Consider the following 72089-nt stretch of genomic DNA (forward strand, 5'->3'; position numbering starts at 1 on the left):
CTCCGTGTGACTCTAACTGCAGGATAGCGTTAAGCATCACTGCCAGCCTCTCGTCCACTTGTGTGTGATCAAGATCCCTCAAGCGCCTGTACAGCTCATCGAGCGTGGCTTCTTGAATTCCGTTGGCACGGGTTTCCGAAAACGGTCTGCCATTGCTTTTTGCTCAATAAATCTTCTCACTTGTCCAACACTCAGGAATTACCTCAACCAGATTAACACTCAATAATTACCTCAACCAGATCAACACTCAAGAATTACCTCAACCAGATTAACACTCAAGAATTACCTCAACCACATTAATACTCAAGAAAATTCTTTCTCCGTTAACGATTACCGAAAACTGGGTGATGTTCTTGCTTCTGTAACTCCTATTTCACTTAACATCATGAAGAGACTGAGCCCCGTTTTTGAGTGTTGCGTTCTATTTTACGTCCCTACCACTGCGGCAGATATTTGTCCCAGTCTGTCATATACCCCGAGCAGTATACCCTGAGCATATTCACTAGCGTTCTGTTCTGCTTCTCCACTAGACCATTCGTTTGTGGATGATCGGTCGTCGAATGTGTTTTTGCAACGTGTGATCTTCTCTTGAGTTCTTTCGTCAGGTCCCCACGAGGGCTTTCCGATTATCCGATTGGAAGGTCATCGGACAAACATACCGTGGTATCCAGTACGTTATCAAGTGATCATAAGTTACTTCCGCCGAGGCTGTCCGACATGGTTCTGCTTCCGCCAGTTTCGTAAAGTTATCAATAATTACCAGTATCTGAATATACCCAGAGTCTGTCATGATTATGGTCTATCTGCACAACTTCGTTAAACTCCGAGCTTTCCACAGACTTGAGAGGGATTTTCCTTTTTCTGGAATCCTTCACCTGCAAACACTACAAGCATGCGTTGACCCACCTTTCTTCAGCTCTCCCCATTCCTGGCCATTCAAATCGATGTAGTATTCTTAATTACAGCTTGTCTATACCTTGATGTCCCATCTGATCGTGCAATCCGAACAACAACTCCGTTTGATAAAGCTGCGTTAATATGATGAGATTATGCTTGTGTAAAATCCTCTCTTAATCTCTTTTCCTGCAAGTCACCTGGACATCTGCTGTGTGGTAGAGTAAGTCCTTCCGTTCCTTGTAGAACTGGCTCAAGATTTTGTAGCTGTCTTCCTCCATATCTCCTCTCTCTTCCACTCGTGTTTGGATCCACTTAGTTGCTGGTCATTTTGTCGTCATCTAGCCTTTACATGCTCTTTCAGTGCCATCATTTGTCCGTTTAGTTCTCCCAGTTTGTGGTTGTGGATATCATCCTTGAGCTTGACGCATATTATCCTTCTCAAGGCCTCTCTATCACCTTCTGGATCTAGATTAGTCCTGATGTTTGGACTGCATGATAGTTCACTGGATGGTTTTCCCGACGACACCGCTATCATCACCAATTCTTCTCTCTGTTCATGTCATGATAATCCAAATTGTATGTTCCGGAAAAGGGGTCAGTCTGCAATTCACTGTCCTGATTCCTTCTTTTTTCTTCCGCTAGTATCATGCAGAGGCTTTCTTGCTCACTTCGACTTTCCGCTGAATCTTCGCCCATTTTTCTCTCCGGAAAAAATTTCATCTTCACCTTCCTCCTCATTCGGCAACCTCTTTCCGTACTCTTGATGTGTTCCGAGTTCTTCAGCCTCCTCCCTATACGACATTTTCTTCCTCCGTAGCGTTGTTTGCTTGAGTATTCCTTCTGGGATATTCTCGATTAGCGTTCGAACCAGCTTTTTGCTCTCTGGATCCCCGGTTTTCAGGGAGTTTTTATCATCTGGGACCTTCTCCTTTCTCATTATTGTAAATTCTGATTTATCGTCTCTTCTTGTCGAGACCACAGGTTTGTCATCGGCCAGTTTCTGAAGCAACCCCATCAAATCCTGTCCCGCCGTTACCTTTCCTTTTTCAACTTTGTCTAGGTCGTAACCCTTCGCTTTCAGAATTCTTGTTTCTTTAGAATTCTTGTCTCTTTAGAATTCTTGTTTCCTGGAACCCTGTCGGCAATTCTGGGTGATCCTCGATCGGTTTGCCTGATTTACCTCAACCAGATTTGCCTGATTTACACTCAATAATTACCTCAACCAGATCAACACTCAAGAATTACCTCAACCAGATTAACACTCAAGGATTACCTCAACCACATTAATACTCAAGAAAATTCTTTCTCCGTTAACGATTACCGAAAACTGGGTGATGTTCTTGCTTCTGTAACTCCTATTTCACTTAACATCATGAAGAGACTGAGCCCCGTTTTTGAGTGTTGCGTGCTGTTTTACGTCCCTACCACTGCGGCAGATATTTGTCCCAGTCTGTCATATACCCCGAGCAGTATACCCTGAGCATATTCACTAGCGTTCTGTTCTGCTTCTCCACTAGACCATTCGTTTGTGGATGATCGGTCGTCGAATGTGTTTTTGCAACGTGTGATCTTCTCTTGAGTTCTTTCGTCAGGTCCCCACGAGGGCTTTCCGATTATCCGATTGGAAGGTCATCGGACAAACATACCGTGGTATCCAGTACGTTATCAAGTGATCATAAGTTACTTCCGCCGAGGCTGTCCGACATGGTTCTGCTTCCGCCAGTTTCGTAAAGTTATCAATAATTACCAGTATCTGAATATACCCAGAGTCTGTCATGATGATGGTCTATCTGCACAACTTCGTTAAATTCCGAGCTTTCCACAGACTTGAGAGGGATTTTCCTTTTCTGGAATCCTTCACCTGCAAACACTACAAGCATGCGTTGACCCACCTTTCTTCAGCTCTCCCCATTCCTGGCCATTCAAATCGATGTAGTATTCTTAATTACAGCTTGTCTATACCTTGATGTCCCATCTGATCGTGCGATCCGAACAACAACTCCGTTTGATAAAGCTGCGTTAATATGATGAGATTATGCTTGTGTAAAATCCTCTCTTAATCTCTTTTCCTGCAAGTCACCTGGACATCTGCTGTGTGGTAGAGTAAGTCCTTCCGTTCCTTGTAGAACTGGCTCAAGATTTTGTAGCTGTCTTCCTCCATATCTCCTCTCTCTTCCACTCGTGTTTGGATCCACTTAGTTGCTGGTCATTTTGTCGTCATCTAGCCTTTACATGCTCTTTCAGTGCCATCATTTGTCCGTTGAATTCTCCCAGTTTGTGGTTGTGGATATCATCCTTGAGCTTGACGCATATTATCCTTCTCAAGGCCTCTCTATCACCTTCTGGATCTAGATTAGTCCTGATGTTTGGACTGCATGATAGTTCACTGGATGATTTTCCCGACGACACCGCTATCATCACCAATTCTTCTCTCTGTTCATGTCATGATAATCCAAATTGTATGTTCCGGAAAAGGGGTCAGTCTGCAATTCACTGTCCTGATTCCTTCTTTTTTCTTCCGCTAGTATCATGCAGAGGCTTTCTTGCTCACTTCGACTTTCCGCTGAATCTTCGCCCATTTTTCTCTCCGGAAAAAATTTCATCTTCACCTTCCTCCTCATTCGGCAACCTCTTTCCGTACTCTTGATGTGTTCCGAGTTCTTCAGCCTCCTCCCTATACGACATTTTCTTCCTCCGTAGCGTTGTTTGCTTGAGTATTCCTTCTGGGATATTCTCGACTAGCGTTCGAACCAGCTTTTTGCTCTCTGGATCCCCGGTTTTCAGGGAGTTTTTATCATCTGGGACCTTCTCCTTTCTCATTATTGTAAATTCTGATTTATCGTCTCTTCTTGTCGAGACCACAGGTTTGTCATCGGCCAGTTTCTGAAGCAACCCCATCAAATCCTGTCCCGCCGTTACCTTTCCTTTTTCAACTTTGTCTAGGTCGTAACCCTTCGCTTTCAGAATTCTTGTTTCTTTAGAATTCTTGTCTCTTTAGAATTCTTGTTTCCTGGAACCCTGTCGGCAATTCTGGGTGATCCTCGATCGGTTTGCCTGATTTATCGAGTCATCTCGTGAGTGGTAACCTATCGTACGTTACCTTGTCCATAAACGAGGTTCCATCTTTTATTTCAGGCCTATCAGCCTCCCTCTGTTCTTGCCTCTCGTAGAATTCCGGTTTTTTAATCAAGCTGTCGGCATTTTGGAGTTTATCTCTCGTCTTGTGCTCGATTATCATGTTGTATTCGTCCAGCTGTACTATCCATCTCCCGATGTAGCTTTGGTTCATTGATTATGTCTTCAGCCAGCTGAGTGCCCTGTTGTCGACCCGTAGTTTAAAAGGCCCGCTGCCCAAATACACCCTGTTTTTTCCACAAAAATGACTACTGCAAACATCTCTGCTTTTGGTGCCCCGTATTTTATATCCGTGTCACTCAAGACTTTACTACCATTAACTATCGGCCTCAAGACAGTCCTACCCTTCCATTCTTGTTCTTGATGTGGTATGCCAGAGATCGCTACCACCGATGCATCTGTGTCTGGAACGTACATGACTTTTTCTGTCGGCATGCCCAACACTGGAGGCATGTTAAGATTTGTCGGCATGCCCAAAACCAAGAAATTCATCTATTGATGCTCAGTTTTTGGCGACTTCCAAACCAGAGCTGCTTCTGCCGCATCCGGAACTGCTCGAATGCCATGTTTATCTACCATCTTGCCCAGGTATTTTGTCGAGTCCTTTAGAAAATCACATCCTGCGGGTTTACACTTCAGTCCTGCCTTCTTCATACATGAAAACACTTCGTCCAGTGGCCTGATTTGCTCCTTTACTGTACGTGTTGCAATCACCACGTCGCCCACTTTACACATCACCAAGTTGCCATACCTCTTCGTCACACTTGTTAGTGCCTGTGCCATTAGTCTCTGAAATGTGGCTGTCGCATTGCACAGGCCAAAGGGCATCCTTTTTTACTGGAATAATCCCAGCTGGCAAGCAAACCCCGTTTTTCCCCTATTTTGTTTGCTAAGCGGCACCTGCCAAAAAGCCGACACCAGATCAAAAGTTGTGAAAAACTTTGCATCCCCCATTTTCGAGAGACTCTCATCTTTTGTAGGTATGGCATAGCCATCCTTCACCGTGAGGGACTTCAAATATCGAAAGTCACAGCTAAATCTATGTTGGTCTCCCTTCTTTTTGGCCATTACTACTCCACGCGCCCAATGTGATTTGGATGGTTCTATCATATTATACTCTAGTATCTACATGCATTCGATTTGTTTGGGTCATGCACCTCGCCCCCTCCCTATGCCGTAGCAACGACCGATGTCCGCTTTAGGTCTGGAAAAAACATCTTGGTTCCTATCTAGCACGTCCTTGATGGCTTCGAGCTGTTCGTCCGCTACCTCCCTCCTTAAATATTCAATTTCTGGCAATACCGTTTTATCCAATTCTAATTCCTCTTGTGAGGGTCTTTCCGGAACGTTCGAACTGCTCGAAAGCTCATCGTCTGTTTCTGATTTAGGGGAATTTATTAGACCGGACGAAAATTTAAATTTTTTCAATCTGCTCAAGATACAAATATAGTCCCTGTGGTTCGGTTAATCAATAAATTCATATTTATTCAATTTTTCAGCCATTTCATACTTATTTTTCACCGGCAGTGCGTATCCCAGTTTCCTCTCCCTCTGGATTGTAATTGGTATATCAAGAGTATTCAGCAAGACACTGACGCAGAGGCAACTCTTGGTGATCCAGATTGATCTTCTTACAATAGCAGCACTTTGACTATTCGGTTTCGATACTATACATACTTGTTTGTTGTCACCTAGTTATTTATAGTTCTTCATTCTCAATTTTAACATTGCAGCCTCGTTTGCTTTCAATCTCAACCTCCTACTCAAGAAAACTGGAGCTTTATTCTCATTCGCCATGTTTAAATTTAACGGTTTAATTACGTACTTCCTTTCCGGATTTCGAATCCTGAACATCGCATTGTTTAGATCAATCGTTACATCAAAATTCATAATGAAATCTCTGCCTAAAACCAATTGATTTGACTTGTCTAGATTTCCCACCACCAGAAAAATCATCCACAGGTTGCGTTCCCCCAGATTGGGAGCTGATATTGGTGTCCTGCAAGAACCCTCACTGTTTCATTATTTGCCGCTGACAGCCGTTTTCTTGAGTCTCAAGCCGACCATCAACACCGCCTCGGTCGCCGACTCTCTGCACTCTCCGTCTGACTCTAACTGCAGGATAGCGTTAAACATCACCGCCAGCATCTCGTCCACTTGTGTGTGATCAAGATCCCTCGAGCGCCTGTACAGCTCATCGAGCGTGGCTTCTTGAATTCCGCTGGCACGGGTTTCCAAAAACGATCTGCCATTGCTTTTCTCACCTGTCCAACACTCAAAAATTGCCTCAACCAGATTAACACTCAAGAATTACCTCAACCACATTAATACTCAAGAAAATTCTTTCTCAGTTAACGATTACCGAAAACTGGGTGATGTTCTTGCTTCTGTAACTCCTATTTCACTTAACATCATGAAGAGACTGAGCCCCGTTTTTGAGTGTTGCGTGCTATTGTACGTCCCTACCACTGCGGCAGATATTTGTCCCAGTCTGTCATATACCCCGAGCAGTTTACCTTGAGCATATTCACTAGCGTTCTGTTCTGCTTCTCCACTAGACCATTCGGTTGTGGATAATAGGTCGTCGAATGTGTTTGGGCAACGTGGGATCTTCTCATGAGTTCTTTCGTCAGGTCCCCCACGAGGACTTTCCCATTATCCGATTGGAAGGTCATGGGACAACCATACCGTGGTATCCAGTACGTTATCAAGTGATCATAAGTTTCTTCCGCCGAGGCTGTCTGACATGGTTCCGTTTCCGCCGGTTTCGTAAAGTTATCAATAATTACCAGTATCTGATTATACCCAGAGTCTGTCATGCAGATCTTCTGATGGTCTATCTGCACAACTTCTTTAAATTCCGAGCTTTCCACAGACTTGAGAGGGAATTCACTTTTTCTGGAATCCTTCATCTGCAAACACGACAAGCATGCGTTGACCCACCTTTCTTCAGCTCTCCTCATTCCTGGCCATTCAAATCGATGTAGTGTTTTTTATTGCACCTTGTTTATACCTTGATGTCCCATCTGATCGTGCGATCCGAACAACAACTCCGTTTGATAAAGCTGGGGTAATATGATGAGATTATGCTTGTGTAATATCCTCTCTTCATCTCTTTTCCTGCAAGCCACTACGACATCTGCTGTGTGGTAGAGTAAGTCCTTCCGTTCCTTGTAGAACTGGCTCAAGTATTTGAAGCTGTCTTCCTTTATATCTCCTCGGATCCACTTGGTGAGGTTGCTGGTCATTTTGTCGTCATCTAGCCTTTACATGCTCTTTCAGTGCCATCATTTGTCCGTTTAGTTCTCCCAGGTTGTGGTTGTGGATATCATCCTTGAGCTTGACGCATACTATTCCTCTCAATACCTCTCTATCACCTTCCGGCTCTAGATTAGTCCTGATTTTTGGACTGCATGATAGTTCACTGGATGGTTTTCCCGACGACACCGCTATCATCACCAATTCTTCTCTCTGGTCATGTCATGATAATCCAAATTGTATGTTCCGGAAAAGGGGTCAGTCTGCAATTCACTGTCCTGATTCCTTCTTTTTTCTTCCGCTAGTATCATGCAGAGGCTTTCTTGCTCACTTCGACTTTCCGCTGAATCTTCGCCCATTTTTCTCTCCGGAAAAAATTTCATCTTCACCTTCCTCCTCATTCGGCAACCTCTTTCCGTACTCTTGATGTGTTCCGAGTTCTTCAGCCTCCTCCCTATACGACATTTTCTTCCTCCGTAGCGTTGTTTGCTTGAGTATTCCTTCTGGGATATTCTCGACTAGCGTTCGAACCAGCTTTTTGCTCTCTGGATCCCCGGTTTTCAGGGAGTTTTTATCATCTGGGACCTTCTCCTTTCTCATTATTGTAAATTCTGATTTATCGTCTCTTCTTGTCGAGACCACAGGTTTGTCATCGGCCAGTTTCTGAAGCAACCCCATCAAATCCTGTCCCGCCGTTACCTTTCCTTTTTCAACTTTGTCTAGGTCGTAACCCTTCGCTTTCAGAATTCTTGTTTCTTTAGAATTCTTGTCTCTTTAGAATTCTTGTTTCCTGGAACCCTGTCGGCAATTCTGGGTGATCCTCGATCGGTTTGCCTGATTTACCTCAACCAGATTTGCCTGATTTACACTCAATAATTACCTCAACCAGATCAACACTCAAGAATTACCTCAACCAGATTAACACTCAAGGATTACCTCAACCACATTAATACTCAAGAAAATTCTTTCTCCGTTAACGATTACCGAAAACTGGGTGATGTTCTTGCTTCTGTAACTCCTATTTCACTTAACATCATGAAGAGACTGAGCCCCGTTTTTGAGTGTTGCGTGCTGTTTTACGTCCCTACCACTGCGGCAGATATTTGTCCCAGTCTGTCATATACCCCGAGCAGTATACCCTGAGCATATTCACTAGCGTTCTGTTCTGCTTCTCCACTAGACCATTCGTTTGTGGATGATCGGTCGTCGAATGTGTTTTTGCAACGTGTGATCTTCTCTTGAGTTCTTTCGTCAGGTCCCCACGAGGGCTTTCCGATTATCCGATTGGAAGGTCATCGGACAAACATACCGTGGTATCCAGTACGTTATCAAGTGATCATAAGTTACTTCCGCCGAGGCTGTCCGACATGGTTCTGCTTCCGCCAGTTTCGTAAAGTTATCAATAATTACCAGTATCTGAATATACCCAGAGTCTGTCATGATGATGGTCTATCTGCACAACTTCGTTAAATTCCGAGCTTTCCACAGACTTGAGAGGGATTTTCCTTTTCTGGAATCCTTCACCTGCAAACACTACAAGCATGCGTTGACCCACCTTTCTTCAGCTCTCCCCATTCCTGGCCATTCAAATCGATGTAGTATTCTTAATTACAGCTTGTCTATACCTTGATGTCCCATCTGATCGTGCGATCCGAACAACAACTCCGTTTGATAAAGCTGCGTTAATATGATGAGATTATGCTTGTGTAAAATCCTCTCTTAATCTCTTTTCCTGCAAGTCACCTGGACATCTGCTGTGTGGTAGAGTAAGTCCTTCCGTTCCTTGTAGAACTGGCTCAAGATTTTGTAGCTGTCTTCCTCCATATCTCCTCTCTCTTCCACTCGTGTTTGGATCCACTTAGTTGCTGGTCATTTTGTCGTCATCTAGCCTTTACATGCTCTTTCAGTGCCATCATTTGTCCGTTTAATTCTCCCAGTTTGTGGTTGTGGATATCATCCTTGAGCTTGACGCATATTATCCTTCTCAAGGCCTCTCTATCACCTTCTGGATCTAGATTAGTCCTGATGTTTGGACTGCATGATAGTTCACTGGATGGTTTTCCCGACGACACCGCTATCATCACCAATTCTTCTCTCTGTTCATGTCATGATAATCCAAATTGTATGTTCCGGAAAAGGGGTCAGTCTGCAATTCACTGTCCTGATTCCTTCTTTTTTCTTCCGCTAGTATCATGCAGAGGCTTTCTTGCTCACTTCGACTTTCCGCTGAATCTTCGCCCATTTTTCTCTCCGGAAAAAATTTCATCTTCACCTTCCTCCTCATTCGGCAACCTCTTTCCGTACTCTTGATGTGTTCCGAGTTCTTCAGCCTCCTCCCTATACGACATTTTCTTCCTCCGTAGCGTTGTTTGCTTGAGTATTCCTTCTGGGATATTCTCGACTAGCGTTCGAACCAGCTTTTTGCTCTCTGGATCCCCGGTTTTCAGGGAGTTTTTATCATCTGGGACCTTCTCCTTTCTCATTATTGTAAATTCTGATTTATCGTCTCTTCTTGTCGAGACCACAGGTTTGTCATCGGCCAGTTTCTGAAGCAACCCCATCAAATCCTGTCCCGCCGTTACCTTTCCTTTTTCAACTTTGTCTAGGTCGTAACCCTTCGCTTTCAGAATTCTTGTTTCTTTAGAATTCTTGTCTCTTTAGAATTCTTGTTTCCTGGAACCCTGTCGGCAATTCTGGGTGATCCTCGATCGGTTTGCCTGATTTACCTCAACCAGATTTGCCTGATTTACACTCAATAATTACCTCAACCAGATCAACACTCAAGAATTACCTCAACCAGATTAACACTCAAGGATTACCTCAACCACATTAATACTCAAGAAAATTCTTTCTCCGTTAACGATTACCGAAAACTGGGTGATGTTCTTGCTTCTGTAACTCCTATTTCACTTAACATCATGAAGAGACTGAGCCCCGTTTTTGAGTGTTGCGTGCTGTTTTACGTCCCTACCACTGCGGCAGATATTTGTCCCAGTCTGTCATATACCCCGAGCAGTATACCCTGAGCATATTCACTAGCGTTCTGTTCTGCTTCTCCACTAGACCATTCGTTTGTGGATGATCGGTCGTCGAATGTGTTTTTGCAACGTGTGATCTTCTCTTGAGTTCTTTCGTCAGGTCCCCACGAGGGCTTTCCGATTATCCGATTGGAAGGTCATCGGACAAACATACCGTGGTATCCAGTACGTTATCAAGTGATCATAAGTTACTTCCGCCGAGGCTGTCCGACATGGTTCTGCTTCCGCCAGTTTCGTAAAGTTATCAATAATTACCAGTATCTGAATATACCCAGAGTCTGTCATGATGATGGTCTATCTGCACAACTTCGTTAAATTCCGAGCTTTCCACAGACTTGAGAGGGATTTTCCTTTTCTGGAATCCTTCACCTGCAAACACTACAAGCATGCGTTGACCCACCTTTCTTCAGCTCTCCCCATTCCTGGCCATTCAAATCGATGTAGTATTCTTAATTACAGCTTGTCTATACCTTGATGTCCCATCTGATCGTGCGATCCGAACAACAACTCCGTTTGATAAAGCTGCGTTAATATGATGAGATTATGCTTGTGTAAAATCCTCTCTTAATCTCTTTTCCTGCAAGTCACCTGGACATCTGCTGTGTGGTAGAGTAAGTCCTTCCGTTCCTTGTAGAACTGGCTCAAGATTTTGTAGCTGTCTTCCTCCATATCTCCTCTCTCTTCCACTCGTGTTTGGATCCACTTAGTTGCTGGTCATTTTGTCGTCATCTAGCCTTTACATGCTCTTTCAGTGCCATCATTTGTCCGTTTAATTCTCCCAGTTTGTGGTTGTGGATATCATCCTTGAGCTTGACGCATATTATCCTTCTCAAGGCCTCTCTATCACCTTCTGGATCTAGATTAGTCCTGATGTTTGGACTGCATGATAGTTCACTGGATGGTTTTCCCGACGACACCGCTATCATCACCAATTCTTCTCTCTGTTCATGTCATGATAATCCAAATTGTATGTTCCGGAAAAGGGGTCAGTCTGCAATTCACTGTCCTGATTCCTTCTTTTTTCTTCCGCTAGTATCATGCAGAGGCTTTCTTGCTCACTTCGACTTTCCGCTGAATCTTCGCCCATTTTTCTCTCCGGAAAAAATTTCATCTTCACCTTCCTCCTCATTCGGCAACCTCTTTCCGTACTCTTGATGTGTTCCGAGTTCTTCAGCCTCCTCCCTATACGACATTTTCTTCCTCCGTAGCGTTGTTTGCTTGAGTATTCCTTCTGGGATATTCTCGACTAGCGTTCGAACCAGCTTTTTGCTCTCTGGATCCCCGGTTTTCAGGGAGTTTTTATCATCTGGGACCTTCTCCTTTCTCATTATTGTAAATTCTGATTTATCGTCTCTTCTTGTCGAGACCACAGGTTTGTCATCGGCCAGTTTCTGAAGCAACCCCATCAAATCCTGTCCCGCCGTTACCTTTCCTTTTTCAACTTTGTCTAGGTCGTAACCCTTCGCTTTCAGAATTCTTGTTTCTTTAGAATTCTTGTCTCTTTAGAATTCTTGTTTCCTGGAACCCTGTCGGCAATTCTGGGTGATCCTCGATCGGTTTGCCTGATTTATCGAGTCATCTCGTGAGTGGTAACCTATCGTACGTTACCTTGTCCATAAACGAGGTTCCATCTTTTATTTCAGGCCTATCAGCCTCCCTCTGTTCTTGCCTCTCGTAGAATTCCGGTTTTTTAATCAAGCTGTCGGCATTTTGGAGTTTATCTCTCGTCTTGTGCTCGATTATCATGTTGTATTCGTCCAGCTGTACTATCCATCTCCCGATGTAGCTTTGGTTCATTGATTATGTCTTCAGCCAGCTGAGTGCCCTGTTGTCGACCCGTAGTTTAAAAGGCCCGCTGCCCAAATACACCCTGTTTTTTCCACAAAAATGACTACTGCAAACATCTCTGCTTTTGGTGCCCCGTATTTTATATCCGTGTCACTCAAGACTTTACTACCATTAACTATCGGCCTCAAGACAGTCCTACCCTTCCATTCTTGTTCTTGATGTGGTATGCCAGAGATCGCTACCACCGATGCATCTGTGTCTGGAACGTACATGACTTTTTCTGTCGGCATGCCCAACACTGGAGGCATGTTAAGATTTGTCGGCATGCCCAAAACCAAGAAATTCATCTATTGATGCTCAGTTTTTGGCGACTTCCAAACCAGAGCTGCTTCTGCCGCATCCGGAACTGCTCGAATGCCATGTTTATCTACCATCTTGCCCAGGTATTTTGTCGAGTCCTTTAGAAAATCACATCCTGCGGGTTTACACTTCAGTCCTGCCTTCTTCATACATGAAAACACTTCGTCCAGTGGCCTGATTTGCTCCTTTACTGTACGTGTTGCAATCACCACGTCGCCCACTTTACACATCACCAAGTTGCCATACCTCTTCGTCACACTTGTTAGTGCCTGTGCCATTAGTCTCTGAAATGTGGCTGTCGCATTGCACAGGCCAAAGGGCATCCTTTTTTACTGGAATAATCCCAGCTGGCAAGCAAACCCCGTTTTTCCCCTATTTTGTTTGCTAAGCGGCACCTGCCAAAAAGCCGACACCAGATCAAAAGTTGTGAAAAACTTTGCATCCCCCATTTTCGAGAGACTCTCATCTTTTGTAGGTATGGCATAGCCATCCTTCACCGTGAGGGACTTCAAATATCGAAAGTCACAGCTAAATCTATGTTGGTCTCCCTTCTTTTTGGCCATTACTACTCCACGCGCCCAATGTGATTTGGATGGTTCTATCATATTATACTCTAGTATCTACATGCATTCGATTTGTTTGGGTCATGCACCTCGCCCCCTCCCTATGCCGTAGCAACGACCGATGTCCGCTTTAGGTCTGGAAAAAACATCTTGGTTCCTATCTAGCACGTCCTTGATGGCTTCGAGCTGTTCGTCCGCTACCTCCCTCCTTAAATATTCAATTTCTGGCAATACCGTTTTATCCAATTCTAATTCCTCTTGTGAGGGTCTTTCCGGAACGTTCGAACTGCTCGAAAGCTCATCGTCTGTTTCTGATTTAGGGGAATTTATTAGACCGGACGAAAATTTAAATTTTTTCAATCTGCTCAAGATACAAATATAGTCCCTGTGGTTCGGTTAATCAATAAATTCATATTTATTCAATTTTTCAGCCATTTCATACTTATTTTTCACCGGCAGTGCGTATCCCAGTTTCCTCTCCCTCTGGATTGTAATTGGTATATCAAGAGTATTCAGCAAGACACTGACGCAGAGGCAACTCTTGGTGATCCAGATTGATCTTCTTACAATAGCAGCACTTTGACTATTCGGTTTCGATACTATACATACTTGTTTGTTGTCACCTAGTTATTTATAGTTCTTCATTCTCAATTTTAACATTGCAGCCTCGTTTGCTTTCAATCTCAACCTCCTACTCAAGAAAACTGGAGCTTTATTCTCATTCGCCATGTTTAAATTTAACGGTTTAATTACGTACTTCCTTTCCGGATTTCGAATCCTGAACATCGCATTGTTTAGATCAATCCTTACATCAAAATTCATAATGAAATCTCTGCCTAAAACCAATTGATTTGACTTGTCTAGATTTTCCACCACCAGAAAAATCATCCACAGGTTGCGTTCCCCCAGATTGGGAGCTGATATTGGTGTCCTGCAAGAACCCTCACTGTTTCATTATTTGCCGCTGACAGCCGTTTTCTTGAGTCTCAAGCCGACCATCAACACCGCCTCGGTCGCCGACTCTCTGCACTCTCCGTCTGACTCTAACTGCAGGATAGCGTTAAACATCACCGCCAGCATCTCGTCCACTTGTGTGTGATCAAGATCCCTCGAGCGCCTGTACAGCTCATCGAGCGTGGCTTCTTGAATTCCGCTGGCACGGGTTTCCAAAAACGATCTGCCATTGCTTTTCTCACCTGTCCAACACTCAAAAATTACCTCAACCAGATTAACACTCAAGAATTACCTCAACCACATTAATACTCAAGAAAATTCTTTCTCAGTTAACGATTACCGAAAACTGGGTGATGTTCTTGCTTCTGTAACTCCTATTTCACTTAACATCATGAAGAGACTGAGCCCCGTTTTTGAGTGTTGCGTGCTATTGTACGTCCCTACCACTGCGGCAGATATTTGTCCCAGTCTGTCATATACCCCGAGCAGTTTACCCTGAGCATATTCACTAGCGTTCTGTTCTGCTTCTCCACTAGACCATTCGGTTGTGGATAATAGGTCGTCGAATGTGTTTGGGCAACGTGGGATCTTCTCATGAGTTCTTTCGTCAGGTCCCCCACGAGGACTTTCCCATTATCCGATTGGAAGGTCATGGGACAACCATACCGTGGTATCCAGTACGTTATCAAGTGATCATAAGTTTCTTCCGCCGAGGCTGTCTGACATGGTTCCGTTTCCGCCGGTTTCGTAAAGTTATCAATAATTACCAGTATCTGATTATACCCAGAGTCTGTCATGCAGATCTTCTGATGGTCTATCTGCACAACTTCTTTAAATTCCGAGCTTTCCACAGACTTGAGAGGGAATTCACTTTTTCTGGAATCCTTCATCTGCAAACACGACAAGCATGCGTTGACCCACCTTTCTTCAGCTCTCCTCATTCCTGGCCATTCAAATCGATGTAGTGTTTTTTATTGCACCTTGTTTATACCTTGATGTCCCATCTGATCGTGCGATCCGAACAACAACTCCGTTTGATAAAGCTGGGGTAATATGATGAGATTATGCTTGTGTAATATCCTCTCTTCATCTCTTTTCCTGCAAGCCACTACGACATCTGCTGTGTGGTAGAGTAAGTCCTTCCGTTCCTTGTAGAACTGGCTCAAGTATTTGAAGCTGTCTTCCTTTATATCTCCTCGGATCCACTTGGTGAGGTTGCTGGTCATTTTGTCGTCATCTAGCCTTTACATGCTCTTTCAGTGCCATCATTTGTCCGTTTAGTTCTCCCAGGTTGTGGTTGTGGATATCATCCTTGAGCTTGACGCATACTATTCCTCTCAATACCTCTCTATCACCTTCCGGCTCTAGATTAGTCCTGATTTTTGGACTGCATGATAGTTCACTGGATGGTTTTCCCGACGACACCGCTATCATCACCAATTCTTCTCTCTGGTCATGTCATGATAATCCAAATTGTATGTTCCGGAAAAGGGGTCAGTCTGCAATTCACTGTCCTGATTCCTTCTTTTTTCTTCCGCTAGTATCATGCAGAGGCTTTCTTGCTCACTTCGACTTTCCGCTGAATCTTCGCCCATTTTTCTCTCCGGAAAAAATTTCATCTTCACCTTCCTCCTCATTCGGCAACCTCTTTCCGTACTCTTGATGTGTTCCGAGTTCTTCAGCCTCCTCCCTATACGACATTTTCTTCCTCCGTAGCGTTGTTTGCTTGAGTATTCCTTCTGGGATATTCTCGACTAGCGTTCGAACCAGCTTTTTGCTCTCTGGATCCCCGGTTTTCAGGGAGTTTTTATCATCTGGGACCTTCTCCTTTCTCATTATTGTAAATTCTGATTTATCGTCTCTTCTTGTCGAGACCACAGGTTTGTCATCGGCCAGTTTCTGAAGCAACCCCATCAAATCCTGTCCCGCCGTTACCTTTCCTTTTTCAACTTTGTCTAGGTCGTAACCCTTCGCTTTCAGAATTCTTGTTTCTTTAGAATTCTTGTCTCTTTAGAATTCTTGTTTCCTGGAACCCTGTCGGCAATTCTGGGTGATCCTCGATCGGTTTGCCTGATTTACCTCAACCAGATTTGCCTGATTTACACTCAATAATTACCTCAACCAGATCAACACTCAAGAATTACCTCAACCAGATTAACACTCAAGAATTACCTCAACCACATTAATACTCAAGAAAATTCTTTCTCCGTTAACGATTACCGAAAACTGGGTGATGTTCTTGCTTCTGTAACTCCTATTTCACTTAACATCATGAAGAGACTGAGCCCCGTTTTTGAGTGTTGCGTGCTGTTTTACGTCCCTACCACTGCGGCAGATATTTGTCCCAGTCTGTCATATACCCCGAGCAGTATACCCTGAGCATATTCACTAGCGTTCTGTTCTGCTTCTCCACTAGACCATTCGTTTGTGGATGATCGGTCGTCGAATGTGTTTTTGCAACGTGTGATCTTCTCTTGAGTTCTTTCGTCAGGTCCCCACGAGGGCTTTCCGATTATCCGATTGGAAGGTCATCGGACAAACATACCGTGGTATCCAGTACGTTATCAAGTGATCATAAGTTACTTCCGCCGAGGCTGTCCGACATGGTTCTGCTTCCGCCAGTTTCGTAAAGTTATCAATAATTACCAGTATCTGAATATACCCAGAGTCTGTCATGATGATGGTCTATCTGCACAACTTCGTTAAATTCCGAGCTTTCCACAGACTTGAGAGGGATTTTCCTTTTCTGGAATCCTTCACCTGCAAACACTACAAGCATGCGTTGACCCACCTTTCTTCAGCTCTCCCCATTCCTGGCCATTCAAATCGATGTAGTATTCTTAATTACAGCTTGTCTATACCTTGATGTCCCATCTGATCGTGCGATCCGAACAACAACTCCGTTTGATAAAGCTGCGTTAATATGATGAGATTATGCTTGTGTAAAATCCTCTCTTAATCTCTTTTCCTGCAAGTCACCTGGACATCTGCTGTGTGGTAGAGTAAGTCCTTCCGTTCCTTGTAGAACTGGCTCAAGATTTTGTAGCTGTCTTCCTCCATATCTCCTCTCTCTTCCACTCGTGTTTGGATCCACTTAGTTGCTGGTCATTTTGTCGTCATCTAGCCTTTACATGCTCTTTCAGTGCCATCATTTGTCCGTTTAATTCTCCCAGTTTGTGGTTGTGGATATCATCCTTGAGCTTGACGCATATTATCCTTCTCAAGGCCTCTCTATCACCTTCTGGATCTAGATTAGTCCTGATGTTTGGACTGCATGATAGTTCACTGGATGGTTTTCCCGACGACACCGCTATCATCACCAATTCTTCTCTCTGTTCATGTCATGATAATCCAAATTGTATGTTCCGGAAAAGGGGTCAGTCTGCAATTCACTGTCCTGATTCCTTCTTTTTTCTTCCGCTAGTATCATGCAGAGGCTTTCTTGCTCACTTCGACTTTCCGCTGAATCTTCGCCCATTTTTCTCTCCGGAAAAAATTTCATCTTCACCTTCCTCCTCATTCGGCAACCTCTTTCCGTACTCTTGATGTGTTCCGAGTTCTTCAGCCTCCTCCCTATACGACATTTTCTTCCTCCGTAGCGTTGTTTGCTTGAGTATTCCTTCTGGGATATTCTCGACTAGCGTTCGAACCAGCTTTTTGCTCTCTGGATCCCCGGTTTTCAGGGAGTTTTTATCATCTGGGACCTTCTCCTTTCTCATTATTGTAAATTCTGATTTATCGTCTCTTCTTGTCGAGACCACAGGTTTGTCATCGGCCAGTTTCTGAAGCAACCCCATCAAATCCTGTCCCGCCGTTACCTTTCCTTTTTCAACTTTGTCTAGGTCGTAACCCTTCGCTTTCAGAATTCTTGTTTCTTTAGAATTCTTGTCTCTTTAGAATTCTTGTTTCCTGGAACCCTGTCGGCAATTCTGGGTGATCCTCGATCGGTTTGCCTGATTTATCGAGTCATCTCGTGAGTGGTAACCTATCGTACGTTACCTTGTCCATAAACGAGGTTCCATCTTTTATTTCAGGCCTATCAGCCTCCCTCTGTTCTTGCCTCTCGTAGAATTCCGGTTTTTTAATCAAGCTGTCGGCATTTTGGAGTTTATCTCTCGTCTTGTGCTCGATTATCATGTTGTATTCGTCCAGCTGTACTATCCATCTCCCGATGTAGCTTTGGTTCATTGATTATGTCTTCAGCCAGCTGAGTGCCCTGTTGTCGACCCGTAGTTTAAAAGGCCCGCTGCCCAAATACACCCTGTTTTTTCCACAAAAATGACTACTGCAAACATCTCTGCTTTTGGTGCCCCGTATTTTATATCCGTGTCACTCAAGACTTTACTACCATTAACTATCGGCCTCAAGACAGTCCTACCCTTCCATTCTTGTTCTTGATGTGGTATGCCAGAGATCGCTACCACCGATGCATCTGTGTCTGGAACGTACATGACTTTTTCTGTCGGCATGCCCAACACTGGAGGCATGTTAAGATTTGTCGGCATGCCCAAAACCAAGAAATTCATCTATTGATGCTCAGTTTTTGGCGACTTCCAAACCAGAGCTGCTTCTGCCGCATCCGGAACTGCTCGAATGCCATGTTTATCTACCATCTTGCCCAGGTATTTTGTCGAGTCCTTTAGAAAATCACATCCTGCGGGTTTACACTTCAGTCCTGCCTTCTTCATACATGAAAACACTTCGTCCAGTGGCCTGATTTGCTCCTTTACTGTACGTGTTGCAATCACCACGTCGCCCACTTTACACATCACCAAGTTGCCATACCTCTTCGTCACACTTGTTAGTGCCTGTGCCATTAGTCTCTGAAATGTGGCTGTCGCATTGCACAGGCCAAAGGGCATCCTTTTTTACTGGAATAATCCCAGCTGGCAAGCAAACCCCGTTTTTCCCCTATTTTGTTTGCTAAGCGGCACCTGCCAAAAAGCCGACACCAGATCAAAAGTTGTGAAAAACTTTGCATCCCCCATTTTCGAGAGACTCTCATCTTTTGTAGGTATGGCATAGCCATCCTTCACCGTGAGGGACTACAAATATCGAAAGTCACAGCTAAATCTATGTTGGTCTCCCTTCTTTTTGGCCATTACTACTCCACGCGCCCAATGTGATTTGGATGGTTCTATCATATTATACTCTAGTATCTACATGCATTCGATTTGTTTGGGTCATGCACCTCGCCCCCTCCCTATGCCGTAGCAACGACCGATGTCCGCTTTAGGTCTGGAAAAAACATCTTGGTTCCTATCTAGCACGTCCTTGATGGCTTCGAGCTGTTCGTCCGCTACCTCCCTCCTTAAATATTCAATTTCTGGCAATACCGTTTTATCCAATTCTAATTCCTCTTGTGAGGGTCTTTCCGGAACGTTCGAACTGCTCGAAAGCTCATCGTCTGTTTCTGATTTAGGGGAATTTATTAGACCGGACGAAAATTTAAATTTTTTCAATCTGCTCAAGATACAAATATAGTCCCTGTGGTTCGGTTAATCAATAAATTCATATTTATTCAATTTTTCAGCCATTTCATACTTATTTTTCACCGGCAGTGCGTATCCCAGTTTCCTCTCCCTCTGGATTGTAATTGGTATATCAAGAGTATTCAGCAAGACACTGACGCAGAGGCAACTCTTGGTGATCCAGATTGATCTTCTTACAATAGCAGCACTTTGACTATTCGGTTTCGATACTATACATACTTGTTTGTTGTCACCTAGTTATTTATAGTTCTTCATTCTCAATTTTAACATTGCAGCCTCGTTTGCTTTCAATCTCAACCTCCTACTCAAGAAAACTGGAGCTTTATTCTCATTCGCCATGTTTAAATTTAACGGTTTAATTACGTACTTCCTTTCCGGATTTCGAATCCTGAACATCGCATTGTTTAGATCAATCGTTACATCAAAATTCATAATGAAATCTCTGCCTAAAACCAATTGATTTGACTTGTCTAGATTTTCCACCACCAGAAAAATCATCCACAGGTTGCGTTCCCCCAGATTGGGAGCTGATATTGGTGTCCTGCAAGAACCCTCACTGCTTCATTATTTGCCGCTGACAGCCGTTTTCTTGAGTCTCAAGCCGACCATCAACACCGCCTCGGTCGCCGACTCTCTGCACTCTCCGTCTGACTCTAACTGCAGGATAGCGTTAAACATCACCGCCAGCATCTCGTCCACTTGTGTGTGATCAAGATCCCTCGAGCGCCTGTACAGCTCATCGAGCGTGGCTTCTTGAATTCCGCTGGCACGGGTTTCCAAAAACGATCTGCCATTGCTTTTCTCACCTGTCCAACACTCAAAAATTACCTCAACCAGATTAACACTCAAGAATTACCTCAACCACATTAATACTCAAGAAAATTCTTTCTCAGTTAACGATTACCGAAAACTGGGTGATGTTCTTGCTTCTGTAACTCCTATTTCACTTAACATCATGAAGAGACTGAGCCCCGTTTTTGAGTGTTGCGTGCTATTGTACGTCCCTACCACTGCGGCAGATATTTGTCCCAGTCTGTCATATACCCCGAGCAGTTTACCCTGAGCATATTCACTAGCGTTCTGTTCTGCTTCTCCACTAGACCATTCGGTTGTGGATAATAGGTCGTCGAATGTGTTTGGGCAACGTGGGATCTTCTCATGAGTTCTTTCGTCAGGTCCCCCACGAGGACTTTCCCATTATCCGATTGGAAGGTCATGGGACAACCATACCGTGGTATCCAGTACGTTATCAAGTGATCATAAGTTTCTTCCGCCGAGGCTGTCTGACATGGTTCCGTTTCCGCCAGTTTCGTAAAGTTATCAATAATTACCAGTATCTGATTATACCCAGAGTCTGTCATGCAGATCTTCTGATGGTCTATCTGCACAACTTCTTTAAATTCCGAGCTTTCCACAGACTTGAGAGGGAATTCACTTTTTCTGGAATCCTTCATCTGCAAACACGACAAGCATGCGTTGACCCACCTTTCTTCAGCTCTCCTCATTCCTGGCCATTCAAATCGATGTAGTGTTTTTTATTGCACCTTGTTTATACCTTGATGTCCCATCTGATCGTGCGATCCGAACAACAACTCCGTTTGATAAAGCTGGGGTAATATGATGAGATTATGCTTGTGTAATATCCTCTCTTCATCTCTTTTCCTGCAAGCCACTACGACATCTGCTGTGTGGTAGAGTAAGTCCTTCCGTTCCTTGTAGAACTGGCTCAAGTATTTGAAGCTGTCTTCCTTTATATCTCCTCGGATCCACTTGGTGAGGTTGCTGGTCATTTTGTCGTCATCTAGCCTTTACATGCTCTTTCAGTGCCATCATTTGTCCGTTTAGTTCTCCCAGGTTGTGGTTGTGGATATCATCCTTGAGCTTGACGCATACTATTCCTCTCAATACCTCTCTATCACCTTCCGGCTCTAGATTAGTCCTGATTTTTGGACTGCATGATAGTTCACTGGATGGTTTTCCCGACGACACCGCTATCATCACCAATTCTTCTCTCTGGTCATGTCATGATAATCCAAATTGTATGTTCCGGAAAAGGGGTCAGTCTGCAATTCACTGTCCTGATTCCTTCTTTTTTCTTCCGCTAGTATCATGCAGAGGCTTTCTTGCTCACTTCGACTTTCCGCTGAATCTTCGCCCATTTTTCTCTCCGGAAAAAATTTCATCTTCACCTTCCTCCTCATTCGGCAACCTCTTTCCGTACTCTTGATGTGTTCCGAGTTCTTCAGCCTCCTCTCTATACGACATTTTCTTCCTCCGTAGCGTTGTTTGCTTGAGTATTCCTTCTGGGATATTCTCGACTAGCGTTCGAACCAGCTTTTTGCTCTCTGGATCCCCGGTTTTCAGGGAGTTTTTATCATCTGGGACCTTCTCCTTTCTCATTATTGTAAATTCTGATTTATCGTCTCTTCTTGTCGAGACCACAGGTTTGTCATCGGCCAGTTTCTGAAGCAACCCCATCAAATCCTGTCCCGCCGTTACCTTTCCTTTTTCAACTTTGTCTAGGTCGTAACCCTTCGCTTTCAGAATTCTTGTTTCTTTAGAATTCTTGTCTCTTTAGAATTCTTGTTTCCTGGAACCCTGTCGGCAATTCTGGGTGATCCTCGATCGGTTTGCCTGATTTATCGAGTCATCTCGTGAGTGGTAACCTATCGTACGTTACCTTGTCCATAAACGAGGTTCCATCTTTTATTTCAGGCCTATCAGCCTCCCTCTGTTCTTGCCTCTCGTAGAATTCCGGTTTTTTAATCAAGCTGTCGGCATTTTGGAGTTTATCTCTCGTCTTGTGCTCGATTATCATGTTGTATTCGTCCAGCTGTACTATCCATCTCCCGATGTAGCTTTGGTTCATTGATTATGTCTTCAGCCAGCTGAGTGCCCTGTTGTCGACCCGTAGTTTAAAAGGCCCGCTGCCCAAATACACCCTGTTTTTTCCACAAAAATGACTACTGCAAACATCTCTGCTTTTGGTGCCCCGTATTTTATATCCGTGTCACTCAAGACTTTACTACCATTAACTATCGGCCTCAAGACAGTCCTACCCTTCCATTCTTGTTCTTGATGTGGTATGCCAGAGATCGCTACCACCGATGCATCTGTGTCTGGAACGTACATGACTTTTTCTGTCGGCATGCCCAACACTGGAGGCATGTTAAGATTTGTCGGCATGCCCAAAACCAAGAAATTCATCTATTGATGCTCAGTTTTTGGCGACTTCCAAACCAGAACTGCTTCTGCCGCATCTGGGTCTGCTCGGATGCCATGTTTATCTACCATCCTGCCCAGGTATTTTGTCGAGTCCTTTAGAATATCAAATCCTGCGGGTTTACACTTCAGTCTTGCCTTCTTCCTACATGGAAACACTTCGTCCAATCGCCCGATTTGGTCCTTTAGGGTACGTGTTGCAATCACCACGTCGCCCACTTTACACCTCACTAAGTTGCCATACCTCTTCGTCACACTTGTTAGTGTCTGTGCCATTAGTCTCTGAAATGTGGCTGTCGCATTGCAAAGGCCAAAGGGCATCCTCTTTCACTGGAATAATCCCAGCTCGCAAGCAAACCCCGTTTTTCCCCTATTTTGTTTGCTAAGCGGCACCTGCCAAAAAGCCGACACCAGATCAAAAGTTGTGAAAAACTTTGCATCTCCCATTTTCGAGAGACTCTCATCTTTTGTAGGTATGGCATAACCATCCTTCACCGTGAGGGACTTCAAATATCGAAAGTCACAGCTAAAACTATGTTGGTCTCCTTTCTTTTTGGCCATTACTACTCCACACGCCCAATGTGATTTGGATGGTTATATCATATTATACTCTAGTATCTACATGCATTCGATTTGTTTGGGTCATGCACCTCACCCCCTCCCTATGCCGTACCGCCGACCGAAGTCCGCTTTAGGTCTGGAAAAAACATGTTGATTCCTATCTAGCACGTCCTTGATGGCTTCGAGCTGTTCGTCCGTTACCTTCCTCCTTAAGTATTCAATTTCTGGCAATACCGTTTTATCCACTTCTAATTCCTCTTGTGTGGGTCTTTCCGGAACGTTCGAACTGCTCGAAAGCTCATCGTCTGTTTCTGATTTAAGTGAATTTATTAGACCGGACGAAAGTTTAATTTTTTTCAATCTGCTCAAGATACAAAAACAGTCCCTGTGGTTCGGACTATCAATAACTTCATATTTATTCAATTTTTCAACCGTTTCATATTTAATTTTCACCGCCAGTACGTATCCCAGTTTCCTCTCCCTATGGATTGTGATTGGTATATCAAGAGTATTCAGCAAGATACTGACGCAGAGGCAATTCTTGGTGATCCAGAATGATCTTCTTACAATAGCAGCACTTTGGCTATTCGGATTCGGTACTATACATACTTGTTTGCTGTCACCTAGTTCATTATAGTTCTTCATTCTCAATTTTAACCTTGCAGCCTGGTTTGTTTTCAATCTCAACCTCCTAATCAAGAAAACTGGAGCTTTATTCTCATTCGCCATTATCAAATTTACCGGTTTAATTACGTACTTCCTTTCCGGATTTCAAATCCTGAACATTGCATTGTTTAGATTAATCGTTACATCAAAATTTCCAATGAAGTCTCTGCCTAGAACCAATTGATTTGACTTGTATATATTTTCCACCACCAGAAAATTTATCCACAGGTTGCGTTCCCCCAGATTCGGAGCTGATATTGGTGTCCTGATAGAACCCTCATTGCTTCATTACTCGCCGCTGACAGCCGTTTTCTTGAGTCTATCAGGTCTTCCTTGTCGAATCCCATGTTTTCCATAATGCTATTGGTATCACACTCAAGACAGCTCCCGTATCCAATAGTACTTGTAAATGGGTCTTCTTTCCGCTTATATCTAGTACATGTGCAGATACATCTGCTTCTGTTCCCAAATGCATGGCATCTTCTTCTAGCATGGCAAAATGCCCAATCGAACTCCCCTTGAGTTATTCTCGACCAGCGAGATCCTCGTCACACGTTATTATCGTCTTCGTATAGATGTTGATTCCATCTATATTCAACATGACCTCGTGTGGACCATAGGCTTCCGCTTACCTGCTGTCAATCTTAATCGATAGACACCTCTCGTGAGAAATGCCCTGAGTGCTCTCGAAGGAGTCTGTGGGGTGATGGTTCGCAGTAGTCAGCATATACTTCTTTGTGCTTTAGGGTTTGGTCGCTTGGTTCACTCAGATTCCTTGTTACCTCGTGGGCGTCAACCTTTATTATCGACACGATTCTCGACCCAATCTTTGTGATACAAAGTGTTTTCCAGTCACCATTTTCAAGGTGTTGCATTTGCTTCTGGCTAGCAGATTGTCACTCATCTCGGGTTCTGGTGCTGCCATTGAGAGTGTCTCGTTCCTCTGTTGTCTTTGTATCTCATGCTCCAGCCTTTATTTGATCTTATTCAACGCTAAGTCTTGTTTCAATTTGTAGATGGCCTCTGCTGCCGCTTTCTCGTAGTTTATTTCTGGTGAACTTTTTGCTGGGCCCCTCAGGCATCCGTCATTTCGGTCACGACTTTTTATGTCTTTGTCCTCAATTCACCACTTGTCGCCTCTTTGTTCTGCAAAACATTCTCAGCTTATCTATTCTTGGTATTTTGCATCGCAGCAAGTTTTAACTTGTGTTTTGGTTGATTCTGATTCTTCACTGCTTCCCAAAGCAGGCCACTGTAAAACTCGTGTTCCTCCATCTGACTCATGTCCTCTTCATCAGGTGCATATCCCAAGTTTTCCATACCTTGTTTGTAAATGGTGCAATCCGCTACATGGTATTCTGCCGAGCCGCAATTCGCACATGACCTTTGTTTGTCCATATCGTCTCTAGGCTTGTACAATGACGACCTTTGTTGTTGGCCTTCCCCTTGCAAGTTCCTACTGTCTGAAAATGAGAATTTTTTTTCGGTTTCATTAACATGCACTCTCTAGACTTCTGTCTCATCTCTTCTGCGATTGGTGCATTATCTTTTGATGGCGTAGATTATGTTGCCAACGTTGTTCTCAAGTTGTCACTTTTCACGCCATCAATAAACTTTGCGGCAATGCTAAAACTTCTCCTGTAAATCGATTCCTCTGGATCGCTACTTCTTCTCAAGCTCTCCAGATCATCCAGAAATTGATCAATGATTCATCGTCTCTCTGTCTCCTTTTTGTAAATATCATCCTGGCTTCATGTCCTTTCAACCCGGATCCCAAGCAATTTAACAGTATTTCAAAAATCCTGTCCTCAGTGTCACGTTCCTCTTCCTTCTTGCCGTGCCCTCCAGATTGCTTAGTATTGCTGTGCACGCCTGTCTTTCATCATTCAGGTTGTCCTGCTCAAGATGTAGTTTCATTAACTCAACCCAGCTATCTACGCAACCATCTGAATCGTCTTTGAATTTCTTCGGTTTCTTGAAGATCTCACTCGATTTGCCTCCTCCTGTATCACTCGACTCTGTATTCATTGTAGCGAACGCTTCAAGTGTCCTATTCATCATTTCCCAAGTTTTTGTCCCTGTCATGGCATCAGGTGTTACACTCGTGTGTGTGCCCGATTCCCTTGGTATCCTTGTTGAAGTCCACACGTCTCCTTTCGTAGCCGTTTTGGTCATCCCTGATCCTATGCTGTTGTTGATCTGACGTAAAGGTGTAGATTCCTGTTTCGTGCGTTGAGGTTCCACAAAATGATTCTAGGTTGCTTTTCTGTTTTGTCTGCTACCGTCTTCTCTTGAGCAATAGAGTCTTTCAAGAGTGCATCCACTTTGGATTGTACTGCACAAGAACTTTCTGCTTGGTCCCTGCTCATTGTGTCCATTTTCGTCTCTAAATTCCATAATTTATCGTTTACGGTCTCATGCCGCCTTTTCATTTCCTCCATATCTTTCTTTATATGTTTCTCTCGTTCCTTGTCAGCTGTATCTACCTTGCTCGCCATCTGTTGTAGATTTTCTTCAGTGGCTCTTGCTAAGTTGAAGTAGTTGTCCAGATTCTCCTTTTTGTGATGTCGCAGTTTCTTTTTTTAATTCCTGGCGGTCCTCTTCGCTGCACTTCAGCTTTTTGTCCATGTGTTCCAACTTTGACTTCAAGTCCCCAAACTCAACTAGTGGTGCTTTCGATTCTGTTGGTTGCCTATCTTGGTGACCCGCTGTTCCCTTCATAGCTTGCTCCTTTTCCTGGTCAGCTTCTGTTGTTATCGTGGAAGGTATTGCTTTTTTCGGTCGCTGTTGTCACCTCCTTCTTCTCTCTCGATTTCAGTTCAACCGTCGCCGCCAACCTCTCCATGAACGATGTTCTCTATGTTTGTGAATCGTTCTTTATTGTTTCCGGTGTTTTGTTGGTGACCTCTACTTCAATGCCTATTGTTGAGAACTCTATTGTCTTTGTTCTTGGTTCTTCTACATTCGGCATAGGTTTCGACTCCAATGTCGACCCTTAAATCACTATCCCAGGACTTCAGGTGTGGGGACACTTAATTCAGTATCCCAAGACTTCAAATGTTTGGACCCTTACATTAAGTCGTTTTTCGTTCCATTCCATCTATACTCTGCTCTGGCGTCTCAAGATCAATTTTCGCGACGGTCACACTCTTTTGATTAATCAAATTTTCTTCGGCCTTCTGCTTCTTGTTGCTTCTGGTGTTGACCATGATAACTGAAATTTTTTTCTGAAAATTCTCGGGTTTGTAGATGTTTGCTTCCGTTGTGTTGACAGTTGGTTTGGCTTTTGTCCCATCCTTTTCCTTTCTGGTACTGAGACTCCTGTTCTCTTCACGATGTTTGTTACATTTTCCTTTTAATTACAACTCTGACTATGTACAGGTATTAATGTAGAACGTAGTCAAAGTATAAGAAAACCTCCAATGCTCCTAAATATTCAAACTTTATAAAACAGTAACAGTTTCATATGTAGTCTACAGTCCGAATTAATTTTTATTAATCCTTGTGTTGTTCCCGTTCCCCCCGGAGCTATTCAATGACCCTTAATGGTTTTCCTAGTCCCAGCCTAAGGCGTTGGGATACTTAATGGTTTCACTATCCCAGGACTCTAAGTGTCACTATCCCAGGACTCTAGGTGTTGAGATACCTATTTCATTATCCCAGACCTTTAGGTGTTGAGATAATTGATTTACTATCCCAGGACTTCAGGTGTTGAGATACTTGATTTACCATCCCAGGACTTCAGGTGTTGGGAAAATTAAATCAGTATCTCAAGACTCAAGTTTTGGGACCCTTAAATCACTATCCCAGGACTCAAGTAATGGGACCCTTCAATCACTATCCAAGGACTCAAGTGTTTGGACCCTTAAATCACTATCCCAGGACTTCAGGTGTGGGGGAATTAATTCAGTGTACCAAGACTTCAAATGTTTGGACCCTTAAATCACTATCCCAGGACTCAGGTAATGGGACCCTTAAATCACTATCCAAGGACTCAAGTGTTTGGACCCTTAAATCACTATCCCAGGACTTCAGGTGTGGGGGAATTAATTCAGTGTACCAAGACTTCAAATGTTTGGACCCTTAAATCACTATCCCAGGACTTCAGGTGTGGGGGAATTAATTCAGTGTACCAAGACTTCAAATGTTTGGACCCTTAAATCACTATCCCAGGACTCAGGTAATGGGACCCTTAAATCACTATCCCAGGCCTCAAATGTTGGGTCCCTTAAATCATTATCCCAGGACTCAAGTGTTGGGACGTTTAAATCACTATCCCAGGACTCAAGTGTTGGGATCCTTAAATCACTATCACAGGACTCAAGTGTTGGTACCCTTAAATCACAATCCCAGGACTCTAAGTGTCACTATCCCAGGACATTCGGTCTTGGCATACTTAATACAGTGTCCCAAACTTTAGTTGTTGGGTTACTTGATTTACTATCCCAGGACTTCAAGTGTTTGAATAATTAATTCACTATTCCAGGTTTTCAGGGGTTGGGACACTTAAATCACTATCCCAGGACTCAAGTGTGGGGATAAAAGGAGATAAGTAATATATAGTAAGGATAATAATCTATTACTAGTCGTTAATCAATTTTACTATACCCTCCTTTGCACCAAAATACCCGAATTAAGACCCTTAACTCGGAAATTTGCAATTGATGGAGGGGACAATCGGACCGCGCCAATCGTGCCCTGTTTGGTGAGTTTTGATGAAATAGTTTTGATGAAATAGTACACGAACAACACTAAAATTATGTCAACGATACCCAACAGTCGTTGTGGATGTTGTCCCTGATGTCCCTGTTGAGTCTGGAATATGTCGGTCAGCTTGCCACTCTACCCTCCGGTCACCGGCAAAACACCATTAACGTGCTTAAATACTCAAATAACACTCAAGGGAGGGTACCTAACCCGCCACCAAAACACTCAATCTTTCAATCAGAAATGATAAAAAACAATCTGAAACAACAAAAAATAGGAAGGTCAGATCGCATCTTGTCCGAAAATAACATATAAACTGTCACTTTATATTTTTTATTGTTTTTGGTCTTTTTCGGATTTTTTACAGTTTTTTGTACTTTTTTTTATAAAAATTTGTTTTTGACTTTTTCTTGGTTATACCTTATTTTTGTTCAGTTTTATGCTTTCTCTTTAATTCTTTTTGGTCCTGGGGCCTTGCGATAAGCGGGTTCTCGACTTCCCACATAACCCTCCGGCCCCCGGAATTTTCGGTTTTAACTAGGTTAAAAAGCTAAATAGTACTAGGCGGAGGGTCCGCACTTTCCCCCTAGTACAACAAAGGTCATTAAGGCACCTAACTCGGGCATACTCCGGGAGCGGAGGGTCCGTCGCTGAAACGTTTGCTGATCGTGATGGTCTTATGCCTTTAACAGGCCCATTTAGGAGCGCCATAAAAACGTCTATGTAACAATCGCCCAAATAATACACAGAGACGGAGCGTAGAAAAAACACCTATTAACGACTGGCCGGCGTCAGTTACCTAAATTCTACTCGTTTTTCACCGTCTCGACCTAGCCAGTTGATTTTCTGGTCTGTCTAGGGCTAAGTAAAAAGTTACTATTTTCAGGCCATCACTCAAACGACTTTTAATCAGTTTCTGTTTACATGCGAACACAACCACAAATCTGGCTCTCGGATCCTCAGACTACGTGATTGCTATTAAAAACACGGCTCGAATATCCTATTTTACTATGTTTTTGATGACAGTTCTATTTTAATTCCATTGCAGATGGATTGACCCTTTCCTATTTCTAGCTACTCATATTCTAAAATATCAAATAATACCGGTGTTAATTCAAACTGTTTAAGGCATCAGAGTAGCTGAAAAGTCAGTCTTTATAGTCCTTCACCATATACTGTCTCTGGGGGCCGAGCCTCCGATTCCGTGATTTCGCTGTAACGTCGTTATTACTCCCAATTCGTGGCACGGGAGGCTACTGCTGTTTAATCCTTCCCCACTGAAGCCTCCTTTCCACCTGTTTTCTCTGATTAGCTGTCTTATCGTGCGTGATCGTATTTTCTATCGTTCGTTTTTTCTATCGTTCCCGTTCGACTGTTTTTCACTATTTCTTTTTCTATCGTTCCCGTACGACTATTTGTCACTATATCAGCTGTTGTTATGTTTTCCGTCACTTTTTGGCTCAAAATGGCCGTTTTTACATTTCTGAGAAATGTGACGTCACAAATCGAATTTTAGAAAATTAAAATTCCAGAATATTCTGACCCCCTTCGCAACAGTTTTTAATCGCTAAGGCCTCTAGTTCTACTTTCGTGTCTTGCCGGAAGGTTGCGCTGTGCCAATGTTGCAGAATGGCACAGAGTTAAAGAAGACCTGAATTTAATCCGCAATGAATATTTCACGTAGCTTGAATAAAACTTTTGGATGGTTTCAATCGTGAGCAGGAAATTGCGAGATATTTTGGTTTTCACGCTCCTTATGAATTTCAGTGAGTTTTAGTCCCAGATTGTCCTCCAATCAGGCTTATACCGGAAGATGTATTTATTTTCCTTGTACCCGGAGGTTCCCATGAGAAAACGGAGGAAACAATTTATTTTTTATTCAGCTTCTGTAGGTGAGCAAAGCCATTAAGTATTTCTAGAGCGTAAATTGATTCCTTTATCAATGTTTTTTGGCAGATTCACTTCAGTGTTTTTCACATCAGATAACATTTCTCTCTTGTGAGAGTGTTGCCAATCTTGCTGCGGATCTGGCTTATATTTCAGGAAGTTTTCTGCTGCTGGATGATACTTTAATTCGGTCCGAGATTTGCGTCTTTTGTTCAATTTTAATTCGGGCTATTCGATTTATGCCAATGAACAGGTACTTCTAGTTTGATAAGAACGTGATCGCTTTTACCCACGGGGGCTTCAATAAAAGCTTCCATTTCCCTCCAAACTGTTTTAGTTAAAATATTTTCAACCAGGAATTTTTTGATGTCTCGTCGCTTGAATAGCGTGATCGAAGATATTAACTTTTTTCACGCTGCCTTTCGAGCTATCAAAACAGGTTTAAATATTTCAAAATTTTTGATAGTTCAAATGATAGATTCAAAGTAATAGTCAGAGCTTGCGCAGAAAAACATAACTCTTGCCAATTGATGCAAGTTATCAAAGTCAATTTGAATTGTTAGTGATTTGAATCAAGCTTAACTTTTAAAATCATATTGAGGCTAAGAGTTTTATAGTTTAAGTGCTGGCTAGATTTTTTTAGCGCTTTAATGGTTTCTGCTTTTTTCAAATTGCCCAGTAACTTTATTTTGCGTCGTTTCAAGAGAATCAATTAGGTATCAGGAGTGTTCTGATGTAAAAGTGGTGGGTCATCTTTGAGTTTTATAATTTAGAGTTGACCCTGAGAGAGAGAGAGAGAGAGAGAGAAAGGCTTAATTTACCCCGTGGGGAGTTTACAATCACAAATAATGAAATGCAAACATAAAACAAAAAAAAAACAAAAATATAAATATATAAAATAAACTATGACCGGCAGAAGGTACAGCAGCACTTTCCATACCAAGTACACGGAATGTTTTCTTCGAATGTTTGACGTAGCTTCGTATCATAGAACTTCATAACTTCACGCTTGTACCGGGGGAATGATAGACGGACATCAAGCTTCATGAAATTCAATAGTCTAGGAATACGGTCAAAATAAAAGGACTTTGTCTTCTCGTATTTTCGCTTCTTTAATTTGAAAGAGTATATATCAACACTCCGTAATGATACAGATGGGTCATTTATATCAACAAAATCGAAGGGGTTTAAATCGTACTTGTCCTGAAACAGTTTATGGAAAAACAGAAGATTTGAGATTTCAATATGATATGGCAGAGGATAGATTCCTAACTTTATCAGTGACGTCTTATAATCACCTGACAGACCGATCCATCTCACGCATCTTCTGTTGAAAGCTTCGAGCTTGGATAAGTCGGTCTTGTTAGGTATCCAGATAGAAGAACCATAAGTAAGCACAGATAGAATACATGCTTTGTAGAGCCGAACCTTCGTTTGTCTCGGAGTACTGCTCGGAACATTTCGCTTTAACATAAAGTACACTTTGTTGCACTTGAATAACTTTTCAGAGACATGGTGCGACCACGATAAATCAGAACTGAAAATGATCCCAAGATCTTTAACGTCTAAAGATTCATCGATTTTGTGATCACCAATATAGAGATCTGGGTTTTCAGAGCTGTGGTTAAAAAACTTCAGGACTTTACATTTGTCAGGATGTAAATCGAGAGAATTTTCGCCACACCAATTGATAACAGCATCTAGATCGCGTTGAAGTACGGGAACAGAGGTACTGCAGCATTTCAGATCATCAGCAAAGAGGGATGGCTTGGATAAGAGATAATCAGGAAGATCGTTCACAAATAACAAGAACAATAACGGCCCCAGAATACTACCTTGCGGGACACCACTCATAATGCTCACAAAATCAGAGAGCACACCATTGATTCGCACACGTTGAAAGCGTCCAGAAAGATAACTTTTAAGTAATTGGAGAAAGCTAACATCCAAACCGAAATCCGCAAGTTTTTTGAGCAATTTATGGTGAGGAACCGAGTCAAACGCCTTTTTGATATCCGCATAAAAAACAAAAGACGAAATACCAAGTTCGTGATTCCTATAAAGCTCATCACAGAAGTTTAACAGTTGCGTGACAGTTGAACGCCTTGACATAAAGCCGGATTGGTATTTCGTAATTTTCGGCCTAATGCTAGTGTAAATGTAATCAAATAAGATACGCTCCAGACCGAGGGAAAGTTTCGGTAGCAGGCTGATGGGACGATAATTGGACACATCACTGTGGCTATCCTTCTTGTAAAGAGGAGTTATGTACGCAGTTTTCCAAACATCGGGCCACTTTTTTCGCTTTAAAATGTCTTCATAGAGAGCAGCCACTAGAGGACTCAGTTGAAATGCACAATGTTTTAGGAAAGCCGGCGGGACATCGTCACAGCAGACAGAAGCAGAGTCATTTGCCGACTGAAGAAAATGTAAGACTTTTTCATGACTAACAGACACCTTGCACAACTCAATGGTAGAAGAAGTACTAAGGCTGGTAATCTGAATCTCCCCGGAGGTCTTGAAGACAGACGCAAAAAAGTCATTAAAAAGATTGGCCTTCTCAATAGTAGTGGAAGCAGATCTTTTTGCAAAATGCATTGTGCCTGGGTAGGGAGAAGAATTGCTCAAGCTTTTCAAAATCTTGAAGCAAGAATTGACGTCCATAGTCTCATAGGATTGCAGGAAGCAGACCTTGTCAAGTTCCATTGACACATTTAGACTGTCTACAAGAGTGCTATGATCGTGCATGGGATTGCGCTTTTTCTGGGTGCCAAGTTTATTTAAAAGGTGGACCGTATGTGAAGAATAATAAAACGGCAGATTTTGACGTTTGAGTCTTTTACGGTAGGAAGAAACACGCACACTCTCATTTAGAATTGAGAAAATCACCACGCTGAAGTCATCATACAAATGGGCATACTGCAGAGCATTATAACCAGAATTAAGCATCACGGAGAACGTGGTATAGTCAAAGGAGGATTTGGAGTAGGCTACTGGTCGAATTTCATCGTCTGATTTAGTAGGAAACGTAATGCTGACAGGCTTGTGATCAGAGAAATCGGACTCCAAAACTTCAATATCACCAGGATTAGCACGGTTAAGCAATAGGATATCGAGAATGCTCCCACTGCAATGTGTTGGTTCAAAGATGTGCTGCTCTAGATCATAATCATGAAACAAAGAAAGCAAGTTTGCGTCATAGCTCGAGGAGCTGTAGCAAGAGTACCAGTCAATATTGGGAAGATTCATATCACCCGAGACAAGGAAGTAGCTGTCGTGCAGAGATCCGCGCTTAGCACATTCAGATTTGAATGCAATATGTGCAGTTTCCAAAAACTCACTCATGCTTATAACGGATAATCTGAAATGCGAAGAAGCGGGAGGATTATAGATGACAGCAATGCAAATAAGGAGCGAAGCTGAAACCAATAAAACTGCACAGCCAACAGGGGATTCGCAAACAACCGGTTGAATATGGAACGTAGAAGGAATTGAGCCCTTTATAGCAATAAGGCTACCTCCGTGTTCACCATTTTTACGATCAGAGCGAGCAAGAACAGTGTAATCAGCATACGGGAAAACAAACGATGATTCAACCGTGCTGGTCAACCAGGTTTCAGTCAAGCAAATAATATCACAATTCCATTTGTATAACATATTAACAAACTTCAATCTTCTTTCCAAAGAGAGCATACTTTGGCAATTGAAAAAGACAATCGATAACTTTTTCTCTAGTCAATTTTGCTTTGGCTCAAGTTGTTGCAACTCGTCATCAAGATAAAGCTTCAGGTCACGAATTTTGATCTGCTTGCGATCATAGCCGCCTTCGATTAGTTCACGACGTCGTTTCAGGAGCTGCCTTTCAAGTTCCTGGCCAGCTTTGGTTAGGGACTTGGAAATATAGACAGCATCACAATACTCTTTCAGATTGTAACTCTTGCTTAGAATCTTCCTTGTAGACCAAACAGAATTGAATTTGATTATAACAGGTCTCGGCTTATTTGGATCCGTATTGGGTTTTCCCACGCGGAAGACCTCCTGAATCCCCGTAGAAGAATTTGCCTCGAGATATTCAAGTATATCAGTCACTGATTTCCCATCATCCTCAAAGCGCTTGTTAGCAGAATTGGCAGAGCTTTCAGGTATGCCTTGAATCCTGATCTCGTCCAACTTCTCAAGTAGCTCCGGTGACGAAACAGATGAAACTTTGATTCGGGGTAATTGGGGATCGGTCTTTTCAAGCTTCTCAACAACAACATCAAGTTTCTTTTCAATAACATCAAGACGTTTATCGGCATCTTCCCCTGCATCAACAGCATGAGTACAACTATTTTGATTATACTTAGCTTCCCGAAGTTGCGTAACAGCTTCGCGCAACAGGCAAAGTATGCTGTCTTTTTTCAGCTTTCCAGTCAGCTTTCCGAACGTCTCAGTGCCGTCAGCCCGAAGTAGATCATCCACGGTTGGGTAGTAGTCAGCGGTCACAAGGCCAGATGTGGAGTTGAGCCGCTGGGGGGCAGGCTGTGTTCCCTCAGGATCAGTCATAACATATGAAACTATTTAATAAGTTTATCACAACAATTAGGCTAACATGAAGCTGTAACATTGTTACATTGTCCCACATTCCAGTGGCTTGTTCCAATCAAACTTGCTTATCACAGTTCTATCTGTTTTTAATTACTTTCCAGTTTTCCTATTTTTTTAATGTGCTTTTAATTTGTACAATTTTGCTATTTTTTAGTTACTGATGATGACATAATGTCGAAAACATTTTACCATTGATGTTTTTTTCCCTGAGATCATTTTATAATTTAGTTCACGATTTGTTATGGCAACAAAAAATTATATGGCTTTTTTTTGACGTGACAGGCGTCTTCCCAAGCATTTTCGGCTAAGTAGCCTCACGTTAAGTAATAATGATGCCTTAATTTACTCCCGTGATCGGTTTATTGACCGTGTTCTGATTATGGAAAGTAGATAGTTTTAGCATAGTAGATATTTTTCACCATTTGTTTATTTTTTTCTTTTATGTTTCCGTCCCATTATCTATTTGCTACTTTGCAATACTATGCTTGCGATGTACCACAAGTGTTGCGAAACTCCGCTTCGTCTCTCTGTCACAATATTGAATTATAGATTTTGAAGTTTTTGAGCACGACTCTCATCAATATTGAAATCATGGGTGAGGCTTGCTCATGTAAAGGAATTGATGTCTTGAACCATTTAGAAATATAATAGACTTTATGTAGTTGATACGAAACAATTATATTGGTTTTCAGAAGTATCTGAGAAATTGTTTGAAGTGGGCACGTACCATGGTTGAAAAAAAAATTACTGGCAGTTTTTGCAGCATGTGCAGCAATGTTTTTGTAAATTTAGATCATAAATGGCTGCAAATTTTTGCCCTTCTGTGTCTTAAACTCGTTTTAGCTGTTTATTCTAGACAAAAAGCATCTACCAGTTCTTTATCGAAGCATGTTTTAACGATCGCCGATAAAATATATTTTTCATCACAAGAAAGTTTTGACTTCAATGGTAATCAAGCAGCAGATAAAAATCGAGTGTGCTCCAATACAAACATATTCGAAGCCTTCTTTACATCTGTTAAATCTGAGCATTTGTGCTTCGATTTATCACCTCTCAGTAGAACATATCAGATTATGGACATGGGGGTTGAAAAAGAACAGCAGGTAACATCCAAGAATGATGCTGAAAATGCAGATGAAGATACTGATCATACAAATGGCAATTCAGGTCAGTTCATTTTTTCACTAATAATTCTAAACTTTAGTTTAATAAAACTGATTACAAATCTCCAAGATGAATTTTTTGCGAAGAGTTAAGAGTAATTAGTATTAAGGAAAATGAAAAATAATTCGACAAAAATATTTATTTAACTATTTTCTATCTTTTTCTATTAAATGAGGGATTTTAAATGAGGGCTTTACTATCTCGCCATGTTTATGTTTTTTCAACGTATTATTTTTGCATGATTAACGAAAAATTTTTTTTTCACGTTTAAGCGATATAGTATATTGCAATGGTTAAAACTATTTTTTTTTCAATTTTGCAGCTTGAACTCAATGTTTTTTTGTCGAGTTTGAAATTATTAACCCAAAAGTGGGATGCTGTTGGCGTAACTCCAGGGGTGGCGAATTGGGCCCCCAAATATGAATACCCAAATCTTATTATTTTTCGAGATACGAAGATTTTTATGATTTTTTCAAAAATTTTCTCGAACAATGCATGAAACAACAAAAGCAACTAGAACCAGACAGTGTTAACAAAAAATCAAATGATTTTGAACAGCTATGAAGCCAAAAAAGCCCAAAAAGCCGATTTTCAGTTCCAAAAAAGAAGATCCGATCAGACAAGAACAATAAGTTGGCAGATAAAAATGGTTTACCAAAAAATCTAACAAAAAAACAAATATATAAGAAAAAATATGCCATTGAACTATTCTTAGAGAAGATTTAGCCCGAAAACAGATCAAAATTAACTAAGCGTGAGAAAAAATAAATGAAATTTTTTATAAGCAAACAATAAGAAGAAACATGATAAATTCGCCTAACAATTCTGAACAAAATTATCAAAGGTTTTCTGATTTGATAGCACTTCCAGCTCGCGTGGTCCCCGTTTTTTTGTCATTCCTTACAGAATCAAACTACGCAAAAGTGGAGGAACAGAAAACTGGCAGTCAGCAACTCAAATTGACTTTGCAAAACGATGAAATGTTGTAGAAAAACTTAACTGAAAAATAAACAAAAAACTGCGAAAACACAAATTCAATTACTTCACCAGAAAAATATGATAAAAACAGCTCACTGAACAAACAAAAGCATAAAAGGTTTAAAAAAGTTTTTGTGCAAACTGAAATCAAAAACGAAAAAATATTGAAATTTTTTTTCTAAAGTTTCAATAAAGGGGAACATATTTGTTTCATTCTAAAATTTTCCCTTTCACAAAGAACGGTCTGGAAAAGTGATTTAGATTTGTCCAGTACCATTTGTAAGAATTCAACCATTCTTATAAAAATCAACAAAAACTAATTGAAAAAAATCATTCGGAAAATGAGTCGACGGAATCAAATTGGACAGTCAAGAGCCGAAAAAATACCGAAATTTTTGGCACAAAAAATATTTTTAAAGGAACTATTAACAGGCACGCAAGTCCCATACCGAATATACACATGTCCAGGTGTTGCAAATCTTGCCTCCAAATATGAGTGCTTAAATTATTGTAGTTTCCGAGATATGGCACTTTTTATGGTTTTTAGAGTTTTTTTTTTCAGAAAAATTCAATTTGAAGTTTCTCAAAATTTGAAATTACCAACCCTGTAGTTGGGTACTGTGAAAACTTTTTCAACGTATTATTTTTGCATGTTTGAGGAAAGAATTTTTACACGTTCAGGTCATATCGTAAATTGCAATGCTTAAAATAGTTTTTTTTTCGATTTCCCAGCTTGAATTCAGTGTTTTTCCGTCAAGTTTGAAATTAGTAACCCGAAAGTGTGATGCTCTCAAGGTTATCCTAGGGGTGACGAATTGGGCCCCCAGGGTAATCTAGGGGTTCCAAATCTTCATTCAAACTATGAATGCTCAAATCTTCTGTACTGTGAGGTGCTGTCCGAGTACTCTCAGGCGTTGCAAATCTTGCATCCAAATTTGACTGCTCAAATCTTTTTATAATCCGGGACTTTACTTATGAGACTTTTTGTGATCCGAGACCTTTTTTATATTTTAGATATGACATCTTTTAGATATGACATCAGAAAAATTTAGATTGTAAAAGTTCACCAAAATTTAAAATTGCCAACTCTGTAGTCAAGTGCTGTCGAGGTATTATCAGGGATTGGATGTTTTGCCCCCAAATGCGACTGCTTAAATACTTTTAATTTCCGAGATATGTGTTGTTTTGACAATTTGAATTTCCCGTCCCTGCGATGGGTGTTTTCCGGGTACTCTCAGATGTTGCATATCTTGCCTCTAAATTTGATTGCTCTAATCATCTTAGTTTCTGAGATATGCTGTTTTTTTATGCTTTTTGAAAATTTTTCTTAGAACCTAAGCTCTAATTAATTCCAAGTTCGAGATACTCAACACTATGGCGAGGCGCCCTCAAGGTACGCTCAGGCTGTTTGCCTGGACTCCAGTTATGACTGCTCAACGCCCTTTACTTTCTTAGGTTTTTTTGCTTTTTGAATTTTTTCAAAAGTGTTGATTTCCAAATAAATACTTTTCAAATTTTGAAATTATCGACACTTTGGTGAAGTGATGTCAGTTTACTGCCAACGTATGCATACATGGCCATTCATCCAAATTTTGTCGCTGAAATTTTTTTGTTGAACTTAAAATTAAGTTAGGAAAAAAGTCATTAAATTTATTTACGCTGGATTATGAATCCCTTTTATGAATACGATGATTTGGCAATTGAAATTGTTTCATTTTTTCTAATATAGAAAGTGCAGTTGTATGCTGTTGACCATCTTAAGATTTTGTTTACGAAGATCTGACACCCAGTAGTTTCGGAGGTTTGATATGCAATGTATCAGCAGGGTTTAGTGTTCACTAATCTGTTGGATTGTTCACTAATCTTGGTTTTAGTCTCTAAGCTTTTATCGAACTGCTCTCTCAGCACCTAAATAGTTCGTGTAAACTCCATTGTTTTTAGTTTTTAAACACAATGTGTAAAACTTCGTTATCAATAATATAGCATTCTTAAATCCTGTGTGTGTAGTTGTATACTTTATTCATGAAATTTTCCACAAACGCTTTAAACGAGTTTTTCCTGTTTTTCAATTATTCGCCTGCGGCGCAGAAATTGAGGTCACTTTTTTCTCCGAGCGATTTGAACAGCTTGGGAGGCGCCTCATTGAGAAGTCGATAAGTATCTTGAATGGCCTGCTGAGGCAACTCAAGTTTTCAGATTATTTCGAGCTTTTTTTGCTGACTGATTCAAAAAAAAAATATTTCGCTTTGTGTTTCTCAAGTGATGCGAAGAACACGATAGTTTGAGCATTTTGTTGTGCCTAGAGAGCAAGCGTTCCTTGAAGGCTGACACGGAACCACTAGATAATCCACCTCCTGCTAAACATAAGACGAAAGGTGCTGCTTCGCCTCCCAAAGACCGAGAGTTTGGGACTACACTGGAAGAATTTGGTTTCGAATTTGACAACAAGGGTGTTCTGAGAGACGACAGAGGAGAGGGATTTGTGTTCAATGTCAGGAAGAACACTTTCTATAATCAGAGAAGATATGAAGCACTTGGAAATGCAGTGATAGAAGAAGTCTACAACAAATTACAGGAAGATTGTGGCCTGGAAAAGATATACATCCCCGAAGGTAGAGATAAATTAATCGACTTTTTTGACAATAAATTATCCAATCAGAACTGTAATTGTTTTTGGTTAAGTGGCGATACTCTTTATTACTTGATTTCGGGGGTATGAAACGATCAAAATTTTGAGGCTCAAAAAAAACATTCGACTTGGTGCTTTTTCAAAAATATGCGACAAGCTGTGTTATAAGCCCAACAAAACCCATCGAAACTCTTTGTAGACATCAGATTCCTACCTACGCAACAAGATCCAGCGTTAGTAGGAGCCATTAAAGGTACATTGTTGTACTCCCAATGCATTGCATTATCAAAAAGGCACTCACAAAAAATATATTTATATTGCAACAATAAAATACAAAATACATTACAAATTCAACATACCAAATTTATAGTTGAGTCCGCAATGTTGAGTATCCAAAATTGCATATTTTTTTTCTAAAGTAGAGCAGGCTGAAGTCATTTAGATTTAGATTGAGTTTGACAAAACAAACCCACAGTCCATATAGTTGCCCATCTCGAACGAAATTGTATTTTGAGTTTCAATTAATTATGGGACGTTGCTCAAATTGTCTCAAAATTTTCTTAATATGTGTTAACTAGCAACTAGGTTTATTTTATAAATATATAAATAAATTGAAATTAGCGTCAAATTGTTTACAAACAAATAGGCTAAAATGCAGCTAGCAACTCTACCTAGGATTAGCCACAGGCATTTGCCCTCACGACGTTGACCCTAATGTCTGGGTATTACAAACATATATTCTTTTTCTTTCCGAAGAAAAACCAAATCAGATTTCGAATGAAAAGTTGAGCTAATTTGCTATTTTTAAATGTTAAACTCAATTTTTTCTACTGTTTAAACTCTAAGTCCCTTAGTACCATCTCTGGTTGCAGTATTCGATTTGTTAACATGACATTGATGATATTAATTGGTAAAGCAAACACGAGATTATAGTTTTGCCGAAAATTGCACTAGCGAAATTGTTTTGTTTCTGAAACTCCCTAATCGTAGGTCCGTGTAACCGGTTTCTTCAAAATTCTTGAACTTGTTCACTTAATGGTTACTGCTTCTTCCAACTATAACACGTGCCTAGAGTCTCGATAACACCTGCCAAACAGGATAGTCTTTTGGACAGAGGACACCCAACTGAGCACATGCAGCAATAACTAGTGAACAAGTGCAAGAGGGTTTTCAGTTTACTCAACGCAAACTGAAGCTCAAAATCAAGAAATTTTTATGAATAATTGGAAAGCAACATCCACAGTAAATCTTGGTTTTAGTCTCGAAGCTTTTATCGAACTGCTCTCTCAGCACCTAAATAGCTCGTGTAAATTCCATCATTTTTAAACACTATGTGTGAAACTTTGTTATCAATAATATAGCAGTCTTAAATCCTGTGAACATATCAATTGAAGCGATATCGAGTATCAATATCAGGTAAGTTTTCAAATTCATTTAAAGCATTCAAGTAGTTGTATACTTCATTCATCCTACTTTGAAGCATTAATTTGATACCTGTACCCTGATAATGAAAAGAATAAGCAAAACTTGAGAATCGTCTCAAAGCCTGATTGGGTTGCACAAGATTCATACAATTTAAATTGCTACTTTTCAAAAGCTGTTTGACTACCTCTTTGAACAGTTCAGTCTAATTCAATTCAAAAGCACTGAATGTTTTATTTTCAATCATCAGGTTCGAACGGAGTCAGTATCATTTGAAAAATATTTGTCTTACAATTTGTTTTTGCATTTTTAATACCTGATTCAGAATATTTTCGTTTGAGCAACCGTATTTTAAAACACTAAACTGAATGATTGGTTTTATGGAAGTTTTGTAGTAATAAACAGATGCTAAGGTGAAACGCGTATCTGATTCTATTTAAAAGACCACAATATTTCGATAGTTTGGTAGAAACGTTATTAAAATGAGGATCAAAACTCAGTTTTTCATCAATCATTTTTTAAAATACTTTATAACTGAATCCTGTTCATATATTTTGTTGTCTAACAATTGAATCTGCTGCTGCTGTTTTTGACCTAGAATATCTCATAATTTTTGTTTTATTGTTATTTAAGATGAGATATTTGATTTCATCCAGTCGCTGATTTGAGAAACTCCCAAAAAAAATTATCATTTTTTTCTACAATGGCAGTATCATCTGCAAAAAGAAAAGTCTTCGAATTTATACATGGGGGGGGGGGGGTAAATCCTTGATATAATCGAGAAACAGAAAAGGGCCCAGGATTGATCCTTGAGGAACACCATGAGTCACTGATATCCATTTTGAACCAAAGTCACCCAGCTTCACTGGCTTCTGCCCGTTGAATAGCTGAATTAAATCAAGAGGTAATCTGCGCGCTCCATAACGTTCGAATTTCAAAAATAAGTACTGGTAGCTGTCTGTATCAAACGCTTACTTTAGGTCAATAAAACAAGCAGATGGCTTTTTCCTTTAACGATCAGGACTTGAAGTTCATTCAGCAAAAGTGCTACGGCATCAGTTGTAGAAAACTCTTACGAAAGGCAAACTGAAACTCAGTGAAGAAACAACACTCTTCAAAAAAAAGGATAGACCTATTATATAACAGCCTCTCAAAAACTGGGCCTATAATTATTACAATTGTTGAATTCGCCATCTTTATAAAATATCACTACCTTCGCAATTTTAAAAAAGCAGGTGTATTGACCCAATTCGATCCGCTAATTAAAAAAGCGAATGAAATAAGTCACAATAACAGTTTCATTAGTTTAAATAAGTATATTTGATATACCATCAGGACCTGCTGAAGATTTATTATTACTTAGTTTCGAGATTGCTCCAAACACTTCAGAAAGGTTAATGGGTTTCAACCATAAGGATTTTTTATTAAAAGCGGGAAGATTTGGACTGGTTTGATTATAAAAACGTGCTGCTAGGTTTTGGCCAATTGTAGCACAAATTTCATTCAATTTCTTTGCATTCAAAATAGATTTTTACATTTCTGGCCTATCAGCATTACTATTGAACAAAGAGTTTTTAAGAGATTGAACAACTATTTACAATTTTTGACGCGTGCTAACTTGTTAGCATCAAAACTGTGTTTGGCTTTGCGAATAAATGATTTTACTTTTTTCTTTTGCTAGGTATTTGTCCATCAGACATTGACTTGATGGGTTTTTTGTTAGCTGCTGATGAATAGTTATACGCATTGTATTTTTGTTTTTAATGCTGCTGCTGATCCATGGGTTTTTCTGCTTTGGTGAATCTAAAACATACTTTTCTGGTGCATTCTTATCCAGATTTTTACAAATTTCCTTGATGAGTTTTTCTTGTCAACACTCCCAATTTCCTGTAAGCCTTTCAAACTGTTTCATTGATTGAGAAGGAAACTATATAAGTTAATTGGATCACTCGAGTTATTCAATGGTCGAATTTTTGAATAATCGTTTTTATTAGCAGGCGTAGAATTAATATCAACTGTTATTGGAAAGTGATCTGAGATGTCCTAATCTTCATTTGAAACAGAAACAGAAAAATTGCTTATAAGTTGATCTATTGAGCAATTCTGTTTCAAATGAAGATTAGGATATCTCAGATCTATTTCCAACAACAGTTGATGTTAATTCTACGCCTGCTAAAAAAACAATTATTTAAAAATTCGACCATTGAATAATTTGAGTGATCCAATTAACTTATATAGTTTCCTTCTCAATCTGCGAAAGAGTTTCATAGGCTTAAATGAAATTGGGAGTGTTGACAAGTACTTCGAAAAAGTCATAAATAAAATACAAAGCGTATAACTATTCATCAGCAGCTAAGAAAAAACCCATCAAGTCGATGTTTGATGGAAAAATACCTAGCAAAAGAAAAAAGTAAAATCATTTATTCGCAAAGCCAAACACAGTTTTGATGTTAACAAGTTAGCACGCGTCAAAAATGGTAAAGAGTAGTTCAATCTCTTAAAAAACTTTGTTCGATAGTAATGCTGATAGGCCAGAAACGTAAACATCTATTTTGAATGCTAATAAATTGAATGAAGTTGTGCTACAGTTGGTCAAAACCTAGCAGCACATTTTGATAATAAAAAATCTTTATGGTTGAAACCCATTAAACATTCTGAAGTGTTTGAAGCAATCTCAAAACTAAGTAATAAATCTTCAGCAGGTCCTGATGGTATATCAAATGTACTTATTAAAATTAATGAACCTGCAATTTTGACGTCTTTCATTCGCCTTTTCAATAAACGCATCGAATTGGGTCAATACCCCTGCTTGTTCAAAATTGCGAAGGTAGTGACATTTGATAAAGATGACGAGTTCAACAAGTAATAATTATAGGCCCAGTTTTAGAGAGGCTGTTATATAATAGGTCTTTCTGTTTTTTGAAGAGTGTTGTCTCTTCACTGAGTTTCAGTTTGCCTTTCGTAAGAGTTATTTCAAAACTGATGCCGTAGCACTTTTGCTCTTTAACTTGTTAACATCAAAACTTTGTTTGGCTTTTCGAATAAATGATTTCACTTTTTTCTTTTGGTAAGGTATTTGTCCATCAAAAATTGACTTGATGGGTTTTTTTTAGCTGGTGATGAATAGTTATACGCTTTGTATTTTTGTTTTTAATGCTGTTGGTGATCCATGAGTTTTTCTGCTTTGGTGAATCTAAAACATACTTTTCTGGTGCATTCTTATCCAGATTTTTACAAATTTCCTTGATGAGTTTTTCGAAGTACTTGTCAACACTCCCAATTTCCTTAAAGCCTTTCAAACTGTTACTCTTACAATTTAAACTATATTGGTTGTCGTTGCTTATGTTTAGTTTTAAATCACCAACTAAAACGGTTCGACTATTTGGCATTAAAGTTTCCTGATTTTTATTTGGCTCGCTGTAGAAACAATTTAGATTTTTGATTTCAACTTTTTTAGTCTTAATTTGATGCCTACAGCCTCCAGGGCAGTATTACATCGAAAATTACAGGAACTCAATGTATTGCGAACATATATCGCAACTCCGCCGCCTCTAGACTCTCTGTTTTTAACAACAGGAGGCCAGTAGTTATCAAGACAAACACTATATATATTGTCACTTTTGCAAAGCCAAGTCTCACTTAATGCAATTAGGGACAGTAAAACCTTCAAAATACTTATATAAGCCTGCAGTTCTTAGTAGTCGCACCGTAAAGATCGTATTTTTGAGTATAATAGCTTGCATGGGTCTCTTTCAGTCATTGATTTTACTGTTTCACTCATTAAGAGCACTTTTTGGAGTAGAATTGAGATTTTGTTTCTTATGTTTGACTTCTTGAGTTCTAGATAACTCCGTTAATAGCAGCTGTGCTCTTTCTTCATCATTTGCTTCCCGCAGACGTTTGACAAAACCTCTGTTGCCATCTTTCAATGCTTGTCGTACATTGTTACCAACTTTGAATAAGGACACTGGCTTTTTCTTTCTCGTGATCGCTCTGGATTGTAGATCATCGAGAGCTCTTTTATTTCGCAAGGGAATCGCAGTTCGAGAGCCATCCTCATTTTGACAGAACACTTTTAGTTGGCATTTTAAAAGGTGGTGGGACAACTGATTGTGGTAGATTCAAGTGTCATTGTCATCGTCCCAAGAATCTTAAGTGTCACAATTATTAGGTAATCAATATCGATATCCTGTCAAAATCGAGCTTGAAGTTATCTTGGAGATTTTAATTGGTGTTAAGTTATGGTAATTTTTTGCATGGAGTTTTCTTATTGAGAGCTCTCGAAAACGCTGTTTTTTTCGAATAGTTCGGATTTAAATTCTTTTTTCAATAAGTTCTTTTTTCAATTTTAAAAGATTTATCTTTTGTCTAAACTCTCTAGATTTGGAAGAGTCGATATAGGGCGTGGTCTATGAAGCAGTGGATTTGTATCGCGAGGCAGAGGGGGCTGCGAATGTGAAGTTACGTACAATAGACTTAAGAACTTGGTAATTTCGGAATAAATTCGCTCCAAACTAGTATTGCAAGAAATTTTCCTCGGACTTCGGTAGTGATGTCAGTGAGAACTGGTTGTCGTTGCTTATGTTTAGTTTTAAATCACCAACTAAAACGGTTCGACTACTTGGCATTAAAGTTTCCTGATTTTTATTTGGCTCGCTGTAGAAACAATTTAGATTTTTGATTTCAACTTTTTTAGTCTTAATTTGATGCCTACAGCCTCCAGGGCAGTATTACATCGAAAATTACAGGAACTCAATGTATTGCGAACATATATCGCAACTCCGCCGCCTCTAGACTCTCTGTTTTTAACAACAGGAGGCCAGTAGTTATCAAGACAAACACTATATATATTGTCACTTTTGCAAAGCCAAGTCTCACTTAATGCAATTAGGGACAGTAAAACCTTCAAAATACTTATATAAGCCTGCAGTTCTTAGTAGTCGCACCGTAAAGATCGTATTTTTGAGTATAATAGCTTGCATGGGTCTCTTTCAGTCATTGATTTTACTGTTTCACTCATTAAGAGCACTTTTTGGAGTAGAATTGAGATTTTGTTTCTTATGTTTGACTTCTTGAGTTCTAGATAACTCCGTTAATAGCAGCTGTGCTCTTTCTTCATCATTTGCTTCCCGCAGACGTTTGACAAAACCTCTGTTGCCATCTTTCAATGCTTGTCGTACATTGTTACCAACTTTGAATAAGGACACTGGCTTTTTCTTTCTCGTGATCGCTCTGGATTGTAGATCATCGAGAGCTCTTTTATTTCGCAAGGGAATCGCAGTTCGAGAGCCATCCTCATTTTGACAGAACACTTTTAGTTGGCATTTTAAAAGGTGGTGGGACAACTGATTGTGGTAGATTCAAGTGTCATTGTCATCGTCCCAAGAATCTTAAGTGTCACAATTATTAGGTAATCAATATCGATATCCTGTCAAAATCGAGCTTGAAGTTATCTTGGAGATTTTAATTGGTGTTAAGTTATGGTAATTTTTTGCATGGAGTTTTCTTATTGAGAGCTCTCGAAAACGCTGTTTTTTTCGAATAGTTCGGATTTAAATTCTTTTTTCAATAAGTTCTTTTTTCAATTTTAAAAGATTTATCTTTTGTCTAAACTCTCTAGATTTGGAAGAGTCGATATAGGGCGTGGTCTATGAAGCAGTGGATTTGTATCGCGAGGCAGAGGGGGCTGCGAATGTGAAGTTACGTACAATAGACTTAAGAACTTGGTAATTTCGGAATAAATTCGCTCCAAACTAGTATTGCAAGAAATTTTCCTCGGACTTCGGTAGTGATGTCAGTGAGGACTTTACCAAAAAATCGTTAAAAGAGGGATGTTTTAATTTGCTCGGTTGCGTTGCTTAGATGCTGCACAAACAGATGCAAGAAGTTTCGTATTTGTCACTCCCGACTTCTACACTAACGAAGCTACCCTTTTGGTGCTAATCCACGGATCCGGATTTGTCCGAGCTGGTCAATGGTCCCGTAAGGTCATCATCAACAAAGGCCTCAAAGAGGGAAGTCAAATTCCATACATCGAAGCTGCGAAAGAGAGAGGATGGGCAGTTATAGTGCTGAACACTAACTTGAATATGGCTCCAACTATGTCACAGGATGGAAAAGGGTCATATGGCGAAGTCAAACGTTAGTAACCAATTCTTCCAGTCTATGTCAATTAAAATTGATCATCATCCAGCAATTGATGTCTATGCAACATGATCTGGTCTGTACGTGTAGAAACGTAGCGTCATGAACAAACTTAGAGTCGAGTAGGATGTGGATTTTAAGCATTTTATAACTAAACAATTATAAACAGACGCTACAAATGCATTGCCAGCTAGCGAAAAGAAAATGAGACTGAAAAGTGAAAGTTGTAATTAAAAAAAAACTACATCTACAAAAAATCTTACGTCGGTCTCGAGTGATGTTTTCTTCCAGGAATAGACAGTCGAAAAACGTTTTTACCAGCGTTAAGTAAGCAGTTAGTATCATTATTCAAGCGGGCACTAAATTGCAAATACTTGGGTTGACGTCCGTTGAGTCGAAAACAAAATCGACATAAATATTTTTTGAACTGTTGAGCTTTAAAAGTTTTTTACACCCTACCCCTCCTGAAACGATAAACTAAGCCGAAACCATTCAAAGTTAGAGGTGGTAAGCTTAAAACATTTTCAGGGTCGCATATTGGAAAAAAAAGGTAGGACTTGGATTCGAACTCGAGACCTTAGGATCCAAAAGCAAATGTTCCTGATAGTTGGGCTCTACAATGAAGCAAGTTCAATTTCTAACAGATTTGTAATATGGTTTCCTGAATAAAGTCTAGTACCAGATTGCAAGTCACTTGCTTTTGCAAGTGAAATGAAGTTTGGTTTCTATTTGGAAAGTTCAATGAGAACTCTCTAAATCTCACTCAACTGACATGCAAACTTCGACGCAAAAAACCATGAAGAAGTGGTTGTCTTAAAATGTACTGCTCCAGCACGCACATGTTTTGACATGCAATTCGAATTAGATGTTACTGCGATCAATTTTTTTCGGTTTTTTTTCAGAAATTTGTTCAAGCTGAAATTTACGGCTGTATCAGTTTCCCCAGACCCCTCGTTAAATTACAAGTTCAAGCTGTTCAAAAATTGTTCACGGCTTTTTGCATGTAAGAAATGTTGTAAAGTTTGTTCAACTGTTCACGATGACACATTTCAATGCAGTTTTTAACATGAAAAGTCATTTAGAATAACCCTTCAGACCTTGAATTTGAGAAAAAAACAAAAGGGGGACTGGAAAAGAGCCTAATTAACTTTTTCGCGGTTTGGCTTTTGGGCCCTTTTCCAATTCCTCTTTTTGATTTTTTCTGCATTTCAATATATGAAATCTATTTGAAATGACTTTTCATGTTATAAACAGAATTAAAATGTGTCAGCGTGAACAGGTGAACAAATTTTTGTGTTAATCCTTACATGCAAAATGTCGTGTGAACATTTTTTGAACAGCTTTATTTTGTAATTTTACGAGGGGGTGGGGAAATTGGAAAAGAGCCGACGTTTGATTTCTTAAGTACAGTTCATTTCATTAGTTGAAAGAAAGACAAACTCCACTATTGAACAGCAAAAGTGTAAAGATCACCAAAAACGTGATCGACTTCGTGTCGAAAGTGGAATTTAATTATCAGATTTCTCAGCAAAACAAAAAATTTACCTAATCATCCAGTTTTTTTTTCAAATTTGGTTAAATTAATCAAAGAAGAGTCAATCATACGTTGTTCTAGAAATTCAAAAGATTTAGATGCCATCTATTTTTTTCTGGGAAGTTCGGAAGTTTAGATGTTTTCAAAAACAAGTCAATATTTTCTTTTTGTTCAATTGCGTTCATTGACTTTTTTTTCCAACTGTCTGTTGGCTATGTTTAGATTCGGGTACATCAGAAGAACACGGTCTGTACGTATGGAACAAGTTGATTAAGAAATCGAAAGTAGCCACGGTGTTAGTTGTGGCTCACAGTTGGGGAGGAGTAGTCACTGCCCATCTAGCCGAGAAGACTGACGACTTCACTGATCGAGTGAAAGCAGTTGCCTTAACGGACTCGGTCCACGCTCTGAGACATATGGACGCATCTAAAGATGTGAGAAAAAACCGGACTTATCTATATTGTAGATCAACTGTTATTTCATTAACAATTCAAATCCTTTTTGTGAATATCATGAAGGAAATCATGAATCCCCAAAGGTCGCAAAATATCTTCTTTTTTCTTGTCTGTTAGTGTGTTCTTTTTAAGGGATACTAAACGGAGTGAACTTATACAGGACTTGAAATTATGTAGAGTGAAAGTTGGAGATGGCTGATATCATTTTTTCTGACGATCTACTCAAGAAAGTGGTCACTTTTTTCGCAGCTGAAGCTGTTTAGTGGCTCACCCTCATCTCCTCGCCCCGCATAGTTCTCACTGTATGTAGAGTGTTTTGGGAAGCTTATTTGTTAAACTGAATTTTTCTTGAATGAGGCAATTGGTCCATGTGCATAAAAATATTGGATGTGATGGAAAGTATTTTATTGTAAAAATCGATATTGGGCACCTAATAAAAGAAAAGTTTTGTGGGTAATTCAAAGTAGGGTCTACATGCGGGTCTTCTGTGGGTTATTTGTTGAGTTTTTATTCAGCAAGTGCATTTCTCAGGATGGACAAGCAGGCAACATGTTTCAAACCCATAGTTTGCATCAAACCTGAATCAATCGGGTAAAATTTTTGGCAATTAATTTAATAAATACGATGATATCTGCTGGTAGAATAAAAGTAGGATCAATCATTTCAGTTTTTTCATAGCATAAAACATGCAGTGATGAAATCTGTTTGGCTTTCATTTAGTTGAATGCAACATTAGATTGAATCATTGCAGTTTTGTTTCTGTTCAGGTAGAAGATTTCTTTGAGCGAAGCGTTGTAAATTGGATCCAGTCTCCAGCGTCCGTGAATACACCAGTGAAAATAAGGCAGAAATTGAAAGGCAGAGATTGTGAGTTGAGGTCAGCAGGGGTTATGGAACACGATATGACGTCACACTGTGCCAAAGAGAGTGTGTTCAAGTGGTTCGACCAAATGCTGGCTGGGGAAACTGAAGCTGAATTTTCAGATGAACGGACTGATGAAGCCAAACCACCGGTGGCAAAGACCCAGACCAAGTCAAGAACTAGTTAGCTTTGAAAGCGCGTCTTATTTTTATACCAATACATCTTTTTGCTTATTTTTACTAACGAATATCAGCAATTCGAATTTAGTTTCGACAGAAAGCAGCTTTTTCACAGCATCAGTGAACTGACTGAGTAAATATTGGAATTTGTTTCTTAAGAAGTTGCACTTCTCGCAGTAAGTGCGGCACTAAAAATAAATAAATACTTCGAACAATATTGATAGCTAGTTCCTCTTCCATATTTTTATGACAAAAATCTCAGAGAAATAAAGTTAATATAATATCTGAAGTTGGATAAACAAATATTGTTTTGGCGTTGTCGAAATCATTTTTTTTCTGAAGCCATATGGGATATAAAAGGTAACGTTCAAACTGCGCGGAAAAGCAGCATTTTTAGCCAAACAGATTAAATTTCAGTTTAAGTATTAGTTATTAATTGAAACTAAGTGAGTGCTTCAAACTTTGGAAGCAAAACGAATCGGGCAAAACAGTATCGTACAAATTACTCTAAAGGTAAAATTATATACAATTGATTTCTGATTCCCGGCTTAACAAAAAAGACTAGTCAATTGATTTTCATCCACAAAAAAATATTATCATGCAATTCCATACCATTCCGTAAAAGAAGAAAATTTATGAAAATGGTATGACGAACATTTTTTCCTTTAATGGAATCGTGTGAATAATATGTTTTCTTTCTGCGCTCACAAAAACGGGAGGGAGTTTCGATGCCATTTGCGGCTACTGCAGTCGCGTGTCGGGTCCACCTCGGGAAGGCAAAGCCCAAAACCTGGCAATTTATCCGCCCTATTTCTAATACAAAAGTCAGACGTACTCAAGCTAGTGTTTGGTATCACGGATGGAGCCACCTAAAATGCAGTCGATTTGCAAACCTCACTCAATACCATAGAAATTTATACTGCCCTAGCTGTGCAAATAACCATATCCTTCCTCTGCCAGTAAAAGATATGCGTGAAAGGCCAACCAAGCCTAAGACCATTAACCTTGCCGCCCTTGTGGCAACTCCCCCAGAAAGATACTAACACCAACTCTCAAAAACCATTGATCAACCAGTACTATTCTCTCGCTTTTATCAAATTGTCCCGGCAACCAATCACAAACAAAGCATCTAATTTTTCTCCATTCAAACTACAACGGGATCTCAGTTAAAGCACACAGAAATTGCAGCATTTATGTGCAAATACCAAATACACAATACGGAAAAACGGCACTCCTCGCTAGACCCAATTTATACTTCCTTGAGAAACGACCGCCCACGAGAGGGAGATGCATTTCTTAATTCCTTTCAGAACTCGCTCCTCAAAGAAGATATAGAAACAGTGGAAGACTAGTCAATGAAGGCGCAAAGTTTAAGAATAATTGGCAACAAACAAAATCTCTGCTTCACAAATTCTAACATCCACCGACTCGAGAAATTACTGACTCTGACTTCATCCCTTGAGACGACCTCGACCAAACTCATTTACCACTCGGCGAATCATCTCCTTGGTTCCCAGACTTATATCTTGCCTTATCGTCGTTTTTATTATCTTCAAACTGCAAACAGCTTTTACCTTAAGGGTCAATGCATTTGCCAATTTGAATGAGTCTTTCTCTATCAGAGGATGTTCTTTTAAGTGCGAAAAAACCTTTTCAGTTTTCAAAACAGCCAACTGGGATGAGTTCACAGAAAAAGGAGAAGTGACGTTCTAAAACTGTTTTTATGAAGGACGTCGGTTTTTTACTCCTTCGTGAAATTAAAAATGCAAAAACAAATTAGCATAAGAGCACTAAAGAGTTTGGTCCATTTAAAAAACCTGGATCATGTTTAAATGGAAAAAAAGCGAAAGAAAAATAGAAAAAAATGGCAGGAGTTCTTCGGGGTTTTCAGTCTTTTGAATCGCCGCACGTCCTGAACACAGTTGTGAAAAATGGCTTGTGCTTGTTTCTTGAATGAAACTAATTCCGTTGCAGGATCTCATCCAATATCTTAAACTGGCAAAAAATTATCAGAGGCTAAACAATTAGCAAACGCTGTTAACGCTCAATACACGAATCTGAGAATCCATAAATTCAACAAACAGAAACTAAATTTTTTTTAAAGTTAGATTTGTCTAAAGCCTTTGAAATTGTCTGTCATTGTAAATAACTGGATCTTATTCGGCACTGTTGTACCTGACAGTTAAATTGAATGGTTTGCAAGTTATCTGAGTTGTAGTCAAGCCGAAAAGGGGCGCCTTGTCTTCGTCCAAGAGTGTATCTTCAGGCTACTCCCCAAGGTTTTGTCCACTGGGCCGCTTTTGATTTTTACGTGCACGGTGCACTCAAACCTCCTGCTGAAGTCAAACTACAGTCTTCTGATAAATTTCACCTTTTGGTTCAATCGAGCGATATGAAACATGCCCCTGTTTCATAGCAAATTACATGCCTCTTTGTTGCTTACGGCTCGCTCGAGTTTTTTTGCTACTAGGGGATCTGTAAGTCCATTCACGTCGCATAACAGAGTTCAACTATGACCCTAAAGTTAAAATATGTCAAACACTACTGACAGTCCAAATTCATTCCAAAGTTTTCGATGTCTTTTCGACTTTTTGCTCGTTTTTCCCGAACAAAGCGAGCAAAGCCATGCGCAAAATCTTGTTCCTGAACGCGGGGTTCTGTTCAAACTGAAGTCAATCGGAAGACACTTTAATTGTAAAACATTAATCAGGCCATCCTGGACTACGCCTATCCAGCTTGTTCTTACGCCGCGTAGCCCAGCTTGGTCTCAATGATACCTCCTTACGTAAATTGCAATTAATGCGAAGTGCAGCTTTACGGATAGTGACAGGGTGTATTAAGATTGGTCACAGTGGCCACCTACTTTCAAACTGCAATTTACTTATTTTGGAAAGTCATCACAAGCTATTTGCTACTTAGTTCGCCGCAAAGAGTTGCTTGATAATGAAAACCTCCGTTTTTAGCGTGCCCATATTCAACCGCCCCGTCAGCTCTGCTTTCACGTCATATTTTTTTTAAAAAAAAGAACAAGCTGAACATAATTCATTAGAAGCAAACGAGTCTGACGATTTGAATCACCTGATAGGGTTCACAAACAACAATTTCAAAACTATTTTTTGAAGAATCGTCTCACCAACAGAGTATAGGAAGCCATAGATGAAGAACCCCACCGCGCAAAGTATCTTCGAAAGGCCCCAGATTTTTCAAAACAGAACAGACCCTCCTTCGCTCGACTAAACATACATCGCCAAAACAAGATCAGGATACAGCCCCTACCTAAAGACTTATTTGAATAGGACAGATTCAAATTTCCCCCAAACTGTCCCTACGGCCCTGCTCCCCGTATAGTTTTACACTTATTTAACATCCCCCAAAGTAAGACCAACCTGACTCGAATTGACTTGTTGTTTCGGCCTACGGAGGTCGCAACATTTCTTCGACTTGGCGAGATCATGCCGGACGCTAAAAACTAGCTAATATTAAGATTTTTTCATACATGCAGGCGAAACTAGCTTCGCGACATTTGCGAAACTTTTCAGCGTTGCATTAAAGGATAGTGAAAAAAAGACAGAAGTTGGTGTTTTTTACAAAAATAAGCTGAAACAAAAAAAAACAAAAAGTTGAATAATTTACTTAAAATTGAAACTTTTTGTATTTTTGTATGGCTATGAAGCCTCTTTTGAAAAACTGATTTGTTGGAAATAGTGGTGTCTTTTTTGGACAGATTCGGGTTTAAATTATGATTGAAGTTTTTTGATAGCTTCTTTGAAGCCTCAACTTTGAAACATTTTGAGATTTAAAATAGTGCACAGTTTTTTGAGCAGATGAGGTGTATCTCCTGATCTACAATAATGACTTCACAAAAATGACTTTACCTTCTTTAGAAATTTTGATTCTTGTGTAAAAAACAGCATCTGATCTGCGTCAAGGGTGAAATTGAACTTTTTACATGCAAATATTAGCAACAAAAATATAAACATAAAATTTTTCTCAGTTTTGAACTTTTGTATAAAAAAGTCTTGATATACAGTTTTCCGTAGTTTTTCCCACACAGTGGAAAAATAGTTTTTGAAAAAGACTGCAACCAAAAATTCGTTCAAATTAATTTCAAGATGAGTTTTGGTTTTTCTCAGGAAAGTGTCCACGACCAATTACGATTTTTTTCCGTTTAATTTGTGATAACTGTTTTAATTTTAGTGAACTATTTTTTCCAAAGAAGAATAACTTGATTATTGAACATCAAAATTGTAGAGATTAGGAAATACTTGAATTAATTGGATAAGTCACAACATTGGAACGCTTTAAGCCAAAAAAGTACAATACCTAAGTCTTTCTAAAAATCATTAATTCCCTCTTAACTTCAACACACACTTACGCTCAAAACTTTAATTGAGCGTCAAATGAAACAATCAGAGGCCACCGAAGCTGAAACCGATTAAGCTGAAAAGCAGGAAAAAATATGAAAGAAAATCAAAAAAATTTAAGACTAGAAAAAATAAAGAATTATTAAGTCCCTCTCACCCTCAAAACACACAAGCCAATACAAATTGTTTCCAATGTCGAAAGACCAAAAATGATGCCAATAAGCCGATTTAATGTAGGGCAACATTTATCAAGCTATAAAAGAACAGAAAAGTTATGATAAACTATAATTTCTTCGAGGGTTTTTAGCATTTTGTACAAACAAACCAAATTAATTTGGTCAGAACAATGTGCTTTAGCGGAAAAAAGTTAGATAAAGTCAGTTTTTGATTTAAGCAACATGAAAGAAATCGATTATACAAAAAACTTGCAATACAAAAAAGGTTGGATATATGGAAAGTAAGCTGACAATTCATAACCAGACAAACGATAGGACGATCATTCTTTAATACTGAAAAACATGTTTTTTTTAAAAAAAAAAAAGACAGGTGCTGACCGTTTCTAGCTAGGGCCATTACCGTCTGATAAATTTTGTAAGGGTTAGATAATTTTGCCAAATTCAAAGCAACACATTTGATAACTGAAGAAAGGATTGAGTGATTTTATCAAACTGGGTTTTAACCCGCATAAAGTCTATTTTTATTTGATAACGCTTGCTAATCCCAAGCGTAATCATAACTTATTCTCGATATTTCAAAAAGTTTAGGGACTAATTTGAAAGTTTACACTTTAAAAAAATATCAAAAGATAAACATTTCTCAAAAATTTTTTATGTTTGTAGTTGCTTCAAGTGAAAAAATTTAATTTGAAAAAAGCGAAAAAACACAATCGCAGCGTTGGAGAAGCATTTAGACAATAATTAATCAACATATACTTTGGTAGACTCTTGTTTGATTCGAAACAATTAATTACTCTAAAAGGGCGTCGTTGTTCAAAAGGTCGTTGCTGGGCAAGTTTTTTAAAATATTAATTCAAATTTTTTTCAGTTTCGTTGCGTTCATTGATTATAACCAACTCTGTCGGATGTTTTTTTGCACCATTAGGATCAAATGAATCAACTTACGATGGATGGAGAAAAAGCCGAATTTCACTGAAGAAGATTTATATGCATACATAATTTCCTAGGATTAAAAAAAAAAATTGACACACAAACAAAGCAGAGCCTCAAACTACTTGGATTGCAACAGAAACAGAAGATTGCAGTCTAATCCAAAAAAAACCGAAGCTACAGTAAGAAAAATTGAAAATTTCAAAAAAATTAAACCATCCAAAAACTTTTCATTTTCATTAAATGAAAAAATTTATTTTTAGATAAGCTTGTAGAAATCTGTAACCAGCAGTAATTAATCGAAAAAAATCGGTAAACTGAGTTGAGTTCTTATGTCTAACTCATAGAGTAAATTCAGATAGGGTACACTGTCTGCTCGTCACTCTATCTTATTTTCGGCCGGATAGATTCGTGCAACTTCTTAGTCTAAAACCGATCTTAATCTTACTCTTATATCTACTAGTCTCAATTAGTCTCAATAGATCTAGAGTATACTGGTTTATTGCGAGTCAGTCTCTGGGAGACTAAGTTCTAAGCAACATTTCCGAGCCCCCCCCCCCCCCCCTCGAAAAAAACCCTAGATCCGCCCCTGCAAAATGCTATTGTTATTGCCAGCCTTGAAATACAAGGATGCTATCAGAGTTTAAAAAACAAAAATGAACATGAATGAAGTGAGATAAGGAACGGCGTTTTTTTCTATTGGGTTTGCTGCTTCTCAGTTAGTGAAATGTCCAAAACTACGAAAATATTGAAAATGACAAAAAAATCAAGTTAATCTGAAATTAAAGTCTTTGAATTCTGTTGCAACTACATAATTTTAAGCAGGAGAATGACATGAATTCAGCATCTTTAACAAAATTAAGCTCAGTTGATTGCCTCAAATAAACCATTTTGCGCCAAAATTTTTTCAATACACGAAACAAAAAATCTAGTGTTGTTAGCTTTGAACTGCTCAATACATTCCGGTTTCAAGCAAACACGAATACCACGTTCTAGGGCTATCTATGAGGCTTGATACGAGTAGATTTGTAGTACATATTTACTATGATGAGGTTATACTTTCGTGCATATTGACTATCAATGCAATTTAGATAAACATTTTCAAAAGTTATTAAATTTTTCTAGCGTTCCGAAAAAAATATCTAGAAATTTAAAAAAAGCAAAATTACTTTAAAAATTCTACTTCTCAAGTCCCCCACAATCACAATTTTTCAAAAATTATGTGAAATCTAACTGACATGCAGATAAACTGAAGACATTACATTTTTACCTTTCACAGTAAGTCGCACCTTGAACAAGTCGAGTGTTTTGAGACAAAAAGTGTTTGTGTGAGTCGGGAAGGGAGGAAGTATCAAGAAGAGCTAGACTTTTTTGTATTTTTTCAGACCAGTGCGCCTCAAATAGCATACTACATCTTATTACTGGTTTTTGCAGTTCCTCATGATCAAATGGGTGATTCTACTATGATGACATGGCATGAAAAAGAACCGGACGTTTCCAGAGTAGTTCACAAAAATACATGCAAAATTTAATTCCTTGACACAGCGAGAGAAAGAGAGAGAAAGAGCCAAAACGTAGGAATGCAAGCGAACCGACAGAAAAAGGGACAAAAGCCTCAAAGTCGGAAAAGGTTATGAAAATGTTGGAAAAAATGCTTTATCGATAAATTTTCAACATTTGTTTCAAAAAAGCTTTTCTTTGGAAAACATGCCAAGAAACACAATTTTCAGCATTAAATAATTTATCACACAAAATGTAGCACTAACCCAAAGTCAAACTTATTTGAGCAGACGCACTTTTGAATCAAAATAAAATTTTTGTCCTAAAATTGTTGAGCTACGATTTTTTGAAACTTGAAGGTCTTAGGTCCCTTCTGTGCATAAAAAAGAATAAAAATTCATTTTACCCTTAAAACGACGCATTATAATGAAAGCAAGCCAATTTAATTTAGCTTAAATCAAACAAGTAGAGCTTTCTTTCCTAGTGGAAAAAGAAAAGGCAAGTCAGAGTTTGTGAATAAAAACATAACCGTGATAAACAATTATAGTGCAAAATTTTTCAAGTAGTCAAAAGTTTCTGGTTGAAGTTGAATAGGCCTATATTAGGCAGACAAACTACTGTACGAAAATCAGTTTTTCAAAAATTGTTCTTGGCTGTAATCGAAACAAGGAACTTAAAGTTCTGTAACTGGGAAGTAACTCCTACTTTATACCGGAAAAACGATTAGCTTATACCCGGGTTGACCTCCATACACCGAAAATGCTTATCATACATTTCCATACATCAAGTCTGTGGGAAAATGCTCTTTATACATTTTTCATATAATTTTGAAAAATGGGTGAAAAAAGATATAAATTAATTTCTGCGGCTGTTTGATTCTAATAAAACAATCTGGTGATAAAAATACAAACACAACCAAAATTTTTCAAAAATTAAATTTAGACACAGAAAAATCCACCTTCTGGTTTATGGAAAAACACCTATCATACAACTTTCATATATGTAAAAATGCTTATCATAGAGTTATCATACAATTTTCTGTACGTATGGAATTGTTTGAAATTGTGTGACAAGAAGTTTCTTATATATGAAAATTGTATGATAAGAAGTTTTGGTCAACCCGGGTATATAATATACTATTAAAGTAAGCTGAGAGTGCAGAAAAACTTTCCTGTGACACTGATTGTTTTAAAAGCGAATAAATTCTAGCTTTTGGTTGCAATATCTTAAAATAAAATGTCATCGGGTGAAAAAATTAAACAAAAATGAAAATTATCAAACCAAAAAGGCAAAATTACGACTTTTTTGAGAGGACACATTTGTAAATTACTACTCTCAAGGCAATTTAAGTAGACAATTCCACTAAACTTTCAAACGGTCACTATGTACTAAGATACGATATACATTTCTGGTCTACCGTGCTATGTATTAAGATTGGGTATAGAGTCTAAAAGGTTTCAGTGTGATGATAAAGAAAAGGTAAGAAAAACGGTATTTTTTGGTTTTTCTCTAGTTTTTTTTCGCAAAAATCTCGGGGCTCGTTATTTAATTGGTGGACATTTTTGTTGTATTACGTGTAGATTGTGGAATGAAGGTATTTTGGTTTTTGGATCATGGTAAGTCAATGGTAAAAGTTTTGCGCAAAAATTGATATTTTTTATCAAAAACTGCAATTTTTTCTAAAAATTTTTAAAACACAAAAAAATTCGTTTCAATTAAAACTAGTACTAGTTTTTTCAAAATATTGCTTAGTTATTCTGCTGTATCTGAAAAAAAATTGTATAAAACTTAATTTGAACTTATTAGGCTTGTTGTCATAGCAGCAATAAGTTATGCTACACAAGCATAGCGTTACCGTACATCTAAATTCCCCTCTGAAAATTCACGGCTCCCATTTATCATGCTTTTTATGGATACTGCAGCACGTTCGAGGTAAGAATTTAAATTTTGCATCTGCCTTGAAAGAGTCTCTGCATTAATTTTCCCTCATTTCTTCCCAAGCAGCTCTCTTTTCTGGTTGGATACAGTCATACAAGTTTTCGCCAGCAAGTGCTAAGTAAAGTTAGTCTATACTCATCTCCAACTCTTCAAACTTGTTTACATCACAGAACTTGTCAAAGAAATTGTAAAACAGCTCCAATATTTTCAGTTTTGCATACTAAAGTATAAAAAATCCAACAATGATAGGTTCTCGTTGCTCAATGGTTGATTTCCACAATTTCATCTCATAAAAATCTTGTTTAACTGCATTCAGTTTTTTAAACAGTGGTTCATTGATTGCCTCATGGGTTTTTTGATCATTGAGACAATTCGTGATTGTATGCCTGGCTCTAATCATGATCTGATATCCATAAGAAGAATTACCCAAAAGTTTCATTGTTTCTGCTACAACTCCGAATAGAAGGTTTTCATCTCTTTCCTTCTCTTCTAGCATTAACCACTAATTGAAAGAAATTATCGAAACATTTTCGAGGAGAATACTGAGCAAAACGGTTAATTTTGGTACACTGCAAGCCAAGTTTCAAATAAAAGTTGAACAGAGGACTAATAGCTGTTCCTTTTTCTTGCTTCAAACTAGATATCAGCATTTTCTGAGGTTGTTTTAACGTTTCGTTTTCGAATGCATAGCTTTTTATGGAGTCTCAAATATCCTTTCTTCCAACTTCAGTATTTTTGAAAATTAGAAGAAATTTGGCAAGTTTTGATTTTAGTTCATCTGGAACAACTAAACCGAACTGAACGTAGCCAAAAAGAGATCCATTTTTTATTTTTCCTATAAAGTAGTCTGTCGCAAGAGGTTTTTATTAGGGAAAATGGGTTCCGACATGATTTTTGATCTTGTCATCGGTTTTGAAATTTTCCCGCCACTAACATTCCCACATTTCTTCAACATTGTATCCTTTCTCTTTGATGTAAACCCTTTTCATATCATCTATATCTCTCTCTCTTCTTATTACTTTGCTCAATATCCTTATCTGTTAGGAAGGGACTATCTTCTTGACAGGAACAGAAGTGTTAGTAACATCTCATTGCTTTGATTACTGTTTTGCAGTGACCACAGTAACCGTCCACATTAAAACAGTCGATTTTCTTCTGTTTTCGAGATGTAAAAAACGTTCAATTTTGCATTCTGGTCCTTTTTCTTGGTAGAAAGACGTGACCATATTCTCAAAGTTGCGAGATTGATTATGCCTGGCTTTAAACTCCAGCATATCGGTGTCAAACTGCCATCTCGTGTAGAGTCCTGTTGGCACATCTTGACACATTGAGAAAGGATAAAGCTGGCTTGCATCAGTTCCACCGATTGTTTTACATATATTTGATGACTTTCTGGTGATTGTCTCATCAACTTAAGTTTTTCGAGTGAACACAATGCAAGGTCCACCAGTCGTGTCTTCGAATTTTTTCACAGAAATCTTTATCACTTTCGCAAAATGGAAAAAACTTTTGCAGAGTTGTGTAGACAAAATTTTGCTAGATTCGGAAGAGTGCATTGAAGTGCCAATTCATCTATTCCCTTGTTATGATGAAACTGAATAGTGTTTTGCATTGCTTCCATGGTTGGAAAACTATCCTTGTTTTTGTACATTGCAAAAAGCCTTTTAACACACTCATTCCGTTTTTCTGCTAAGTAATTTGTAAGTAATTGTAATTATCCATAGCATAAGGGGGGTACAGTTCTGATTCGAAGCTTTCTCAGTGCTTGTTTCTCATCAAGCTTACTTTTTTTCCAGCTTCTCATAATCAATGAAATCTTTGTCCAATGGATTGTAGTTTCTAAGTTTGCTGAAAAAGGCTTCAAACGGTGGCACTTTGGGAAACTCAAGTTTGTCTGATTTATCAAACCACTCATAGGGAAAAATCCTTTCGTTTAGCTAGCTTTATAGGCTTTGAGAAAGGAGTTCAGAATTGTTGCTCTACCCAGAAACTTCATTATGTCGAACAATTGTTCATCTCCCAACTTGAAAGATATAAAATCGTTCGCTTTTTGATAACTGATGTTTCTGGTTCTTTACAGTATCAAATAAGAGAATAAGTAGAACTTAATCAATTTAAAGCAATGTTGAATACAAAAACAGGCAAAGCATTTACATATCTTTCCAGTTACATATCAATGAAATCAGTTTTCTGTATTCTCAAAATCTGGGTTGACATATCTGCTTCTTCCATGTCTTCAACGCATTCGTCTTCGTACTCAAACTGGTGAGTTGAATAGTTTTTATCCCGTTCGTTCAGCTGATTGAAGATCTTTTTCATTCTTTCCTTAACAACATTTTCAACATCTTGGGTTTTTTCTCATCTACAGCCTACTTGCTCAGCTACAAAAACAATTATCAATTTCTGTGGATACTTTGCTGTACAAAAAATTGGGTTCATCAATCAGATTCGATGATATGGATACTGAAATTGGAACATATTCTTTCAGTTCATCTGTAGGAACACCGATCGACCCAAAACCGAAAAGTGCTAGTTTATTGAAGAGATTGTCGCTTCAGAAACTGGAAGATTGAATCCTTCAAACATTTCGAACAAGGTTTCACGAAGCTCATACACATTTTTTGGATAAACTTGCATCATTCATTCCTTGCATCTCAGAACTGGGACACCGGAAACACTTGAAGAAGCTATCTATAATATTTGTATGAACTATTTGATTAATAAACTTCAACAGTTTGAATGTTTTTTCAAATTTTTATAAAATTCGTCGATCTAGTTCTCCTCTGTGCTCACCTTCTTTGATATCGAAATTGTATATAAAGCTGCTTCTTTGCACAACTTCCTCGATAACAAGTAAGTTTTCAACAGAAACTCTACGAAAACTCTTAGGATCATAATCAGTCTTCGTTATGACTTCTGTAAAATATGAATATGTAAAGTTCTCTAAAGAGAAATGCGAGATCAATGTGTCCGTTCGTGAGGAAAAGACACAAATTATTTTTGTATGGTTCCTTGTCTGGTTAGATAAAAGACAGTTCACTTGCGTATGTCGTAGTAAAGGCTCTGTTAAGACCGAGAACGGACATTCCATTGGGATGTTTTTGAGCAAAGCAGCAAAAATTGTGAGGTTAGAAACAATTTGAATCTCCGTTTTGTGCTCTGCATTTCTGGGTATACTGCTCCACAACATCATTTTTTAAATTTAGCTTCATTTGTTACCAAGTATGCTTTAGTATTGTTTACTTGTTCGTGGAAATTTGATATTCACCAGCCTCAATACTTCGAAGAACAAACCCCAGAGAAATGCTGATTTTACCAGCAGAATCGAGCTTAATGAAGGCTTCTTCCGGCTTCTTGTTGATCATTTTAGTATCTAACTTGGACTTCGGAAGGTAAATACCTTATGTCTACCGTTTTCCATTTCTGTTCCACCGAGCGTCAAACTCCTCATTGAGTTTCTCTCCATTTCCCCATTCCTCCTCCACAATCTTCTTCAACTCCGCTACAGTATCGTTTGGCTTTCGTTGTTTTTATAAAATGAAATACTATCAGTATTTAAACACTTCTGATAAAAATTATTTGAAGTTCCTTTAGTTACTGGATAAAAAAAAAGTTCCACATAATTTTTTATGGAAGAATTAGATGAAGATTCTTACTATTTTCACAATTTTTTGGACGTTTAGGTTGTCCAAAATAGAGCTTTTCTACTAAGCAAAAATCAACATAAGGAAAATTATTAGGTCAAAGAATTTGTTTTTGAATCAAGCTGAATTAAACTTGACTAGAAAAGAAATTTAATTTAATCTTTAACAATTGAAGTTAATCAAGAAATGCCACAAAAACATATCAAAGACTCTCTTTATTTCGCTCCCGATACCCAAATTTGTAGAAAGAAAATCCTTATCAAAATTCTTATTTTGTTCATTTCCTTAAAGTTCTTCAAAGTTCAAGATCCTGCATGATCAAGCTTGGAATAAGGTTTTCAGATTTTTGCTCTGAAAAACTAATCAACTTTGAATTTTCCTCTCAAATTTACATCAAACTCAAAAAACTTGACCATCTACTAAAAAATCTGCATTTTTTTCATGCACAAAAATCAATCAACTTGATGAAAAAAATTGTGAAAATGCTACTTGTTGCAATGTTTTTCTTGTGTTACTTATATTGGCAATATTTCTTTCTTTTACAGCGAGCACCTAATAGTCATTTGTTTTTGCGGATGTTTTTTTTTTCAGTATATTTTTGCTTATTTGGAAGATTTAATTCTTTAGAAAGTGATTTTTGTTTTAATAGATACGACAACCTAAGATAAATGAACAATTGCTGTCATTGGAAAAGACAAATTGAACGAACTGCCCTAAAGGGACTTTTTTTCTGATTTGAAACGCCTTTTTATCAAAATTCTCCTAAAGGAAGCTGAATTCTGGTTGGATACGACTACGGTTCATTTAAGGAAAATCTATTCAGATTAGTTAAAACCGCGCATTTGAGTTGAAGGTACCCTGACTCTGAAGTAAAAATCACTTAATTTTCAAATTAACTTCCGTCAACTAGCTCCTCTCTCAGCTCTAAATCAGTCATTCAATAATCCTTTACTCAGTTGCAGATTCTCATTATCAAAAATCAGCTTGCAACAAAGGGAATAATGTCACAGATTGCAAAACAAGTTGGGATGCACTATGCCGAGCTTCCGGACTCTAGATAATTGGCTAACCCTGTAAACAATTTTTCCTTTCCGTGTGAATAAGAAGCATCTGTGCACAACCCAGTTACACTCGAAGAATATAAAGGCTTCTCTGAATTCAGGACTCCAATGATCAAACCACCATGACAACCACCGGTGATGAAGACAAGACCAGCTTTGCGCTTCATTGAAAACTTGTGTTTTGTGTTTTGTTTTATTTTTTCATCTAGTTTTTTTATTTTTAAGAGATAGGAACGGACAGAAAGGGGTAGAAAGGGATAAGATCAGCGGTCATAGAAAAATTTGTTGAAAAGTTCTGCACACTGATTACAATATGAAAATTATTTTTACAACAATTTTTTGTTTACATGGTAGAAAAATGAAATGAGTTTTAACATCTTGAAGAACATTTCACAATTTTTTTTACACACATGATGAAAAGGCGCCACAATTTTTGCTTATATGCTAAAAATTTTAAAATTATTTTTGCACCTTGCAAAATTTTCACATTATTTTAGCACATATGTTGAAAAATATAAAAAATCGCTTCATAAAAAAATTTCAAATTTCGCAATTGAAAGAAAAAGGTAACAGTATTTTCTTACAAAATTAATAATTAGAATTTATGATTTTCTTAATTCCTATTTTGATTGTTAAGAAATCCAAATTTTGCATCTACACAAAAAACAACGTAATAAAATTGAGAATAGCTTTCAAAATCATCCAAATCGAAATTTCTTTAAATAATATGTTTTAACACAACATTTTGCGTTTTTTGCATATGCTTAAGAAAAAAGAAGAAAATTTTTTGCATATATTTTTCGAAAAATCACAAAAAACATACATCTTACACAAAAAAGTCATAAAAAGTTTTGAACACTTGTCAAAATGCAAGTTTCTTATAATTTTTGAGCACACATGTAGTGAAAAATCAAAGAAAATTTCGCAATTTGAGAAAAATTTATTTGAATTGTTTCGCAACTTAAAGAAAACTGTAACTAGTTTTTCTTACACTTTTAACAATTGAAGTTTATGAACTTCTTTGTTTTTAGTTTGACCGTTGATAAATCCAATTTTTGCTTTCATGTTGATCAAAAATTTGGCTTTTTGTGAAAAATTTGATAAAATTATTTTGCAACTTAAAGAAAACTGTAACTAGTTTTTCTAACACTTTTATTAATTAAAATTTATGAATTTCTTTGCTCTTGGTTTGATCGTTGAGAAATGCAGTTTTTGCTTTTATGTTTATCAAAAACGTCAGAAAAACAATGTATTAAGACAGGGATTAGCACTAGAAGTCACCAATGTTAAATTTTTTTAACAATAACTCAACATGCTTTTTACAATTAACATTTGCGTTTTTCGCATATGCTCAAGAAAAAGAAGTTCAATATTTGCATATGTCTTTCAGAAAAATAACAAAAGACTTGCATCCTAATAAAAAACTCGTGATTTTTTTGGCTTTCTTGTTAAGAAAATCAGAAAAGAAGTCACCTTTCAAAAAAAATTTCATTAAATTATTTGGCAATTTGAAGAAAATTGTAACAAATTTTCTTTACACTGTTAACAGTTAAATTTTATGATTTTCCTTGCTTTTGATTTGATCGTTGAAACTACAATTCTTGCACTCACGTTGATCAAAAACATCAGAAAAACAGTGTATTAAGATAGAGAATAGCGCTAGAAGTCATCAATATCGAAAATGACTGATTTGTTCAAAAAGTTTTGAATCATTTCAGATAAATTTAGAATATTTGAGCAAAACCTACTTTTAGCCGGTATTTAGTTACATCTGACAACAATAGGTTTCATTTTTTTAAGAAATCTCTTGCAGTTCAGTTCTTTCCATCAACTTAAATAAAATTTAAAATGTTATAAGAAACGGAAATCTGTTCTAAAAGTTAAAACCAATCATAATAGAACGATCCAGTTAAGAATTTCCCTACATGATTGGCGAAAAATTGAAACAATTCGTGGTAGAATGTACCTGAAACAAATGAAAAAAGCTCAACAACGAAGCAAGTGACAAGTTTTTTCTTCATTTCCCAATAAATTAATTTTGAAGAAAGACTTGTTTTATAATGATTTAACAGTGCAAACTACTAAGTTTACTATTTCATCACAAAGCTTTTATAATCACTATGTACAGAACTAAGATTATCAATGAAACAAATCATGTTCAGCAAATCATGTTCCAATTTGAGTTTTGAACTTTTCGAATTCTAACCAGAGACGCTGAACCAAGAGTTTGGGTGGAAGCAAGTTTTTGAATCGAACTTAGGTAATGTCTTCTGAACTTTTTCTGAACGAGTCGTTTCCTTGCAATGCTTGGTCTTTTCTCTGCTCCTTTCCATTTCAAACTATCTTGAACAGCTCGACTAAGTTGATTGAATACTTCTCCGTTTGATGCAACAATGCTTGTGTAAAATCTGTGTTAGTAAAAAGTGTTTAAAACAGTCAATTTCTTGATAAATGTATTGAGATTTATCTAATCACTTACAACTTTGATTGAGAGAGGTTCTTAATAATTTTGAATGGAACTTGCAGACCTCCAAGAAATAAAAAAAAATCGTGAGTGGACACGCAATATACTTACGTTACTAAGTATTTTTCGTGAAACTAGTTGGAAACAGAATTAAATAGTGTTTTTTCATTATATTCTGAATGAAAGCTTCACAGTTCAGCTGCCATTTGGAAAAATAAACTTTGTCGAGAAGTGGGTATTTACATAGGAGAAGTAACGCCTACCCAATTTCCAAATAAGGAAGTTTCATACACAACATTCCAAGTTTACTACTACTTCCATATACGGAAACCATTACTCGTACTGTTTACTTTCATTTTCCTTTAATCTCAAAACCATTTTTCTCACTTCTCCGTATCTGATCAGACTGTTAATCAAAATGTACTCTAGAAAAGACACTAGTTCCAACTATAGTGAATTCTTGAACAATCAAACAAGAAATTGGAGATTTGCTTGGTCCCAAAAATCCTACAAGGGGAAACTTAGTTTTGAACCATGCTTCCAACTATTCAAAAAAGTGAATCTGGAAATTTCAAAAAATCACAGCAAGGCTTTCATGGAGAAAAAGAAGGAGAGAGGGTTTCAGCAATGCGGAATACCATCATTTACGATAGTGAAAACCTTGGACTCGAACCTATTAATCTGGCAAAGAATCAATTATGGATCAAGTGCGCAATATCTGTAGTATAATATACGAAATCGCAACATAGGACTTGAGGAGGGTGTGTCACAATCAGGAAGTACAATGTGAACAAGCCAACCAACATTCAGATTTGACTCCTCATTGCAAAGGAAAACGAAATTTTGAAGCAAGTTGCCTATGTCAATTATACCTTGAATGATTTCAAAGAACTCACCCAAACCTTAGAGAATTTATGTTTGTTCATAATTTTAAGGTTTAATATTGTTTAGTGATGTTTTGTATGTTTGGTAATTGAAAATTGTTGAGAACATAAGTATTTCTGCGCTTTGAATTGTACATTTAGAGCTAGAAACAGGAAGAAAAACTCTACAAAACATACAATTTAATCAAAATTGACTTAGTACATAAACCAATTTTTAAATGGTTTTCCAGAATTTTTTGAAGAAAAATTGAAAATTCGATCTTCTAGTGTTTTCATTCAAAAATTGATGTATTTGGACTATAGTGCAAACAAAAATGTAATTTTAGATGGAAAACTTGACAATTTTCTGTATTTCATTGATTGTTTTCAATATTTTTTTTCATAATTTGAAATTTTGAATTTTTGATTGGTGACATGAAAACAAGCTAGACGTTGAATAGCAGAAAATAATAAAAATTGGTGGAGTCTTCATAAATTTTTTTTTCAATTTTAAAACAGAAACTGATGTTGCTGGTATTCTTAAATAATTTGTATTTTTGCTCGAAAAATGATTCTATCAAGAGTATTCAGTTGGACAGTTAAAAAACTGGAGAGTACTTTTGATTAAAAAAAGTATTATCAGATTATCAAATAAGGTTTTCAATTACAAAAACTTGAAATTGAGTGATCGAGAATTAAACAAGAAACCAAGAGAGGACCTTTAAAATAAAAAAGACAAGGAAAACCATGATTTGTATTGAATCAAAATAATTGATTTTGATATTTCTTCCTTATAAGCTTTCTAACAAAATTTGATAAAAATTATATCAGTGAATACTTTTTTTGTTAGTTATTCTATTCAAACTTTTCGAAAAACGGAATGCTCAGTTCCGATTGGTTGATATCGTAATGGTTTAAAATTCCATTATAAATGAAAATCGAATTTATTTAATTTTTTCATTTTGTATAAGAATTCCATTGTAGGTAGGGCTGGGAACTGATTGCTTGATATCAAAACTGTTGAAATTTTCAGATTAACTAAAGCTTTAATCTGATGCTTGATGTCAAAACTGTTGAAAATTACCTGATAAGTTAAGCTTGATTTGATTGACTGATATCATAACTATTGAAATCTTCATGGCTCCATTCAGATTGGTTCATTTATACTTCAGCTACAACAAATAAAATGAAATTCATTTTAACTTTCTCTCACCTTGAAAAAAACTGGTCAGGAAATGTGCCGTTTTTATTTTACTTTTTTTTTCATTTTAAGGGCCATTCAAGGCTCCTACTAAAATTTTTAGGACTTTTGAAATCTCCCATTTGTTCTCAAGTTCTTTCTTTATATGATGAGTGGAAAAAAAACAAAAGAGTTACATGTCGTGAGTGTGGTAGAGACTATACTTACATAAAAATGCATCAAGACATCGTAAAACCGGTGGCGTTTAGAAGTGTCAGTATTAAAATTTTCATACATATAGCAGCGAGGAACTGAGAATTCATATGAAAAAGCTGCATTCTTCTTGTCAAAATAACTTTCTGCGTGTTGACAGAAAACCCATTCAGCAGACTCCAAACTCACTTCACGAAATGGAAAACTAAAAATAAACAAAATCAAACATAGCAAAAATTGCTATTATACTTTATACTGAGTCTGGAAAAATCTAGAAAATTATACAATTTTGATAATGTTGCTTTTTTCATATGTTCTGATTGATGATAGAACTAGCAACATCGAGTTCAAATTATCGTGAAATTGTCATTTTAAATCGATTCAAAATTCTTTAACCTACAGTGACAACTTCAATGGTGACTTGCTTACAGGGATTCTATTTTGTTAAAATTGCAGTAAAAGCATATACAATGAAAAATTGACTCGAAACGTTTTTGTTCCAATATTTTTAGGTACATCATTGAGAATCATAATGAGAATCAAATTTTTTTTCTATGGTTTTCCAACAACTTTAGAAAAAAATTAATAAATGACGATTAGAGAAAAATAGGATGTTTTGCTAGAAATTCCAGATAACCAATTAGATGTTTTTGAACTGAAAGTGACTTCAAAAATCTAAAGGAAAACAGTTGATTATACAGTTATGCTTAATATTAGTGAACGTTCGTTGAAATGATACAGTTTTCCATTTAAAAGTCATATTTTGAGTAAACTATTATTCGTATGGGATTGGAAAACACTCGAATGTTGATATGGTAGATCGAGCAGAAACCACGAAAATGTTAATTTTTAGTTTACAGGAAAAAAAATGAAATTCTTTTTGATTATTTGTGAATATTGAAAAAAATGTTCTTAATTTTCAGTTATGAAAAATAGCCTAAGAAAAAATCGAAAGTCAAAATTTTCAAATATAGACATCGATAAGATTTTCATCAGGTATTGTTTCTATCGTTATATGAGTTAAGTGAAGTTTTTAGAGTTTTCAAGCAGAGCGCTTTCATATTTAATCTAAGTGAATTTTTAGAGTTTTCAAGCAGAGCGCTTTCATATTTAATTAGGAGACGAAAATATTGGTTAAGTGATACCATTTTTGCGGTAAAAGTGCTAATTTTCTTGCAAAAAGAGTTCTTTTGGAGGAAAGCTGATAAAGCAGAAGTCAAAATCTGCGTTCACGTTAAATTTTTATTTGAATTGTCAAAGAATAACTAGTGCAAAGCTCTGCTGTATAAATAGCTTTGAGAAATAACAAGGCTCATTGAGGATTAGAACAGATGAATATGTGAACAACTTCTGATATATGGAAAAGTGTACACATTCACCAATTTTTGTTATAAAACAGATACAGTTTTTGAAACTTGACATAGAAAATTCATATAAGAACCTAATATGATAAATAAGATAAAAACTTGGATAAAATATGTAATCATTGTAAATTAGCAGAAAATTAAATATTTTTTAGAAATAACGTTTGCTTTTTTTGAAATTGTATTTATTTTCATTTTAATTTTGTCTCTTCTGTATGAATTTTGACGAATCTATATTATCTAAATAAAAATCTAAGCTAAAATCGAAATATGGAAATTTCAACTATATTTTAAAACTAATACTGCAATTATTTTTTTTAACTGATGTTGTTTAGAACACAGAGCAGAGAGGTCTACTAGGTCAGCAAAACAGTAGCCAAGTAGATATAGAGCGTAGCAAAGATAAGTTTTGGGCAGATGTTGAATCTAATTTGATGGTTTTGTACGTAACAGATTTCCCATTCGTAAACTTTTTCCGAGTATTCTGAAGTTTCAGTTGCGTTTCAGTTAGGTTTCAGCATAGTTTCAGGTGGTAAGAGCTTTGTTTTCAAAAAAATTATCTAATAACTTTGTTAATAGACCAAATTACATCAATTTGTATCGTGTTTTGAAGAATCTTGGACAAAAATTTCAAAATTTTCTCATAAAAAATCTCAATCTTTGCGCATAAAAATTTACCAATGACTTACCCTGATCCAAAAAACATAATGTAAAACCTTCAATACAGAATCTACACGTAATACACCAATTATAATCACCAATTAAATAACGCGCCTCGAGTTTTTTGCAAAAATAACTAGAGAAAAACCAAAAATACCATTTTTCTTACCATTCTATTACCATCACACTGAAAACTTACCAATTCTATTCCCTATCTCAATACATTGTAGACTATATACCCAAAGTTAAAACATAGCATGGCGGGCAGGGGATCTATAGCGTCTCTTATTACAAGTGATCCACCATGGTTTCTTTACTTAAGCTCCAACATCTACTGCTAATGACACTGCCAAAAAAATTATGTTTCTTCCAATAAATTTAAAACAACCGTCTCAAAAAACCTCTTCTCGGAAAAACTGTCGAGAAACAGAGTTTCAGCGCTAAAGGAGAATGCAGACAATGTTTAGCACTAACTAGACCAAAAATAATTTGGTAGACGCATTTTTGAAATGAATCAAATGTTTGGAACTCGAAGACTTTCAGTACCTCCATTGGAGCATAAAAAAGATATAACTCATTTTACTCCTAAAACAAGGCTAATAATGCAACTACGCCAGTTTAAATTAGCCTAAACCAAAAAAAAGAGTTTTTTTCCGAAAGAAAAATGAAAGAAAAATCAGATCTGGTGATTCAAACAATCGTGTTATTATCAAAATCTCAATTATGGTGCAGTTAGTTCAAGCTAGACAAAAATCCTGCTTAATAATTGAAGGAATTTAAAATAAGCAGAAAAGGTGCAGTATAAAAAATAAGTTTTTCAGCCGAGGTGTGCAGCAGAACAACCCTGTGGACAGATATTTAAAGCGAAAAAGTGTAGTACTCGAATGCAATCTTTTTAAGCTGAAAAGTCTACATTTCTCATTGGATAACTTTCATGGACCTCAAAAGCACATTTTGACAAGACACCAACTTATCGTTGCACCTAGCCGACAAGAAATTAAGAAAGTTATTATAAGAAAACGTTATAATAAACTTATTTTTAAAAAAATACCAACGGAAGTTGTGTTTGGGTTCAACTGTCTTGCAAAAAAAATCTTTTTTAGGGATGATCTGTCTGGAATCAATTCTAAGGCAGAAATAATAACAAAAATTGTTTGTTTCATATTAGCGAGAGCAAGTGACTTGAAATCAAGAGCTAGGATTTTTTCTACAGAAAACAATTTTTTCATTACCTGCTGATATGTTCAATT

At 38.2% G+C, this 72089-nt stretch overlaps 1 protein-coding gene across 1 annotated transcript; it reads left to right on the plus strand.

Annotated features, from left to right (window-relative positions):
• The first annotated feature begins 35738 nt into the window (after positions 1-35738).
• On the plus strand, positions 35739-50582 carry LOC134853350 (cotranscriptional regulator ARB2A homolog). Its single transcript, XM_063869325.1, has 5 exons — positions 35739-36282; positions 39561-39869; positions 47171-47449; positions 49209-49420; positions 50209-50582. Exons 1-5 carry the CDS (start codon positions 35844-35846, stop codon positions 50488-50490), a joined length of 1521 nt encoding a protein of 506 aa, XP_063725395.1. The 5' UTR covers positions 35739-35843; the 3' UTR covers positions 50491-50582.
• The last annotated feature ends 21507 nt before the right edge of the window (positions 50583-72089 follow it).

Source organism: Symsagittifera roscoffensis, chromosome 8 (assembly GCF_963678635.1).
Source record: "Symsagittifera roscoffensis chromosome 8, txSymRosc1.1, whole genome shotgun sequence".
Classification (NCBI taxonomy): domain Eukaryota; kingdom Metazoa; phylum Xenacoelomorpha; order Acoela; family Convolutidae; genus Symsagittifera; species Symsagittifera roscoffensis.

Excerpts from the sequence above, each read along its gene's own strand:
- LOC134853350 (XM_063869325.1), top strand. The coding sequence starts at position 35,844 with ATGGTTGAAAAAAAAATTACTGGCAGTTTTTGCAGCATGTGCAGCAAT. Across the intron at positions 36,283-39,560 it reads TCATACAAATGGCAATTCAG|AGAGCAAGCGTTCCTTGAAG; the intron begins GTCAGTTCATTT and ends TGTTGTGCCTAG. Across the intron at positions 49,421-50,208 it reads ATATGGACGCATCTAAAGAT|GTAGAAGATTTCTTTGAGCG; the intron begins GTGAGAAAAAAC and ends GTTTCTGTTCAG.